The sequence below is a fragment of the Choloepus didactylus genome, chromosome 10 (assembly GCF_015220235.1).
Source record: "Choloepus didactylus isolate mChoDid1 chromosome 10, mChoDid1.pri, whole genome shotgun sequence".
NCBI classification, from domain to species: Eukaryota; Metazoa; Chordata; class Mammalia; order Pilosa; family Megalonychidae; genus Choloepus; species Choloepus didactylus.
In genome coordinates this window covers 53,951-123,654 of record NC_051316.1, presented here as the reverse complement: position 1 = coordinate 123,654, position 69,704 = coordinate 53,951, and the positions used below count along the sequence as shown (strand labels likewise).

The following is a 69,704-nucleotide window of genomic DNA, read 5'->3' as shown; positions in this document are numbered from 1 at the left end:
ACTGTTTTTGCTTATATAACAAATGTACTTTCCACGGTGCCTCATATTCTTCATTCTTATCATTTATATTGTTGCCTAATTTCCTGAGTAAGCATACCATTAGTCCTCCAACCGTTTTCTATTGTTGCTTTTTATTTCTCACAGTGACGTTTATTTCTCACAGTGACGTTTGGGCTCAGAGCAAAGTGCGTAAAAGGGACTTTCTATGTGGTTTTGCGGCCTTGTCCTGCTCTCCCACAAGCCCCGTGGGTGAAGGGTGGTTCCCCCGTGGGCGAAGGGTGGTTCCACCGTGGGCGAAGGGTGGTTCCGCGGTGGTCACTCACCATCCCAGGGGACAGAGGAGACCCCGCGTGGGTACTGGATATGCGTGTGTGCACATTTCCTGTGGCCACTGCAACAAATTCTGTCAATCCGGGTGACCTCAAACAGCAGAAACTTATCCTCCCACAGCTCTGGAGACCAGGAGCAGCTCCCAGGGAGGCCCCTTCCCTCCGGGGGCTCCCAGGGAGACCCCTCCATCTCTCTCCTTGCTCCTGGCATGGCCGGCCACCCTCCGTGGTCCTGAACTTGTGGCCACATCACTCCATACTGTGCTGTGCCCCACGCAGCCACACCCCTGCATCTGTGTCTTCTTCTTGTCTCATAAGGACACAGCATTGGATTTGGGGCCCACCCCAATCCCAGGAGGACCTCATCTGGCGATCTTAACTAATCACATCTGCAGAGTCCCTATTTCCAATGAGGAAGTATTCCCAGTTCCCAGGCCCCAGGTGACGTGAACTCGGGCCACACTCTAACCCAGGGCAGGTGGCACCATTGGGGTGCAGGGCCTCGTGCTCACATTGGCTGCCAGTGAAAGGTGGGGAGCCCACCCACACAGGAAGAAGCCGGGACTGCCAGCAGCAGAGACAAGGGGTCACAGGGTCTGCCCGTGGCCAGGGGTCACAGAAAGGAGAGGTTGAGCAGATGTGTGGATTTCACCGGGAAAACCCCCAGGAAAAGCCCAGGGAGCCCACGGCTGGGGTGTCCAGTCAGCAGAACCATCCCTCAGGAGGTGTAAGAGCCTGGACTCACACCGCACACACCAAGAGCAGCTTTCTGTGAAAGAGTCCTGCTCTACGAGCTCAGGACCTGCTGTGGGAATGTTCCTCGCATTTGCTCATTGGATCCTCCCCTGAACCCCGTGAGGCCAGCGTGCTGGAGAGGGTAAGTCGCACATGAGGACATCAAGCGTGACAGAGGCTAAGGTGTGGCCCCAGTCACCAGGGAGACAGCAGAGCACCACGGGCCAATTTTCCCCTTCAAGGGTGAACTGTTTCATCACGGCTCTATCACAATACCGAAAGATGGAAACACCCCAAATCCACCAGTGGATAAGAACAGTGTGCTACATAAACAGGATGGAGTTGATTCCAAAAGAAATGAAGTTCTGATGCAACCTGGATGAATCTTAACAACATTCTGCTGAGTGAAAGAAGCTGGACACAAAAGGTCACATTTCATTTGATTGCATGTCTATGAGAACTACAGAGTAGTAAACCCATCATTCTGCTTTCCTAGCTGTTAAAACAAGCACCACACAATGGTTTGGCTTAAACAACAGGAATGTATGGGCTCATGATTTCGGGAGCTAGAAGGCTTGTTTACACCCAGGTTGCTGTCTTCTGGCTGGCTGGGAACGTTTCGGACTCCCTGGCTTTTCCATCATGTGGCAATGCACATGGTGGTGTCTTCTTTCTCTTTTGAGTTCTGCTGACTTCACTCTTTGACTGCTCCCCATGGTTCTCCTTCCACGTCCAGTTTCCATTGTTCAGGGTTTCACCCATGTTGGATTAAGGTCACCCTCCTTCAGTGCAGGCACTGAGCTAAGGACGTTGTCCAAGGTCCTATTTACACGTGGTTCACATCCACAGGACCAGGGGTTGGGACCCAAATGAGACTTTTACAGGGAATATGAGTCAATCCCCAACATCCCAGAGACAAAAAGCATATTCGTGGCTGCTAAAGCTGGGGGTGGTGGAGAAAGACCCTTACTGATTTTACTGGTACAGGGTGAAGAATCATTTTGGTGCAAAAAAAATGTCTTCGAAATAGAAACCAGGGATGGTTGCACAACATAAAAATGTAGCACCTATCAACAAACTGGACAATTTAAAATGGTTACTTCTAATACGTAAACTTAACTTCAATAATAAAAATTCTGAAATAAACTACAAAGAATGTGAATTATTGTTGCCATTTTCATCAAGTTTGGTCATATACAGTAGAAAGCAATTTATTAAATGACACTCAGTGGGACATAAACCCTCCCTGTGATGTCACTTCCCGTGTCTGCAGAGACGAGAGTGGGAGTCAGGGTCACAGGTCACCCGAGGATGGACGTCCCCACGTCCAGGTCACTGCCCCCTGTGATGTCACTTCCTGTGTCTGCAGGGTGGGAATCAGGTCATAGGAAGTCACAGGAGGATGGACGTCCCCACGTCCAGGTCACTGCCCCCTGTGATGTCACTTCCTGTGTCTGCAGAGACGAGGGTGGGAGTCAGGGCCACAGGAGGTCACCCGAGGATGGACGTCCCCATGTCCTGGTCACTGCCCCCTGTGATGTCACTTCCTGTGTCTGCAGGGACGAGGGTGGGAGTCAGGGCCACAGGAGGTCACCCGAGGATGGGCGTCCCCATGTCCTGGTCACTACCCTGGTGATGTCACTTCCTGTGTCTGCAGAGTGAGCTGTCTCCCTGGCCCCAGTGCACACAGGGACGACAGCAACCCCCGGAAGTGGCTGGGGGAGCTCACCTGCATGGGGGAACCCTGAGGGACAGGCCCTTCCATCTCCAGACACACCCCAGAGAGCCATCCTGCATTTCCTAAATCAGCTTCTCTGAGAATGCTTTCAGTTGTTGGTGCTGGAAGGAAGAGTCCTTAATGCCCAGCTGCGGTCGGGGTTACTGCTTCTAGGGGGAGTGGCGGCCGGTAGCCGAGCCCTCAGCTCTCGGGGCTGCTTAAAGGGTACCGGCGGCGGGGGCTCTTTCCCGGAGGCGAGGGCGAGGCGGAGGACGTGGCCAAGGTCCTCGGCGAGAGGCGTGCAAGGTGTGGAGGGCGGCGATAAGGACAAAAAACACTCTTCATCCAGTAGGAGTATGCGCCAAAGAGATTTATTCAGGGGTGATTACAGGTTATATAGGCTGGTAAGAAGGGCAGGGCTGGAAAGGAGGTGAAGTAGCCTTAAATGGCAATACTGAAGGGAGAGGGGCTAGGATTGGTTCTGAGAGGACGCAGGAGCCGTTGCAGCGGGCGGGGGTTGTTCTGGCCACGGTGCATGCGCGCTGGCGGTGGCAGGAGTGGCCTTGGCACCAGGGAGTATGTGGGTAAGATAAGGAAGTGGGGAAAGGGCAGTTGGGAGAAAGGCGGTTTCCTCCGGCAAGCCTCCCCTGCCAGTGGCATTTTGGGTGAGGAAAAGGGAGCTGCCTTGACCTCGCTCCTCAGGCTCGGGGGGGCTGCAGAGGGCACTCACGCCCGTACCTACTACCCTCCCCAGGGGGTGATCAGGTCCCCTGGCCCAGGCCTGGTAAGTCGAGGCACAAGCTCAGTCCCCGCACCCAGCATCAATGGAAAAACTGACAGTTGCAGATGGAAAAGGCATTCTAAATGAGCTCATCAATGGGCCGTGCTTAATTCACTGTATGATGACGTTTATTATCATCAAGAGCAGTAACATCGATTGAGTTGCAGCATGTTCTAAAGACAGAAAATGCCTCTTGTTTGTGCTTTTTTTATGCCTTTGAAAAAAAAAACTTTACTTTGAGATAATTTCAAACTTACAAGACAGTTGTAAAAATACTAGAAAACCTCCAGAGAAAATGTCAACATAGCCCCACCCCCAGATCCACCAATTTAGCATTTTGCCACATTGCTGCCATGTTGTATGTGCTTTTAAAATATTTTCTCTCCAGCGTCTCTCAGAATATTAAAATAGAACACATGGCCCTATAATCTGTTCTGCTAATTCCAGCCTTGGACTTTTTCCATTTTCAGCTCCTAATTTGCAACCTGGCCCAGTTTCATGCTCCATGACACAGATAGACCGCTGAAGTTTCTCTCGGTACCCCAGAAATCCAATTTTCCATGACCTTTCACAACATGGCCGTTTACATATAATGATGTGCTTCTAATTTTCAATGTGTAAAATGATTGAGACCTTCTGTTTTCCTACCTCCTCCTTAGGCCACACTTCACGATCTCGTTAGGCCTCCAGCGTTTCCATATTTCCCCCATGGACGCACACTTCTTTGCATGTTGTAATCGTCCACGTAAATTGCATCAAGCGGCCTGCACCTTTGCCCTCAGCCTCTATTGCATTTCACATGCTCTCACTTACATTAATTCTTGATTTTTGACCATGCTTTTTGCAATGGAGGTGTTATTGGTAAGGTAATAAGAGCAAGCCTGTTCTCCACAACATAATGTGCATTTCCTCACCTTGTGAGGATATTGAATAGACTTCATTATTTTTTTTTCAATACAAGAGTGAATTCCACCATTTGATTACTGAACCAGCAGCGTTTCCATATGCCATCCATCACCCTGACCACTGTAAAATGCTGAATATTCAGATTAAATTGGAATTTTTTCCCTATGAATAAGGAATTTGATTCTATTCTATAATATACAGTGTCTCCAGGGAAAGAAAATTGAGTTGAAGGTTGCTGAAGGCAAGTAAGAAAATTGTATTATCCAAATAGAAAATTCTTTTCCTTATCATCAAAATGTGAGGCAGAGCCTTGGGGGAAAAGGGGGTCAGGAGAGAATTCAATTAGAGATGAAAATGGAAAAGGTGCATTTTTCAACTCACCTTTTATTTTTCCAAACAAGAAGCAGCAACGAGCACATGGGACAAAGCGGTATTTGTCAGGGGCTATCAGTGTCTTCCAGATGGAGCAGGCAGCAGTCTCGAGGCGTTAAAAAGAGTCAGTAAAACGTGTACGGGGCCAAGTGCTTCAGAGGCCAGGCTGCTCCCTCACTCCGGGGAGCTCATGGAAACCCAGGAACACCAGGTAAAGCTGACCGCTGAGACCCTTCCCTCTGGGGTTCTCAGATGCGCATTGCCCGTTCCTGCCACAATTAGTGCCGTAAACGAGCACGTTGCTTGCCTTTGTTCCCAGCTCCTCGCAACTCAAATATTCGCTCGTCAGCTTATGGAACTACGTTTCAAAGAAGACATACATCACTTGGAGGGCTTCTTCTCTGCAAAGTGCAGACCCAGAACTACTTTTTAGAGATTTAAACTCTGTCCTCTCTTAGGGGCTCAGGTGTGAGATATTCTTTGTTACTTTGGTAGAAGAGTTAATCCTCTTTGTACCTGTGCCCAGCTTTTAAAATAAACAGTTTACAAAACGCGCTTGTTAGGCAGAGTTTCTCAGAGCATCCTTGGAGGCCCCCTTCCACCAGGCTGGACGAATGTTCGGATCCCTGAGCCTCACCCTGACAGGACCCCCAAGTATAAAAAGCACCTGGAGCATGAGTTTCCAGTGGCTGCCAAAGCAAAGTTCCACTACCCAGTGGCTGGAGACAACAGAAGTTTGTTCTCTCACCATTCTGGAGGCCAGAAGTCAGAAATCAAACTGTGGTCAGGGCCGCGCTCCCTCTGGGGCCCCTTCCTGCCTCTCCCAGATCCTGGGGGCCTCGGGCATCCTTGGCTTGTGCCTGCATCTCCCCAGTCTCGGCTCCCCCTTCCCACAAGCTCCTTCTCTGCCTCCTCTGAGCATCTGTTACAGGACCCTTGTCCTGGATTAGAGCCCACCCAGGTTATTCAGATCATCTCGTCTGGGGATCCTTGACTCAATCACACCCAAAACACCCCTTCCCCAGATGAGTCCCGTTGGCAGCTCCAGCACGAGGACAGATCTTGTAGGGCCAATCCAGGGGTGGTGCAGGAAGCAGGAAAGAGTCGGCTCCCTGAGAACAATTTTCACTCTTGACAGGAGCCTCTGGGCTTGGCCGGGGTGGCTCAGGACAGCTTTACGCTCACCTCATGCAAAGCCCCATTGAGACACCTGTTGGCTTTCCTCAAAGGCCTTGGTTTCCTCATCAGAAAATGGGGTTGCCTGATCAGGTCAACATCACCAAGTTGTTTTAGAGACTGAGGGCAAAATGACACACAAACCCTGGAGCACATGAACAGCACTGATGTGTATTACTCCAAAACCGCAAATATCCAAAAGGCACTAGAGAAGCCAGAAGCAGAAAAAAGGCTCTGTGCGCTCAAAATGAGAATCACAATGCTGTGTGCACCCAAAACAAGAATCAAGATGTTCCGTGCACCCAAAACAAGAATCATAGCATCCTGTGCAGTTAGTTGTGAGAAAGCTCATCTTAGTTTGCCAGGCTGCTATGAAGTATGCCACCCGACGGGTTGGCTTAAAGAGTCAGAGCTCATCAGCTCCCGGTTTCTAGGCTAGATGTCCCAAATCAGCCTCAACAGGACAGGCTTTCTCCCTGGAATCTGTGGCGTGCAGGCGCTGACTCTCCCCGGTCCACGGGCTCTCTTCCTTGCATCCCTGCCCCTCACATGGCGCTCTCTCCCTTTCTCTCTCTCTCTTTCTCCCCATCCTTGCATATGTTCTTCTGTTGACACCGACCTCTCCCTACCTCTGGCTTCCGGTGTCTTTTCTTCCCAAGGCTTCGTGTCACATGGATTACGACCACACCCATCAGGTGGCCACACCTTAACCAAAACAGCACCTTCAGGTGGGCGCATTACAGATAAACTCACACCCTCAGGAACGCACATCAAGGTGAACTGCGTGTTTGTCGGGGTTAATAATTCCATCTTCCACGGAGTACATCTGCCCGATTGTGGGGTTCGGCTCCAACAGCCTCTGCCAACACCCTCCGGACTCTTCCTCTTGGCTGTGTTTCCTGATTCTGGTTCCCACTCAGGTTTCCTTCTTGGCTGCTGCTTCCTTTTTCTCTACTGAAGTGCTCCTTTTATTTGCTTTTATCTTTTCTTTTTTTTTTTTTTTGCATTTTTAAAATCAAGGTGAAGTTGACATAACAAAATTAACCGTTTTTAAGTGAACAATTCAAGGCATTTAGTACCTTCGCAAGGCCATGCAACCACCCCACTGTCCAGTTCCCACACATTTTCTTCACCCCCAAGGAAACCCGTCCCCATCAGCAGCCACTCCCCAAGCCTGGTAATCTGATCTGTGTTCCATGTCTACAGATTTGCCTCATCTGCACCCTCAATAAAATGGAATCGTGCATTTGTCCTTTTCTGGCTCCTTCCACTGAGCACAATGTTTGCAGGGTCCCTCAGGTGTCTGAGAACGCCCCTCCTTTCCAAGCAGAACCACAACCCACTGCACAGATGGACAACACTTTGCTCTATTCATCTGTGGACAGGCTCCTGGGGCTCCCACTTTTGGCCTCTGCCATGAACACGTCTGCACCTGTATTTATTTGACTGCCTGTTGTCAGTTATTTTGGTAAATAACCTAGGAGCAGAGGTGCTGGAACATAAAGCAACTCTAGATTTAACTTGCCAAGGAAATGCCAAGCCCTAAGTGCTTCATAACCTTTCCAGGACACAGATGCTGTGAAAGCCGGGGGCTTCCTCTCCAGCAACAGAAAGCTATGCTCCATGCCTAACGCAGCATATTGTGAACTTTGTGGTTTCCATTTTGGGTCTCAGAGCTTTTTCTCTGCTGCTGAATCTTGGCTGCTTCATGGAGTTGTGGTTTCTGAGAAATTCTCGTCACTAATGTTCATGTAGCCAAGCTCCTCCCCAGGGCCCCTCCTTGTGGGCCTCCTGTCCCTTGTGGAGGAGCTCCCAGCCTATTGCAGGAGGCCCCTCCACTGAATGGGAGCCCCCACTTCTGGCTGCTGTGGACCCCTCCCCAGAAGCCCTTCCAGGTGGCCCTCCACCCCCCACCAGGCAGATGCGCCCTTTCCCACACTCCCCAGTGGGGGCATCGCTGGGGCTCCGGCAGCAGTGCAAACATGAGCCGGGTCATCTCCAACCCTCCCCTGCAATCTCACTGACCTTTAGTCATGAGAAACAGGCCCCTGGTGTTGGGGTGTCAAGAGGGGCCGTTCCAGGGACCCCAGGAAATCAGAGCCCAGTGTAGTAGAGCTGCATGAGGGTGCCCCAAGCCCATTCATGTTGCACTCACCTGGCTCTAAGCACTTGACAACTGTGAACGCACTGTACAGAAAGGGAAACTGAGGCACGGAGAGGGCCGTTGCTTGCTCACAGCCACACACTGTCCATGCACACAGCTGGGCACCCCCAGCCTCCCTCAAGCTTTGTACCCTTCTCTGGGACCCCAAGCAGCCCATGGACCCCACGGTGGCCCTTTGTGTGTCTCCACCTGGTGCCTCACCCCCTCAGCATCTCGAGGTTCTCTGAGGTCTGTTTCCTGGGTGTTCCAGTTTGCTAATGCTGCCATTTTGCAAAACACCAGAAATGGATTGGCTTTTATAAAAGGGGTTTATTTGCTTACACAGTTACAGTCTTAAGGCCATAAAGTGTCTAAGGTAACACATTAGCAATCGGATACCTTCACTGGAGGATGGCCAATGGTGTCCAGAAAACCTCTGTCAGCTGGGAAGGCATGTGGCTGGCATCTGCTTGCTCCCAGGTTGCATTTCAAAATGGCGTCCTCCCAAATGTTGCTCTTGGGGTGTTTTGTCCTCTCTTAGCTTCTCCAGAGCAAACACTGGGCTAGCATCCCCAAAATGTCAGTAAAAGTCTGCTTTCAAAGGCCATCTTCAAAATGTCTCTCTAAGCTGCAGCTCATGTGAGTTCCTCTGTCTGAGCTCTTACAGGGCTCCAGTAAACTAATCAAGACCCAAGCTGAATGGCTGGGGCCACACCTCCACGGAAATAGTCTAATCAAAGGTATTACCCACAGCTGGGTGGGTCACATCTCCATGGAAACAGCCTAATCCAAAGATTCCAACCTACTCAACACTAATACGTCTAGTCCCACAAGATTGCATTAAAGATAATGGCATTTGGGGGGACATAATACATCCAAACTGGCACACTGGGGCATTCCCCCTGCAGGGGGAGGGAAGTCCATTTTGGGGGCTGCCTCCGACACGTCTTAAGTCCCACTGCATTCCCCACTTTAGCCCTAGCAGTGTAAATCGGTCCTTCTCTCTGCCTCCTGCACATACCTTCACTTGCTTCCAGCATTGGCGGAGGGACAGAGACGAGTTGGTCACAGACCCCTGCAGCCGGCCAGTGAGGGCCCCTTAAGACGCTGGGTCGGGACCCCGGGTACCTGTGAACGCGACTGCACGTGGCAAAGGGACGCTGCAGGGGGGTTGTCGGGATGGGGAGATTACCCAGGTTAGCCCTGGGTGCCACCACCAGTGTCCTTAGGAGAGGAAGGAGAGGGAGATGTGATGACCAAGGGGAGATGGCAGTGAGAGGACAGAAGCAGAGGCCGGAGTGGCGCCCTGGAAGATGGAGGAGGGGGTCACGAGCAAGGACAGTGGCACCTCTGCAAGCCACAGAGGGCGAGGACACATTCTCTCCGGAGGCTCTGGAGGAACCCGCCCTGCCAGTACCGTGACCTTAGCCCGATGAAGCTGATTCCGGAACTGCGACCTCCAGGACTGACGGAGTAAATCTGTGTTGTTGTAAACCACTAAGTGCTGTTTGCTAAGCAGCCACAGGAGGCCAACACATCTCCTAACACCCCAACTACTTCCTAATTTCTTTCTAGGCTCTCACCACTCTATCTGATCTTCCCCTTCACTGCCAGAGTGAAATGCCTCAAATGTATGTCATCATTTCAAAGCCAGGCTTGAAAACCTTCTGTGGCCCAGCATTTCATGTATCAGTCGGCTATTGCTGTGTAACAATCACCCCCAAACTCAGTAGTTTAAATAAAAATCACTTATTCTCATTGTCCATCTGCACCCTGGCTGCAAGGGCTTTCTTAATCTTTTTTTGTCCAACTTAATTCTTAAACAGCTCTTAATAAAAAGGGTGTTGAAGTCCCACTGATGAGGTTATTCAAGCCGTGGTGTTACCAAGTGTTTCACCACTAAACAACATAATAAGGATCACTGTTTTCCAGCCTCCTAATTTAACTTACTGTACATGAGAATGCCCAGACTTCTTTACTGGGTACAACCCTTCATGATGGAATACCAAAGACCCTGTCTACTTCCATTTCTTGTCTTTCCGTTTCATACATGTCACTTTCCAGTGTCAATTATCCCTAAAAGCTCAGCATAAACAGCTGTCCTAATGAAGCGTCCCTTCTCTCCCTCCTAGCAAGTTTCTTCTTCTGTGTTAATTTTTCTATTAAAACATCAGCATTGCTTTGTGCAATTCTGTATTGCATTATATAATCACAATATTGCATTATTTAATTACCCACTCCTTAAACTCTGTCTTTGAGGTGATGAGCTGTGATTTATTTATTTATGTCACTGGCTTGTCATACATGCTCCTAAGACAGAATCCTGATGAGTTAATTGTGCTTTGTTCCAGTCTGTAAATAGACTAAAAGAGTAAACACTGAGAGACCAGGCCAGCTGGTAGCAAGAGTCACATCTACTGAGAAGCACTAAGGCTGCTGTCTGTGCACGAGCACTGAAAACCAGACCCAGGGACTGAAAAGGCACCGTTCAACAGCTCCTTTAGAAAAGGGTCGCGGGAGCTACACAGCCCCGGCCCTCTGGGACCTGAAAACCAGGGTTTAATCAGTGACATGGAATCAAGAAAGAAAGTGAACATCTGAAAAAGTTTATAGAAAATAGTAAAAAAATGACACACACACACCATTTCTTTAAAAACTCTTTCCTTGTTAATGAAAGTGTGAGGGCAAATTGGTTTTAGCATTTGGGATTTTTCAGCCCTCTTAGTTTGGTTAGAATGGCTATGAATCAGTTTCATTTTCCCTCTGTTGTTCAAAATGCTTATCTTTCTTTTAAAGCTTATCAAAACAAATGCTAACAATATAAATTAGTTCTGTAAAATTTCCAAGTCAACCTGGCATTTTACTGGAATGCTACTGCTCAGATAGGAAGCCTTTAAGGGATTTTTTGCTCTTTTTCCTGGTTGCAGAGGAACATGGGATGGAAGTAATGACCACAAAACGCTATCTGCTGGCAAGGCCTTCAAAGGCCTCTTGATCCGTCTTTCCGTCTGTCGCCGAAAGCGACCCTGCCTTCCACGAAGGGAAACACGGTTGCGCAGGTCCTGGTTTCGAGGCCGGAAGGACACGGGAGAGGGTTCCCCAGGACCAGGACGAGGAAACGCGCCCGCGACAGGGAACGGAGTGCAGCCACGGTCGGCTCCCCGCTCCGCTCCACCTTCAGGGAATAGACAGGCAACGACGGGGGAAGGAAGACGTTCCACAGCTTCAAAGTCTTACCAAAGGAAGTTTTATTGAGTGGCAAATGAAACCAAATACGGAAAAGAAATTAAAAAAAAAAAGCAAAGGGAAGGAAATAAAAATGAGGAAGGGAAAGCCAGAGCTAGATTTCATAAATATTGTCAGGATAAGTCCATCAGAGAAGAACCTTAACACACGACTTTACTGAATGCCTCGTCAGCTATTTTGGGAGAACCTGACTTGAGATCAAACACATATTTGCAGCTATTCAGGAGCTCTGTTTTAATGGGAGAAACAGAGATGAACAAAAGAAAAACTGGATTTGGTTGACCATAACGTGGCAACTGTAAATTCAATCACTCTTTGATCTCAAGCTGCACAAACGAAAACAGTTGACACTCTGGCCAGGCCAGGACAGAGCTCTGACCCGCAGGACACCTTGTCAGCTGTGAGAACTCAGGTGTGCTCTGGGCCCTTGTTAAAAGGCAGGTTAGGATCCAGGGGCTGGGTGGGGCCTGCGGGTGTGCATTTCTAAGCTGCTGGGGTGGGCTGCGCTGCAGGTGCGGGTTTGTGTTTCCAGGGCGCTGTGGCCTGGAAGGCACCTGGGCTCAGGTGGGCAGAGAATGGAGCAGTCACTGTCCTCTCCCACGTCCACAGGAGAACAGACAGAAAACAGACTCAGCCCTGGGCCCACTCCTCAGGCGGCATGCTCCAGAATCCTTCTCTCCCACCTGCAGCCCTCCCCTCCTGGCCGGCCCAGCCCCGTCCATGCTTCGGGGACAGCCTGGGTGGCAGACGGGCAAGGCAGAGCCTCCCACCTGCTCGCTTCAGCCTGGAGGGGTGCAGTGAGCCGGACCCCACTGCTGTTTGGGGGCGGCTGTGTCCATCCCTGGCTCTGCCGGCCAGGCCTTCGGTCCACAGCAGCTCTTTGTCCTCCAAGGTTGAGTATCTGTGTCCTTCGAGGCAGCAGCGTGGGCTGAAGGGGCTTCTGTTTCTCTCCCCGGCCTATTTCTGGCCTATGGGCAGCACCACAAGCCCTGCCTTGGCCTCACGAATGCCCCAGACGTATAAAGCTGTCTTGTGCAGGGCTCAAAAAGGCCTTTTCCTAAAAAACCACACTGAAGAGTTTAACAGTGGCTTACAGCTTACTCGTCAGCCCAGAGTGAAAAGCAGATTTGTTCCCTGAAAAGATCTCTGTATGTGATAAACTCAAATAGCGATCTCTGTTGACGCTTCCCTCTGGAATCACGGCTTTGTGCGCTCAAACATGTGCTGCCCAATTAGTAAAAAAGCTGCACAGAATCCCTACTCCCAGCTCTCTCATGACCAAATGCGGTCGGGGTTACTGCTTCTGGGGGGAGGGGCGGCCGGTAGCTGAGCCCTCAGCTCTCGGGGCTGCTTAAAGGGTACCGGCGGCGGGGGCTCTTTCCCGGAGGCGAGGGGGAGGCGGAGGACTTGGCCGGGTCCTCGGCGGGAGGCGTGCAAGGTATGGAGGGCGGCGATAAGGACAAGACACTCTTCATCCAGTAGGAGTATGCGCCAAAGAGAGAGCTTTATTCAGGGGTGATTACAGGTTATATAGGCTGGTAAGAAGGGTAGGGCTGGAAAAGAGGTGAAGTAGCCTTAAATGGCAATATTGAAGGGAGAGGGGCTAGGATTGGTTCTGAGAGGACGCAGGAGCCGTTGCAGCGGGGCGGGGGTTATTCTGGCCACGGTGCATGCGCGCTGGCGGTGGCAGGAGTGGCCTTGGCACAAGGGAGTGTGTGGGCAAGATAGGGAAGTGAGGAAAGGGCAGTTGGGAGAAAGGCGGTTTCCTCCGGCAAGCCTCCCCTGCCAGTGGCATTTTGGGTGAGGAAAAGGGAGCTGCCTTGACCTCGCTCCCCAGGCTCGGGGGGGGCTGCAGAGGGCACTCACGCCCGTACCTACTACCCTCCCCAGGGGGCGATCAGGTCCCCTGGCCCAGGCCTGGCAAGCAGAGGTACAAGCCCAGCTACCCGCAATTCCCCTTTCTTTTCTAATTAGAGGAAGAGGCTTTACCGGAGAGGCCCGCTAAGGGTAAGGGAAGGGGGAGGTCAGGGAAGGGAAAAAGGGGTTGACGGTGGCTCGGTGAGGCTGGAGCTCAGTGTTGGTGTGGTGCCCGGGCGCTTGACAATGGCTTCGCTGCAGCGGGCTGGGTGAAGGTGAGGGGTTTAAAGTTCAGGGGTTCAGAGAAGCTGGAACTCAAGGCGAGAGCGATGTTCAGGTGATTGAGAAGGGCCTCGCGGTCGGCGGGTTGACCGGTGGCGTTGAGGTCGCGGAGGGTTGGCTGTCATCTTGGAGTGGGGGGCGTCAGAGGTGGCGAGTCGCTGATACTGGATTTGCACGAACGAGGAAAAAATGGCATCCGTTTGTTTTCTTACAAGCTGGACAATTTTGCGGATGAGGCAGGGTCCTAAGATGAGAGCTAGAATAATTATTAATAGGGGGCCAAGAAAAGGAAGGATGTATGGGAGGATGGGAGTGAAAAAACTGGACCAATAACTGGTGGCTTCACGATCTCTTTTACGCTTTTCCAGTCCTTCCCGGACCCTTTTCAGGCTGTCCTCGACGAGACCTGTGGAATTGGCATATACACAGCACTCTTCTCCTAGGGCGGCGCAGAGGCCTCCCTCTTTGAGGAGGAGAAGGTCAAGACCTCGGCGGTTTTGGAGCACTACCTCAGAGAGGGAATTGACAGAATTTTTTAGATGGTAAATAGCGTTTTGTAAGTGACGAATGTCCTCGTCAACAGCCACCCTGAGGTGAGTTGGGGCGGAGTTTTGACTGGCTAGTGCAGCGATTCCGGTGCCAGCGCCGGCAAGACCTAGGAGGGAGGCAATTGTGAGGACGGTGATGGGCTCTCGCTTTTGCAGAAGGACAGGAGCTGCAGTTTTTTCCAGACGGAGGAAGAAGTCTTCTTCGCTGTGGTATAAGACCCTAGGGATAAGGACAATTAGGAGGCAAGTTTCTTTATATTCACTGATGATATTCGTGCTGAGACAGGGGGTAAGTCCTGTAGAGGAGCAGAGCCATTGGGAGGAGTTATGAGGAATGAGAAATTTTGCCGAGCTACTGGGAGATGAGTAGCTGGCACAGGCAGTGAGGTCGGGAGAGTTACTGGAGAGAGGGCGGACGCACTTTCCTGTATAGGAGACTGAATGAAAGGTCAGGGGGACGGCAGAGGTATTCCAATTGCATTCCAAGGGGCTGTCCTCTGTGTTTTCTGAAAAGGAGAGGTTGGAGGCAATGGGCTCGTACAGTGAGGAAGAGGTGGAGAGGCAGAGCCAGCAGGAGGAGGTAAAATTGGGGTTGGAGGAGTTTACTGAGGTAAAGGCGGCTTGGATGAGGCTGAGGAGGGGAGAGGAATAACGAGAAGGGGGCAGAAAAGGTTGGGGTGGTGGGGTTGGCGATGCGCTGTTTGTAGCTGAGGTGCGGCCTCCGGATGCGCTGCTTGTACTTGAAGTGCGGCTGGAGGGCTGTGGAAAAAGGGGGTTAATGACTTTATTGGGACCAATGCCAGAGGGTGTTCTTAATGCAGTATTTTGGCATGGTTGGCTTACAGCCTCCTTTTTTATGAGAATAAGTGATCCTCGGTCGCCTCCTTTCTCATAGATTCTGAAGCCTCAAGTTTGACCGAGTAACCAGGAGGGATTAGTGGGGAGCTGCACTGTAAGATTAAGATGTGTGCAGGATCCCTCGCTTTCTTGGCCGAGCCAGTTAACTGTAGGGAGTTTGCACCCTGTAGGGGCCCACTTTAAGGTAAGGTAATGATCAGGAACAGGAGGCTTTCAATTAGTGGTTAGTGTTTCACACCCCCAGTATGCACAGTAGTACTCGTTGGGGGAATTACAGTACGATTTTTCAGGATTTGAGGATGGGCACATGTAATATTGGGCCTGGGGGTTACTTACCTTTTGAGCGCAGGTTTCTTCGACTCTGGAGACAAAGGTGGTGAAAGGCTTACTCGGCTCCTGGAAGAGCTTGGTGAATTTATTAGGCCAACAGGTAGAGCAGTTGGCAAACGCTCGTAAGGCGATTTTCCAAAGGATAGGCCAAAAGGTGGTAGGTGCATTAATATAAGCAGACGCATTTAGAAACGCTCCCGTGCCTAGATAGGCTTCGGGGGGATGATAGACTCCAATGGCTGCGTCTTGCTCACTTTGCTTAGCTGCTTCTGCCTGGAAGTGAGCACGCCAGTCAACAAACTGACCGGGGTTAAAAATTGAACGGGCAAGCGAGGCCCAGTCTTGGGGGAGGCAATAGTTCATGGCGAGATCCTGCAGTATTTGGGAAGCATATGGGCTACCTAACCCGTCCTCCTTGACGGCCCTGCGAAGCTGCTTGATAGTATCTAAGTCAATGGGATACCAGTCATGCGGCCTCTGTGGGGTGGGGGCAAGGTTAAGAGGAAAACAGCGAAAAGCACGAGAGAAAGGAGGACGCGCTTGAAGAGGGCTTGGCGCGGGAGTGGGGGTAGGGGGAGAGTTGCCCCAAGGGTTGCCTTGAGGTGCAGAAGGCATCCAGGGGTTGTTAGTCGGCAGGGTGGAAGGAGCGGCGGCAGCTGCCGGTAGCGGCTCCGAGGGGGAGCTCGCTGAAGGGGGAGGCGGGAGTGGGAGGCCCCAAGCGTCGCAAGATGGCGGCGCGGTGGGCGTGGCTAAGACACAAGATGGTGGATCAGCCCCGCCCTGTGAAAGGGCGGGGCCCAAGGCATAAGATGGCGGACTAGCTCCGCCCTGTGGAAGGGCGGGGTAAAGCGTATGCGGTTTCCGGCCCAGCTTAGGGCTGATGTCATCGCCGGAGCATTTCCTCCCCTCGATGGAAGAAGAAGGAGGAAGTTCGCCATCTTGGCGTGGCGCAGTGTTATTTTGCTTTTTGGGAGTCACCTCGAGCGCGTTGTTAATCTGCTCGACTAAGGACTCCGTGTCCGAGTCATGATTTGAATTAGTATCGCTATCTGAATCTGTTGGCTGGGTTGATAGGGCCTCCTTGGATTTAACGGGGCCTCGATCAGGGGGGAGGGAGCCTTGAAGGCAGGAGCGGATGGTTATCAGAGTGGGGAGCAAGCCGGGAGGGAAGCGCTTGCTCTCATGTTCCATGGCGTTAGTGACTCGATCAATAAGGCGATCATAAGTAACAGGGTCCCAAAGATGGCAAGTGGTGAGCCATGGGTTAAAGGGCAGCAGGAGGTCCCAGTATATCTGCAGCTGCCGGACAGACACTTTACAGCGATGCGTGTCTAGGAGACCCGCTAGAGCACGAACTTGAGGTGCCTGGCATGTAGATAGACGATTACCCATAGCTGAGGGGAGAGGAGGGGGAGTTGTTTACCGAGCAGAGAGAATGAGATAAACTGTGGCCGCAAGGCCGAAGGAGACGGCGAGAGCGGAAAGCAGTGCCCTTTGGCAACGGGAGCAGTCAGGGGGGGCGGTTGCAAAGAGGCACACAGCGCCAAATGAGGAAATAAAGATACAAAGAACTACAGCAAAGTAATGGAGGGGAAGAGGGAGAGCGTTAGGAGGAACGGGGGTCATAGAAGTGCGCATACAAGAGGACGAAGAGAGCGTGGGGGAAGGGAGGAGCGGCTTCGGAGCAAGGAACCTCCCACGGCTCCGGAAGCGGCGAAGGAGAGGCGGCCCTTACCTTGCAGGCGAGGAAACGGGAAGCTGGAGAGGCGTCCGGGCGAGCGGGCGACCTGCCGAACTGTCGTGTGGAGACGCTCCTCACACGGGGCACCAGTTGCGGTCGGGGTTACTGCTTCTGGGGGGAGGGGCGGCCGGTAGCTGAGCCCTCAGCTCTCGGGGCTGCTTAAAGGGTACCGGCGGCGGGGGCTCTTTCCCGGAGGCGAGGGGGAGGCGGAGGACTTGGCCGGGTCCTCGGCGGGAGGCGTGCAAGGTATGGAGGGCGGCGATAAGGACAAGACACTCTTCATCCAGTAGGAGTATGCGCCAAAGAGAGAGCTTTATTCAGGGGTGATTACAGGTTATATAGGCTGGTAAGAAGGGTAGGGCTGGAAAAGAGGTGAAGTAGCCTTAAATGGCAATATTGAAGGGAGAGGGGCTAGGATTGGTTCTGAGAGGACGCAGGAGCCGTTGCAGCGGGGCGGGGGTTATTCTGGCCACGGTGCATGCGCGCTGGCGGTGGCAGGAGTGGCCTTGGCACAAGGGAGTGTGTGGGCAAGATAGGGAAGTGAGGAAAGGGCAGTTGGGAGAAAGGCGGTTTCCTCCGGCAAGCCTCCCCTGCCAGTGGCATTTTGGGTGAGGAAAAGGGAGCTGCCTTGACCTCGCTCCCCAGGCTCGGGGGGGCTGCAGAGGGCACTCACGCCCGTACCTACTACCCTCCCCAGGGGGTGATCAGGTCCCCTGGCCCAGGCCTGGCAAGCAGAGGTACAAGCCCAGCTACCCGCAACCAAATATGTGTGGATTTTTATTCCAATCATAAAACATAACCCTGGCTTTAAATCACTGTCACACAAAATAAAACCAGTACTTTCAAGAGTTACTGAGGGGGTCTGATGACTACTGCCCCAATGCGGGACACTGATTACGTGCTTCAACTTGGCGGGCCTGGGCCAGGGGACCGGATCCGCCCCTGGGGAGGGTGGTGGGCACGGGTGACAGCGCCCTCCACAGCCCCCCAGGCCTGGGAAAGTGAGGCCGGAGGCAGGCCCCATTTCCTCACCCAAAATACCACTGTTAGGGGAGGCTTGCCGGAGGGAACCGCCTTTTCCCCACCCCCTTATCTTGCCCGGACACTCCCCGTTGCCGGTGCAACTCCCATCACCACCAGTGCGCATACACTGTTGCCAGACACCATTGCCAGAGCAACTCCCGCCCCTTTTCAAACAACCTCCGCCCCCTCTTAGAACCAATCCTAACCTCCGCACCCTCTCAGAACCAATCCTAGCCTTTATCCCCTCAGCATTGGCTTGTAACAATCCCCGCCCTCTATGCCAGCCTATATAACCTGTGCTCACCCCTAATAAACGCTCTTGGCTTTACCCTCCTGAAAAAAGCGTCCCGCCTGTTCCTTTCTCGCCGCCCTCCATACCTTGCACGCCACCGCCAGGGACCTGGCCAAGTCCCCCGCCTCGCCCTCGCCTCCGGGAAAGAGCCCCCGCCGCCGGTACCCTCCGAGCAACGCCGAGAGCCGAGGGTTCAGCAACCGGCCGCCTCCCCCCCCGAAGCAGTAGACGCGACCGCACCCCAAAGTAGGAAAACCCAGTTTATAAAACCCTTTAGAAGGGGGAAGACCAGGTTAAAACTTTTTGTAAAGTTATGTCTGTCTAGCAATGCATAAGAAAAAGAAAAAACCTCACAAAATAAAAGATCTAAGAAGGAGAGAGGGCATATTTCTGCCGTGGAAAAGGTGATGTCAACTTTATTCTGATTAGGTGACAGTTAAAAATAAAAGTATACAGTGAAATAAGCTAATACTAGGACAAAAGGCGATTTAAGTAACCAACTTAACCGCTCACAAATTAGATTTATTGTTTTTTGGCAATTGCAAAAACAGTTCATTCTCACGGTAAAATGAAGCCCCTTTCCCAGGAAGGATTTTGCAGAGACCCCTCCCCACATCTGCACGCGCGGTTCTGCTGCTGCCCAATGCATGAGTCATCAACTGCTCAGAGAAACTCCCATAATCTTCTTTAATCTTTTATTTTAAACATCAGCGTCCCCATCCCCCACCAGATTAAGGGTCTCCAGAGTAAATTCTCAGACAGCCTGCTTCGTTCGCAAGCAATGCGCTGCAGTTGCATAGAGGTTTTTCCACTGACTTTAAACTTTAAAGGACCCAGCTCATTTCCCCCAACATTCTATCAACAACGTCTGCACGCCAGCGCATACTGTGCTTCGAAGAACCCTGAGGCTGCCCCACTTCACAGAGAATCTGCAGCCGCACGCCCCGCGAGTGCTCGGCCCCGCGAGTGCTCGCCGCCGTCCGCTGCGGGCATGCACCGCGCATGCTCAGTCGGCCAGCCTCCCGCTCGCTCCCGGCAGCCACGCACAGCGCATGCCCACACCTCCGCGGCCCTAAGGTTGCGTCATCCGCGGGGCCGCGCCGCTGGGGAGCCAAAGGACGGCAAAACCTGAGGATTCGGCCCGCCACCCCCGTCCCCGTCGTCCCAGCCCCGCAAGCCCCTAGATTTCCCCGTCCGACGCCCGGACCCGCCTCGCGCAGCCGCGCTACCCTCCGCGACGGGGCCGTGCGCGTCGCCGCGACGACGCCATGAGCGTGGTGACGCACGACGTCGGCGACAGCGTGTGGGAGCGCGGCCGGCGTGCCGGTTTTGAAGCTGCTCGGGGCAGTCGCGGGCCTCGCGGACCCGTCCCGCCGCCGCCGGACCCCGGGAGGGGCGCGGAGGCCCCGGGCGGGAGGCAGCGAGGCCGCGGCCATGCCGCCCGGCAAGGTGCTGCAGCCGGTGCTGAAGATGAAGGTGGACGAGCTGTTCCTGCGCTGGCTCAGCGAGGCCAGCACGCAGGCCATCCTCCGGGACTGCCTGCGCAGCGTCCGCGCGCCCGCCGGGGCCCTCGTGGGCGGCGGGGACACGGGGCGCCCCGGCCCCTCGGCTGCCGCCCCCAAGCCGCACGCGCCCCAGAAGCCGACGGTCCCCGCGCTGCCCCTGGGCGCCGCGTCCAGCGGAGTAAGGCACCCGAGGAGTAAGTCCCTCTTCCTTCTAGCACGTCCACAGGTAACTTCGGCCGCACCCTCCACGCTTGCTTGGTGGGGGCCGAGGCTGGGGACAGGCTGGGGACAGGCTGCGGCAGGCCTTCGGGCTCTGCCCCGCCGCGGGAGTCTTCGGTGCTGACAAAGTGACCGTCACGGTTTCACTCCCGTGGTCCGGTCTCAGCCTTTCCTTGGTCGGCTACCCGCTTCTCAGCAGTTTGTCCCCCTGGGCTTATAGGGGTTTCTCCCTGACTTGTTTGCTGGTGAGTCGGCAGCACTGAGAGCTGGGCAACAATGCATTTGGAAAAAAACGGGGCAAGTTCTTTCCTTCCCCCCGTGTCGGTTACGGTCATTAACCTCCAGGTGTGCTAGGAGAGGGTGTGTTTTGCTCGTATTGTGTACCTATAATATTTATCAGGCCTGAAACATGAAGGGTACTGTTCCAACTTATTTATAACGATAAGACGTTTTCAGTCCAAGTCTTTTCCTAGCATTAGCACTAAACATGTCATAGGTGGTGTTTACATGGTTTACAGTTTGCAGCCAAAATTTACCTGCTGCTGCTGGGCGAGGAGAGGTGGCTGTCCATCCAAAGAGAACTTGTTGGTTTTAAGTTACTGATGGTTGTCTAACATGTGGTGATAGATCTAGGAAATTTTCCCGAGACAAGTCTCCGAGGGGAACGTGAACTGAATGAGGTTGCAGGGCTGATGGAAACCTTGGCGACATCTATCTTGGATTCTGCAGATGGGTCTAGAAAAAGCCCTGCTGGGCCCCAGGGCCCTCCTCTCAGCTTCTGGCCCACACAGGTTCCTGCTAAACTGCAGAACCTTGGCACCTTAGAAAGCCTTACCTGAATCCCTCGTTTTGTTGATGAAACAGGTTGTGTGAGGAGGACCAGGCCTCAGAAGGCTTTCTCTAGTAATGACATTTTCTCCCTCCTCTCGATGATATTCCTACTCATAGGGGTTAGTAAACATGTCTGAATGACAGAAACCAGACTGCAGTCCAAGGTGAATTCCTGTACTTGGTGAGCCTGTGAGTTCACGTGAATCCACTTCCGACTGGAAATATTCACAGAAGGTGTGCTCTGTGCAAGGAGGGCAAATAGGATGCATGTGAAAAGAATGTGTAGCATGCAAAGCAGTCGGTAACCCTCAAGTGATTGGAAATGAGGTTCCTTAGGTGTGCACAGTAGACCGTGGTCATTTCCAGTGGGGGACTTGGAGGAGATTCACGCAGGGTGAGTTGTGGGCTGGCACCTGGGGGCTGCCTTGTCTGGGGGTGGGAGGGTGAGGGGCATGAAGGGAAGGCATTTCAGGATCAGATGAAGAGCAGAAGGTGAAGGTGGGGGTCTGGAAACCTGAGCTGCAGCCGGAGCAGGCCAGCAGCCGGGGCTGTGGGGTGCGGTCACAGTTGACTCGTCTGGGGGGGGGTGGCGGCCGGTTGCTAAATCCTAGGCTCTCAGGATTGCTCGGAGGGTACCGGCGGCGGGGGCTCTTTCCCGGAGGCGAGGGCGAGGCGGGGGACTTGGCCAGGTCCCCGGCGGGGGCGTGCAAAGTATGGAGGGCGGCGAAAAAGGAACAGGCGGGACACGTTTCTTTTAGGGTGAAGAAGCTAAGAGAGAGAGCTTTATTGGGGGAGAGTACAAGCTTATATCGGGCGGTTTAGAGGGCGGGGTAGCTGTAGAGGTTAAAGGCTTGGATTGGTTCTGAGAGGGCGCGGAGGTTGTCTTTGGTTGTTGGGTGTTGCACAATGATTGGTGCATGCGCACTGGCAGTAGGGGACGTTGCATTGTAACGGAGGGGTTGAGTGGTTAGACGAGGGAGGCGGTCTTACCCGGCAAGCTTCCTCCAACGGTTGGTTTTGGGTGAGGAATTGGGGCCTGCCTCCGGCCTCACCTTCTCAGGCCCGGGGGGCTGTGGAGGGCGCTGTCACCCGTACCCACTACCCTCCCCAGGGGTGGATCCGGTCCCCCGGCCCAGGCCCGCCAGGTTGAAGCACGTAATCAGTATCCCGCAGGTCAGGGTCAGGGGAGGGAGTCAGGAGGGAGAGATGGGCTCAGGGTCAGGAGAAGGAGAAGTCGAGGAAAGGTGGACCCAAGTTTCTGCAGTTTGAACAGGCGCTCTATCATGACCTGGGGTCATTTCCTTGGCTTCTTTGACCACTTTGTTCTGGATGGGGCACGAGGTTACTGGTTGCTCCTCAGGATGGGGATGGTGTATTGTACCTGTTGGTGTCCCCTGAGACCTGAGGACTGTACTTGCCCCCCGCGTGGTCCTGGCCCACCGTTGCCATGTAGGAGGGCTGGTGTGAAGCAGTGAAAGGTGCCGAGAGGTCGGGGAGTGATGGGTCCTGGAGAAGCCCTTGGTCTCTCTGTGGGACCCAGACTGGAAGTGGAAATAGAAGGAGGCGGGCTGGGCTGTGGGGTGGACTCCAGACGGTGGGCTTATGTTCTAATGCTCAGGTGAGGGGAGCTTGTGGTGTGATGGCGGGAGGCAGGGGGTGAGGGCTGGAGGAAAGGCGGGGTGAGGCAGGCTCCCCACATCTGTGTCCTGGGGCCATGGACCATTGTGGGCTCACAGGTGGGCTGCCCCAGACTCCTGCTCGCCCCTGCTCAGCCCTGCGTGTTCTCTGCTCGCTCCCTGCACATCCCTGCACACTCGCTGCACACTCCTGCACATTCCTCGTGTGCTCCCTGCACATTCTCTGCACACCCCTAAGCATTCTCTGCACATGTCCTGCATGTTCCCTGCACATTCTCTGTGTGCTGCCTGTACATTCTCTGCACACCCCTGCACATTCTCTGCATGCCCCCTGCCTGCCCCTGTGCATTCTCTTCTTTACTCACTCCCTGCACGTTCTCTGCACACCCCTGCATGTTCTCTGTGCACTCCCTGCGTGTTCTCTACATGTTCCCTGCCCGCCCCTACGCCTTCTTTTTTCTGCACATCTCTGCATGCTCCCTGCCCACCCCTATGCATTCTCTTCTCTGCTCACTCCCTGCACATTCTCTGCACACCCCTGCACGTTCTCTGTGCACTCCCTGCGTGTTCTCTGCGTGGTCCCTGTCCGCCCCTGCGCCTTCTTTTCTCTGCACGTCTCTGCATGCTCCCTGCCCACCCCTGTGCATTCTCTTCTCTGCCCACTCCCTGCACATTCTCTGCACATGCTCTGCATGCTCCCTGCCCGCCCCTGCGCCTTCTCTTATTTGCCTGCTCCCTGCATGTTTTCTGTGTGCTCTCTGCACATTCTGTGTGTGCTCCCTATATGCTCCCTGCACCTTCTTTGCACACTCCCTGCACCTTCTCTGCAAGTTCTTTGCACATCCCTACATGTTTTCTGCATGCTTCCTACCTGCTCCCTGCACATTCCCTGTGCGTTCTCTGAATGCTTCCTGTCTGTTCCATGCTCCTTCTCTGCATGTTCTCTGCACACCCCTGCGTGTTCTCTGTGTACTCCCTGCACATTCATTACATGCTCCTTGCCTGTCCCTGTGCATTCTCTTTTCTGCATGCTGTCTGCATGTTCCCTTCATGTTCTCTGTGCGCCCTACACATTCTCTGCGTGTTCTCTGCACACCCCTGCACATTCTCTGCACGCTCCCTGCACATTCCCTGCATGCTCTCTGCACACCCTTGCACGTTGTCTGCACACTTCCTGCCTGCTTCCTCCACGTTCTCACCACACTCTCTGCAAGTTCTCTGCATGCTCTGAACAGTGTGTCTGCCTCATTTTTCTTCATGGAAAGAGCCCCGTTCCCAAAAGGGAGATGTGAAAGGAAATGAAATAAGCTTCAGTGGCAGAGAGATTCCAAAAGGAGCTGAGAGGTCACTCTGGAGGCACTCTTACGCATAATATAGACAACCCTTTTTAGGTTCTAATGAATTGGAATAGCTAGCAGTAAATACCTGAAACTATCAAACTACAACCCAGAACCCGTGAATCTTGAAGACGATTGTACAAAAATGTATCTTATGAGAGGTAACAGTGTGATTGGGAAAGCCATATGAACCACACCCCCCTTTGTCTAGTTTTTGGATGGATGAGTAGAAAAATGGGGGAAGAAAAAAAAAAAAGGCACCCAGATTTCTTTTGTACTTCAATTGTTCTTTTTCACTTTAATTTTTATTCTTATTATTTATGTGTGTGTAGCAATGAAAATGTCAAAAGTTAATTTTGGCGATGAATGCACAACTATATAATGGTACTGTAAACGACTGAATGTACGCTTTGTTTTGTATGACTGCGTGGTATGTGACTATATCTCAATAAAATGAATTAAAAAAAAAAAAAGAGCCGCATCCCAAGACTGCTCCCTTGTGAGGGAGGTTTTTCTCTCTGGCTCTTTGTCCCGAGTGTAACACTAATTTAATAGTGTTTCTGTCCTGGCGCGGGGCACTCTGGCAGAGGAAGTCATTGTTAACCAGAACACAGCCGGACTCTCAGGTTTCATGTTCCGATCTGGAAGGTTTCCTGATGAAATGTCTTAAATTTCCCGTGTTCTAACACCTGCCCTTGATCTGTGAGGATGTTTCGTTCTGTGGGGTGGGTGTGGGCTGGTCCCTGCACCCCATTCTGCCTTGGGGCACGTGTTGGTGCTGTGTTACTGTTGATCCCGACCAGGGTGATCTTCCCAAACCGTTCCACGTTCTTCACACGGGGCCTTTGGTGCTACAGGGAATGCTGTGGAGCCAAGCACTCCTCACAGCTCCTCTTCCCAAGCACAGTAGGGGAAGGAGAGGCTCCTGTGCCTTGTTTAAAAGTCCCCAGGCCAGCTGGTTTTCACCATCCCCCTGCTGCCTTTTCTTGTTTTAAATATGACCTCATAAAGTCAACTTACCCAAATGTAAAATGGTATAAAAGCTAAAATTCTGCATACTGTTTTCCCCGTTTTTGAAAAGAAAACCTGTAAGCTTCAGCTTAAGCGTGTCTTTTGAGCTTGTGCCTGTGAAGCAGACCCGGGTTGTTGGTTTTGGCAGCTGCTGCAGGACGCCGAGCTGGCAGCCTTTCTGGACGCGGCAGCTGCCCCCCTCGGAGCCCGGGCAGCTCCCTGCATGAGCTGCTTGCCTGGTTCTCCCTTGTCTCCTACCCTGTGTCTCACCTGCATGGATCTGATTCCTTTGGAGAAAGCGTTTGTTCTCTCTCCTTCTAGGAGTTGAAGCCACGCACTCCTCCCTGCAGTCTCTTTCCTCCCTCTTTTGTGAGCAGCGGGCCGCCTAAGGGGGCTGGGCCCGTCAGGGGGCTGCTCAGCCCAGTTAGTCCTCAGAGGCCCTGGGACAGGGGCCTTCCTGACAGAGCAGCTGGCGCGTCCCTCCTGCAGGAAAAGCAGGTCCGGGCCTGGAGTCAGCTCTCCTCTGCTGGCTGCTGAGTGGGAACGTTCCATGGAGGGGCTGTTACCCCAGGCTGCTGGGGAGCAGGGGCCTCACTAGGGGCCGCTCCTTGGGGTGGGGGCTGCTCCACAAGGCTGCTCTGGGGAACCAGTGGGGTAGGGGATGCTCTGGGGCAGAGGCCTCTCTTGGGGGCAAGGGCCTCTCTAGGGGCCGCTCTGTGGGGAGGGGGTTGCTCCACAAGGCTGCTCTGGGGAACCGGGGCCGCTTGTGGGGTAGGGGATGCTCTGGGGCAGGGGCCTCTCTAGGGGTCGCTCCATGGGGCAGGGGCCACTCTGGGAGGATGCTCCATGGGTCAGGGGTTGCTCTGGGAGGACACTCCATGAGGCGCGGGCCCTTCTGGGGGGCCGCTCTGTGGGGCAGGGGCTGCTTTGAGGCTGTCCAGGGGCCCAGGGCCACCCCGCAGTCCAGGCACCCGTGTGCCCCCCCCCCACCGCCTCCACGGCCATGCCCCCAGCCTGTGGAATGCACACAGCCCGGGTGGTCACCAGGCCAGCTGGCTGCAGCCTGTGGAGGCTCCCCCGGCCGCCCCACCCTCCCGGGCAGCTGCCGCCAGCCCCTGCTCCGCCCCAGCCTCCAGCCCCATGTGGCCGCCCATGAGAGCCAAGAGCATGAGGATCAGGGAGCTTTCCCTGCGGCAGGACCCCGACCTGAGGCAGGAGCTGGCCCTGCTGGCCCGGGGCTGCGACTTCGTGCTGCCCTCGCGGTTCAAGAAGAGGCTGAAGGCCTTCCGGCAGGTGCAGGTGCAGCCCTTCCCAGGGCGGGAGGATTGCGGGTGCTCGCGGTGCTGCCTGTGGGCTTCGTGAGCGGCCATTGCAATTGTGACCTGGTCAGGTGCCCGGTCTGGTGGGTGCAGGGGCAGCTTTGACCCGGTTCTGCCTGGGAAGAGCCCCCGGGGGTTTCCACGCTGCCCCGCGGAACCAGGCATTCCTCCGGAGCACTGAGTGACTGCGTTAGGAAGACAGGTACTTAAAGAGAGGCTTCAGCCTTTCCTTTTTCTAAAGAGGTTTCCCTCTTTCTTTCTAGAGAGGCTTCAGCCTTTCCTTTCTAGGGAGGTGTCGGCCTGTCCTTTCCAGAGAGAGGCTTTGGCCTCTCCTTTTTCTAAAGAAGTTTCTCCCTTTCCTTTCACTGTGGTTTCAGTGCATGTCTCCCAGGCCGTAAGAGAGGTTGAAACTGTAGAAATTTAGGTGCATCTTTTTCAAGGAGGGTGTGTGCAGAGAGGCCGTACATGCAAATAGATCCACGGGGAAGCTTTACTCGCGTTAAAGCATTAAATGAAACTTTGCCATCCTTGGCCAAGCAGGCAACCTTCCAGCCGCTTGTTGTTTTTGAGGCTTTCTCCAGCTGTTGCTCATGCACACCCCCGCCACAGCGCGCCCATCAAAAACGTCCGGCTGGATGGTTTTCAGGAACCCACTGCTTTTCAGATCTGTCTGGTCACAAGTGCTGAGAGGACTAAAGTTTGTGTTGGTTCCTCTACTTGTGTGTTTGTTATGAATTAGTTCAGCAGTAACTGGAGTTAAAGTTCCAGGCCTTTCCCCAACAGTCCCGTCTTCCTTCTGTAACTCACCCTGGCATGGCTGTCGGCCTGCCTTGTCCTTAGCTCACCCTTTGGCGTTAGGGCGTGGGGTCCGAAGGACTGTGGGGAGGAGAGGGCAGCTGCACAGCTGGCAGGGGTCAGGGAGGACCATGGGGAGGAGGGTGCCCACCCAGCTGGTAGGATCAGGGAGGACTGTGGGGAGAGAAGGGTGGCCGCACGGCTGGCAGGGGTCAGGGAGGACTGTGGGGAGGAGGGTGCCCACCCACCTGGCAGGGGTCAGGGAAGACCGTGGGGAGGAGGGTACCCACCCATCCAGCAGGGAGGGCAGGGAAGGCCAGCACCCCACCCACCCCTGTGAGGAAACTGCATCTGGGTTCGGGGCATCGGGGCTGTTGAACACATGCATCTCCTCCCTGTCAGAGTAATTTGTGCCATGCAGTGGTTAGAAAATTGTGCTATTTTGAAAATAATGAAAGGGCCTAATCTGGTATTTTAATTGGATTTTTCCTAAGTATTCTGAACTTTTTTCTGCCTGACCCCATCTTACACATTTCAAAATTTTCCTGCACAAGGGGGTGATAGTTATAAATTAGTTCTCTCTTTTTAAGGAAAGTCTCCTTAAAATTATCTTGAGGCTCCAAGAGTGAAATTAAACTGCATGACTGACTTGTCTGTAGGTAACAGGAAAATAGGTATTTGCTGGTGTTTCTCCTAAGTGGTGGTGTGGGGGTTTTGCTGGATCTCGGGTGCCCTTTCTTCCCAGCAGCACCACCTCCTCTTCCATGTGGGCTGTGTGAGCTGGGAGCCTCCAGGGCCCCTACACCGGCAGAACCCGTTCCTGAAAATCTGCATGGCGCTAAGACTATTTTATAGGAGTCACTTGTTGGAAAGCACACTTCATGAATTCTGCCAACAAAAAGTTGGATGAATCTGCAGAAAACATGTTTTGACAGTTTCTTGCAATGAGAATGTACGTTGTTGGCAGTGTGTGTTCTGGGGCAGCAGGGAATTGTGGGGGTGGGGGGCAAGCGAGACATCTGCTGGCATTTGTGCTGGACTTTGGGGTGGGGTGCGGCCCCAGCCACCTCCGGGGGTGCTGGGGGCCTGGGGCAGGGGCAGAGATTCGCTTCTACAGTCCTGCGGCTGGCACCCCCTTTCATGGCCAGCACCCCCTTTCATGGCCAACTCCCCCTTTCACAGCTGGCACCCACTTTCATGGCCAGTATCATAGCAGTTGTCTTTCTTGCCCAGTGAGCCCCAGACAAACGCAGCACTGTCCCCACCTTCTGGCAGCCTCCTTTCTGTCCCTGTGTTGCATCTGCCCATAAGGTAAAATCCAAGCCCCCATATCTGTCCCTCATTTGCTGTGGTTTCCCCTCCAGCCTCAGCACCCTGTCACCCTTTCTAAACCTGACGCCTTGGAGGGAATTCCAGCGTGCATGCCTGGGAGGGTGGGATGTTCCACTAGTCCCTCTGGCCACTACAGCTGGGGGGTGGGGGCCAGGAGGGTTGGGGTCTTGGCGCGTAGGCCGGGCTTCACCTCAGGAAGTCCAGGGTCTTGGCATGTGAAGCAGGCGTCAGCTCATGGGAGGGTGTTCCGGTTTGCTGATCTGCCCTTTGCAAAATACCAGGAAATGGATCGGCTTTTATAAAGGGGGTTTATTTGGTTAGACAGTTACAGTCTTAAGACCATAAAGTATCCAAGGTAAGGCATCTGGAATAGGATTCACTGGAGAAAGGTCAATGGCATCTGGAAAACCTCTGTTAGCTGGAAAGGCACGTGGCTGGCGTCTGCTTGCTCCCAGGTTGCATTTCAAAATGTTGTTCTCCAAAATGTCTCTGGGTCAGCTTCTCGGGGCAAACTCTGGGCTATTACCTCCAAATGATCAGCAAAACTCTGCTTTCAATGGCTGTCTTCAAAATGTCTAAGTTGCAGCACGGTCTCCTTCTGTCTGAGCTTTTTATATGGTTCCAGTGATTTAATTCAGACCCACCCTGAATGAGCGGGTAACACCTCCATGGAAATTATCCAAATGTTTCACTCACAGTTGATTGAGTCACATCTTCATGCAGACAATCAAAGGATTCCAATCTAATCAACACTAATACGTCAGCCTCCACAAGATTGCATCAAAGATAATGGCGTTTTGGGGGACATGATACATCCAAACCGGCACGGAGGGTTAGGGTGTGGGGTGCCCCGTGCTTGCGGCTCCTCTGAGGTGGCCAGCACATGCCTTCCCGCTCTGTTGAGACCCATGCTGGTGCCTGAGCAGTGGGCACGTTCATCCGTCAGTGTCCGCATGGTGGACACACGTTCATCTAGTGCCCATATGGTGGGCATACATTGATCCATCAGAGTCCACACGCTCGCCCATTGCTGCCCGTGCAGTGTCTATGCACATCCGTCGGAGTCCATGCAGTGGTACACACTCGTCCGTCAGTGCCCGCGTGGTGTCGATCAGTGCCTGCGCTGTGTCTGCACGCTCATCCATCAGTATCCGCTCAGTGGGCACACGCTCATCCGTCAGTGCCCACGTGGTTTCTGCAGGCTCATCCGTCAGTGCCCACGTGGTGTCTGCACGCTCGTCCATCGGTGCCCATGTGGTGTCTGCACGCTCATCCGTCAGTGTCTTCACAGTGGGCACACACTCATCCATCAGTGCCCGCGTGGTGTCTGCACGCTCCTCCACTGGTGCTTGCGTGCTTCCTGCACGCTTGTCCAGTGCCCGCATTGTGTCTGCACGCTCCTCCGTTGGTGCCCATATGGTGTCTGCAGGCTTGTCTGTCAGTGCCTATGTGGTATCTGCACACTCATCCCCTGATGTCTGCGCAGTGGGCACACACTTGTTTGTCAGTGCCTGTGTGGTGTCTGCATGCTCATCTGACAGTGTCTGCACGCTCATCTGACAGTGCCCGCGTGGTGTCTACACGCTCCTCTATTGGTGTCCGTGCGGTGTCTACACGCTCCTCTGTCAGTATCCACACAGTGTCTGCATGCTTATCCGTTGGTGTCCGTGCAATGGACACCCACTGGTCCATCAGTGCCCATGTAGTGCTCCTTTCTGGGTTGGGTGCCCTGTGGATACTCAGGAATCCGGAGCCATGGAGCACCTGTGCTTCCTTGGGCCTCCTTGTAGCCTCCTTGGGCCTGCTCCAAGGGGCGGTCCGGCCACTGCTCCTCCCAGACCCCCTTGGCCTGGGGTGCACTTGCAGCTCTGTGTCTGGTCCCGGGGCCTTCATAGCCCTTGTACTAGAGTTGGAGCAGGGAGTACCCATGACCAGCCTCCCTTCTGTGCCTTCTCTGCGCATTTCACCACCCAACTCTGAGGTGAGTGGTCTCAGAACACATAACCAGTTAGGCAGACACTGGATGGTTTTCTCGTGGTGCCATCAGCAGAGAGGACGCTTCCACCCAAAGAGCTGATGTGGGCTTTATGACTAGCTGCAACTATTATGCACATTTGGGGGTGTTTTGTGGAAATACTTGCGTGGTGCCAGGCCAACGCATGTACCCGTAACTGTGGGGCTGCCAGCGTCCATGTGCTGTCCCAGAGCGTCCGTGCGCTGTCCCAGAGCGTCTGTGCGCTGTCCCAGAGCATCCGTGTGCTGTCCCAGAGCCTCTAAGAACCAGAGGCCCGGGTGGTGGATGCTCACTGAGGCATGCTCTGCGTCTGTTGGATGGAGGAGGATGATTGGGAAACAAAGGAAACCCTTCACTTTAGTTTTTTCAGAGGACTCAGCCCTGCTTTAGAATTCCTCCCTGGTGCAGACCTATTTTTCCGGTTGGGTTTCATGGCGTGTCCAAGCTGACCGTGTTGAGGTAGGAGATGGTGCTGTCGCCATCCTCCAGAGCCCTGGGCCGGCTGCTGGGCTCGGTGTACTTTCCTGTCTGCGCTGGGGTGTGCTAAGTAGCTGGGAGTGGGGACGCCATCTGTTCATGTCCGCGTGATTAAGCTGGTGAGTTCCTGCGTCTGCACGAATGCCCCTGTCACTGCTGAGGGCTTGGCTCCGTTCCCCATTGCAGGGGCCGTGGCAGCCCCTCCGCACTGCTGGGCTTGTGGGGGTCCCAGGCAGGTGAATCTGGGATCCTGTCCCCTCACTGCTGGGCTTGTGGGGGTCCCAGGCAGGTGAATCCGGGATCCTGTTCTCCTCAGCCCGAGCCTTCCCGTGTCCCGCAGCAGTGCCCGGGTCTCTTGTCTGTCACCTCCTGCTGGCCTCGCGGGTTTTAAAATAGGCGCCCAGCATTCTCTTGGTCCCTGTGGCCTGTACAGCTTTGACATCCTTTTTGAAATTTTTGACCTTCCTGTGCTTTAAGTTTTATATGTACCTCTTATAAATAAATATCTCCTTTTTTCAATCTAATCTTGTGTTTTAACTGGAATATCAACTCTGTGACTTTTTAATAGATTTTTATTTATTTTTACCATCTTATTTTGCATTTCTTTTTATCTGATCCTTTCTCTTTTTTTTTCATTCCTTTTTACGCATCCAATGGTTTGGAGTCTACCCTTTGTGTTAGCTTAGTGCTTCTCCTAGAATTGTCAAAAAACAGTTTTTCCAAGTCCAAAATGAATCAGTATCTTTGTCCTTCATTTGACAAATCCTCCAGCACTTCAGTTCCAGTCCCTCTTTGCCTTATATACTGCTGTTGTTGCCTCGGTTTTGAAAATGAGTTAAAATTCACATTACGTAGTGGGTTGGTCTAATAACAGGAATTGACTGACTGACAGTGTCAGGACTGAAAGGCTGGCTTCCCCCGGGGTTCAGGGACTGGAAGGCTGGCTTCCCCCTGGGGTCACTGTCGTCTGGCAGCAACAGTCATTGGAGTCCTTTGGCTCCTCTGTCCCATGGCCGAGCACATGGCGGCATTTTCTCTGTGCTCTCTGAGTTCCACTGGCTTTCAGCTGCTCATGGCTCCCCTGGCTTCTCCTTCATGTCCGTTTTCCTTTGCTTCCAGGGACTTCTGCCATGGTGGGATAAGGCCACGCTGTTCGCTTCGGGCACCTGAACTAAGAACCTCTTCCAAGGTCCTGTTACAAATGGGCTCCCACCCACAGTTTGGGGCTGGGACCCAAATATGCCTTTTGTGGGGGGCATGGTCCCACCCCTGTGCCTTGTCTTTGCCGATGGGGATACTGAGGCACAGGGACTGCGCCCCTCCTGTGCTCACCCTCCTCCTGGCCCTGCCTGTGGGAATACCGAGGCACAAGGACTGCCCCCCTCCGGTGCTCACCCTCCTCCTAGCTGTGTGTGAGGCGCAGGCCTGCCCGCAGGGATACCAAGGCACAGGGACTGCACCCCTCCGGTGCTCACCCTCCTCCTAGCTGTGTGTGAGGGGCAGGCCTGCCCACAGGGATACTGAGGCACAGGGACTGCACCCCTCCCAGGCGGACCCTGCACCCAAGGGGCAGCACTCCCATCCACACACTTCACAGGCTCTGTCTGGGAAGGAAGTGTGCACCCAGCAGTGCCTGAGGTCCCGGAGCGTCACGCACCCTGGCTTCATGATTGGAAGGCTGAGCTGGGCATGGGGTGTTATTGCAGGACGCCCCGTCATGGGAAGGGTCTCCATAGGGGTCCACACGAGAGGATGGATGGCAGCTTGAGTCTCTGCATGAGGAGGGTGACGCAACGGGCTGAGAAAAGTGGCTTTTAGGTATTTTTAGGGTGTGACGGGCGGAAACAGCCCTCCTATGTGACATGTGGCCAGCTCAGCTTTGCTGGTGGCTGTGGAGGCGGGGAGAGGCTGAACTGCCCGGGGGCGTGGATCTGGCCTGACCTTGGTGTGGGGAGGACGAGCTGGCCTTGGCTGCTTCAGGACACTCGCCCCAGTCAGGAGTTCTCTGTGCCATATGTTGCTTTTGTCAGTGCTGAGCTCTCCTAGGACCAGCCCCAAGGTTGGCCCTGAGACACGGACGGCACGAACAGTGACTTGAGAGAAACTGTCTGCACAAGGAAATTAAAGCCTCTGAGAGAGCACATGGCAGTCCTGCCATGGACCCCTCCCTCCTCCCTCCTCCTAAACTAGGGGGGTGGTCAGATGTCCCCTCCCTCCTCCCTTCCCTCCTCCCCTCCCTGCTTCTGAACTAGGTGGGTGGTCAGACATCCCCTCCCTCCTCCCGTCTCCCTGGTTTGTTAGACCCTCTTGAGTAGTGGAGGAAAGAGCCCATGTTGTGGAGTGACACGGTTTTCTGTGTTTTTGTCCAGCCCTGAGCTCAGAGTGGCATGAGCAGCACAGTGTGCAGCTCAGGGCTGTTCAAGTCTAGGAGGGAGCAGGCGAGGCCCAGGGTGGCCTTTCGTGGCCGTCTTCCGGGGTCCTGGCATCCTCAGTCTCGGTTTCCCCGTCTGCCATGGTCGCAGGCTGCTCTGAATGTGAGGGGCTGTGCAGTCGCCCTGGAGGATCCCCTGAGTTCCCGGGACCCCGTGCCTTTCTCCACCAGTGCACAGGTGCCCCAGCCACCCGGTGGCTCGAGGCATCTGCAGGTAATTAACTCTGTGTCACCAAAAGAAAACTCAAGACTTGGAAAACTGAATAAACACAGAAAGGAATTAAAATCAAGGCTCACTAGTTGGTAAAGAAATCAGAAAAGGCTTCATTTTTCTTAGAGCAGCACTGGGCTTCCCAGGTAGCTGGGCACTGCTCCGTTGCTGCAGCAGCTTGGTGTTGAGAACCCCCGTGTTGCACACAGGCTGAGCCCTGCCCCTCGCGTGTTCTCTTGGCTGCATGCTGCTCGGCAGCTCTGCCCATCGGGGCTTGGGAATTCAGACCCCGAAACGTGCGGAGGAACAGGCCATGCTGGGTGGGGTGGGCACCAATGCACCCTTCACAGCGACATAGCACAGTTCAGGTGACACGTTGGTCCCAGGCCATCGCAGATTCCCTCCTGAATTGGGGCGCAGGCCCCTGTGGACGGCAGGGGCAGGGTCTCTGCTCCAGGGGAGGGCGGGGGCAGGGTCTGTGCTGTAACCGGCGCCTGCAGGGCAGGGCAGGCACATCTGTTGAGCCACAGAGGGAGATCTGGCCCGCCTCACTCCTTTTGGATCCCACTGACCACCACAGGCAGCTCGGTGGGGTTGTGTCATTAAAATTATGTTGGCCTGATGGGGTCGTGCTTTCTGTGACAGTCAGTCACTGGGGATTTGTTACTAGCATGGTAGTCGCCTGGCAGGGTTTGCTTCCATGTTTGGCAGCTTCGTGTCCCAGTCAGGGACCTCTGTGGCCTGGTACCCCAGGCTTGGCTGCGATAGCCGTGGTGATTGAATCTCGCTGGTTTTGAAGGGTATCTAACGTTCCCACACTGTAACTGAGTGTCACCTGTTTTACTTCTTAGGTTCAGACAAAGAAAGAAGACCCTCTGCCACCCGCCACAAGCCAAAGAATTCCAACCTTTTATTTTTCTAGAGGATGTCCGAAGGACGCCGTGGATGTCGACGCTGTCATCTCCCGGGTGGAGGCGACCTTCTCTCAGTTCCCGCACGAGAGAGCCACGATAGACGACATGGGCCAGGTGGCCAAGGTGGGTGTCCCCAGCTGGGCCACGGCAGTTGGTGTCACCTTCAGTGACCAGTCTCTGCCTGCTTTCACTGCCGGAAATTCTATACATGGGCGGGATTTTATACTGATGCTTCCCATGAAATGCTGTGAGGACACAGAAGTGTCTGTGTACCGACCTGCAGGGGTAGTGGATGTGAACCCTGACATCCGTGCGCGTGCCGACCTGCAGGGGCAGCGGGTGCAAACCCTGACATCTGCGTGTATGTCGGCTGCAGGGGTAGCAGACCTGAACCCCAACACCTGCATATGTTCTAACTGCAGGGGTAGCAGACATGAACCCTGACATCCATGCGTGTGCCGACCTGCAGGGGTAGCAGATGTGAACCCTGACATCCGTGCGCGTGCCGACCTGCAGGGGTAGCAGACATGAACTCCCACATCTGTGTGTGTGCCGACCTGCAGGGGTAGTGGATGTGAACCCCGACATCCGTGTGTGTGCTGACCTGGAGGGGTAGTGGATGTGAACCCCAACATCCGCGCAGAACGTGTGCGACCTCTGTTCTCGTCCCCCTGCACGGGGTGGCTGCTCTTCTGAGGCTGCCCCCACAGGCCCTGAGTCCTTGTGCCCCATTGTGTTGCCGCGAGCCTTTAGACCCGCCCTTTGGGCATCGTGCCTCTGCACCCCTTTTGCTTCCATTTCCGGGCATGGGGTCTGGGAGGGCCCAGCGCAGATGGAGAGGGAGGAGACCAGGGAGAGTCTTCAGTGTATCCCCGTGTCCAGGGGGAGCTCGCCTTCACGCAGGGCCGTGCGGGGACACCAGGTGGTCATAGGGCAGAGTGAGCGAGAGCAGAAGCTCCTGTGTCCTCTGTCTCCATGGGAGCGGGTGAGGATGAGGCCGGGGCGTCGTGGGGCTGGCTGGCCATGATTGAGTGGTGCCCCATAAGTGTGAGGGTGTTTCCTCTCAGACCGGCCGTGCTCTCCGGGAGTAGCAGAAGCCGAGGTGTGGTATGGCCACCTGGGGCCCGCTTTAGAAGATGCAGCATCGGTTCACAGGCTGTAGGAAACATGGTCAGCAGAGCTAACCAGACACTTTGCACTTGGGGCTCCTCTCTGTACTCTGTGCTTTCAGGATTTATCATGTTGATCGCTGTAGACTTAATACGTCCTGTTTCGTTTCTGTATCAATCCTCTATCACGACTTACTTAACATTTCCCTGTGGATGGGCCTGGAGTGGGGGAGGGACCCGTTGCCTCAAGCTCCCTGCCAGCTTACCCCCACGTGTCACCTGGAAATGGAATTACAGGGTCACAGGACACGTCCCCTAGAAGTGGAATTACAGGGTCACGGGACACATCAACCTAGAAGTGGAATTGTGGGGTCACGGGACACGTCCCCTAGAAGTGGAATTGCGGAGTCACGGGACATTCTCCCACTCCCCTCAAAGGGACAGCACCTGCAGACCCCAGCATCGTATACACACATGAGCCCTTTGTGCTGGGGTACTCGTGTGTCCAGCCCTGCCCTGTGCCAGGTGTTGGGGTTAGCTCAGTGTCCGCTTGCTCTCGCTGTTGGGGTTTGCATCCTCAGAGTGGAACTTTGAGGCTTTGTCTGGGTCTGCTGCTTCCTCTCCTTGGCCTCTTGTGCTCTTGGCATGGTTCTTTGGTTCTCTTCTCGTCCCTCTGTCTGTCGTCCCTCTTCCTCCCTCCTCCCTCTCCCTCCTCCTCTGTCCCTCTTCCTCTCCTCCTTATCCCTCTTCCCCTCCTCCTCTGTCCCTCTTCCCCTCCTCTTTATCCCTCTCCCACCCTGTCCTCCTCACCTTCCCTCTTCCCCCTCTCAGCCTGTGGTTTCTAACCCTTTTTCCATGTGTCTTGAGGAAAGCCCTGCTGTGTGGACCCTGTCCCTCCGTCCGTTTTATGCGTGAAGGGACGTTTCTCCCCTTCTGGACACCGCTGTGTGCTGTGTGCATTAGGGAAGGTTCTCCTGGTCTGTAGCTCATACTTGTACTCCATTGTGTCATTTTTAAAGACATTTTAAATTTTAAGATGTCAAGTTTGTCAGTCTTTTTGAGTTTTATGCATTGTTTCCTCCTACGTTGCTATCAGAGAGGTGGTTTCTCTTTTCTTCTCAAAGCTTGTTTGCTTTTCAGTTTCCTTCCATCCATGATGAATTCATTTTTGCTCATGATGGGAAGTAGGCATTCAGTTTAATTTTTTGTATATCAGTTGCTGTGGTCACATCACCATTTATGAAACAGACGTTATTCCTCAGTGATGCGCAAAGTGGCCTTTGTCAGAGGCCACGTCTCTGCATCCCAGGACATCTCTGTGTCTGCCGGCCTCTGCGTGTCTGTCCAGCCCCCGTAGTTGGGGCTCCCGCAGCTCCAAGACATGCACCTCGTGCTCACAGCAGGCCCTGCTCCTGCCTCCCCCTTCAGACCCACTCTCCCTCGTGCAGTCTTCCCTTGGGTCCCGCTGGCCCCTGACTCTCTTCCCCATGAAGTCCTCCTTCAGGCTGCCTCTGTTCCTGTATGGGAGCACCCCGATTCCTAACCACCTGTGGGAGCATTCTGATTCCTAACCGCCCTATGGGAGCACTCCAATTCCTAACCACCCTGTGGGAGCACCCCGATTGCTAACCGCCTTGTGTGATCACTCTGATTCCTGTGTGTGGGAGCACCCCAACTCCTAACTGCCGTGTGGGAGCACCCTGATTCCTAACTGCCCTGTGGGAGCATCTGATTCCTAACTGCTGTGAGGGAGCACCCCGATTCCTAACTGTGTGTGGGAGCACCCCGATTCCTAACCACCATGTGGGAGCACCCCGATTCCTAACTGCCATGTGGGAGCACTCTGATTCCTAACTGCCCTGTGGGACCACCTTATTCCTAACTGTGTGTGGGAGCACCCTGATTCCTAACTGCTGTGAGGGAGCATTCTGATTCCTGCAGGTTGATCTTGTGTTCACAAACATGCTGCTTTGTTATGGGTTCTAACCCTATGTCTGAAGTTCTCTCAGATTTTCTGGGAAGTTGTGTGGTCTGGAGTGACATTTGGGGTCTCTTCCAAGCCTGGCACACTGCATCCCCCTGGGTCTCACTCTGACTGGCAGCAGGCCCCACTGGTGTCTTTGCTTGCGTGGGGTTTGCTGCAGAGACAGGCAGGTGTCCCTCCTGGCTGAGGAAAGCCCTCTCTTCCTGGTGCCTTCCCATTCCACGTTTATCCTGAAGGAACATTTTATCAAGACCCATTTTATGATCCCTCCACGTATTGAGATGCATGTAAGATGGTCTCCTTTGTTCCGGTTACTTAGTGACTTTTGTTGATACATTTTTTGATGCTGAATTTCTTTGAATTCCCAGGATCAATTGTGTTTAGTCATGCTCAATTTTTATATACAGTCAGATTTCATTTAATTTTCTTTTTAAAATTTCAAGCCCACATAAAACTGGAGAGAATGGTGTAACAGACCTCCATGTTCATGTACCTGACACTGAACATCAATAATTATTGACATGTGGCTGAACTTTTGTCATCCCTTTTCCTCTACTTCCTTCCTCACCCAGCAGCCTTGTCTCTTAACACAAATCCTACATGTTGTATAATTTCCTGCTTGAACGTGGATGTTTCTCTTTCGAAAAAATATTTTAAAGGCTGTTCTTTCCCGTTGAATTGCTTGGCATCCTGGTCAAAAAGGAGTTGCCGTGATTGTGAGCGCTCGTTTCTGGATTCTGAGTTGCATCCCGCTGCTCTGTGTCTAACCGTACAGAAGCCACCACTGCTGCTCCCCACCAAGTTTGGAATCGGGAGGTGTGACTCCTCCATCCGGGTCCCTCTTTTTCAGGCCCCCTTTGGCTGTTCGGGGCCCCTTGAGTTTCCGTCTGTGCTTTAGCATCAGCATTTCGGTTTCTACAGTCAGGCCAGCTGGGTGCGCTGGCTCGGTACACCAGCTTGGGAATGTGCACCTAAACATGTTAACTGTCCTCACCTCGGAACACGTGTTGTCTCTGCATCTGTTTAGATCTTGCTTAATTTCTTTCAAGAATGTTTTATAGTTTTCAGAATGTTTTGCCCCTTTTTAGTTAAATTTATTCCTAGTTTCTTCCTTTTAATGCTCTGGTAAATGGAATCGGTTTCTTAATTTTATTTTTGGTTTCCTTATTGCAAGTGAATAGAAATACAATTGATATTTTGATCTTGTATCCTTCAGCCTTGAACTCTTTTGTTAGTTCTAATTGTTTTTTAGTGTATTCATTGGGATTTTTTACATACAAGATATTATCTGCAAATAGATAATAGTTTCTTTCTTTTTAACTGGATGCCTTTTATTTCATTTTCTTGCCTCATTTTCCTGAATAGAACCTCTGGTATAATGTTGAAGAGCAGTGCTGCGCTCACTTCCCAGTCGTAGGGTATAAAGTTTCCAGTCTTCTAGCCCTTCCCCATTAAGCAGGATGTTAGCTGTGGGTGTTCGTATATGCCGTTTATCAGGTTGAGGAGGTTCCCTCCTATTCCTAGTTTGCTGAGAGCTTCTATCCTGGAAGGTGCTGCATTTTGTCAAGTGCATTCACTGGGCGTATTGAGATGATCATGCGGTTTCCGTTTTTGATACTGCCAGTACAGTGTATTGAGGATTGGATATTTAGCTAAGCTTGCATTCTTGGAATAAACCCCACATGGTAATGACATATGATCCTTTTTAAATGTGCTTTATTCAGTTTACTAGTGTTTTGTTGGTGGTTACTGCACCTGCATTCATCAGAAGCATTGCTCTGTAGTTTTCTCTTCTTGTCATTTTGTCTGAGTTTGGTTTGTCTGGCCTTGGGAAGTGTTCCCATTTCTTCTATTTGGGATTCCTTTTTTAAAGTATCTTTTAGATACTGTTTTACAGTTATGTGCAAACCTATATGTGGTTCTTTGGTCAAAACTGAAAAACTGGATACGTTCAGATAAGAGGTCATCCCTGTCTGTTCTGCTTTGACCCCTCCCCACCTCTGTAGTAATACATCTCCATAGCTTTGGCTTTCCCTTTTGTGTCGTTTCACTCTTTGATATGAGCAAATACATATATATATATGCACACACACACACTCCCACCTGCATGTTTAATTTCTCCCCCTCTTGGGTCAGAAGTGGCACAGCCATTGTACCCATGGCTCTTTTTCCAGTAAGCAGTGTGTCTTGGAAGTCACTCCACAGCCCTCAGGCAGTTGTCTCTGCAGGACATGTGGGAGCATAAAACAACTGAGCCAGGACTGTGCAGAGGGAGCTTAATAACCCATGTGGAAAGTTAGATTGTTTTGCAGCCTTTAAATTTCTTAGATCCCAGAAAGAAAGGAACTAACATTTAGAAGGAGTTTCTAACGCAGAGGCCCCGCAGGTTATCTCACAGAAAACAGGCTCCCCATAAACTAAAGAATGAAGGCTGTTTAAGGCTGTCCCCGCCACAGTGGTGCCCCAACCCCAAAAGGTGGGTAAAAGCAAGATCAGATATTTCTGTAGGACAAACAACTGAAAAGGCTTGCTCTCCCTAGATAGATAATGTAGCTGCTTTTCTGAGAAGAATAATGGGCTAGAATCCTAACAACTTGTCAGCCTAGAAGTTGACAGACACCCACCCAATCGAGGCCCAGAACACACTCAGCAGGACCCTTCTCTCCCAACACCCTTCCCTCCCCATGTGGGTTTTTCCTTTTAAAAATGCTGCTCTCAGATAGAGGGCTGGAGCCATTTTTCCTTTCTTTCTTTTCTGATGGCTCCCACCTGCTTTCTTCTGCTTTCTTCCTCTAATAAACCTTAAACTCTCTACTTAAACCATGACTTGCTGCGTTTGTGTGGATTCTTGAACGGCTCTGAACCTAACAAAATTTTTTCTCAAGATGTTGAAAACTCCTGTGATTGTTGATTATAACTGTATAGGGAAATGAAGAAACAACTTAAGATATTGTTTATTTACTATGCTGTAATTTAAAACATTGGAAATATGGAGAATTAAAGTGTTTTGTTTATTTTGAAAATCTTACCAAGAATGGTTGAGTGGTGCTTGCTTTCTTCTATAAGTTAGCAGTCTGAGCAAGCATCTTTTCTGTGCACAGTGTCACACTTCTCTCTATGTTTTGACCAGCTTTCAGCAGCTTTGTGCCGTGAAACATCTCTGAGTGTCCCTTTAGGGTGAAGTTGTTTGACCGGTGTCAATTCCTATGGGACATGTCATCCTTTTGCTACAACCTCAGTCAGTGGTTTTTTTGGATGCCATTTATGTTCCCTCGGAGCCCTGGAAGTAACGTGCAGTGTGGTGAGAGCCTCCACACACCTTCCTTGCTGCCACTTGCTGTCGCGCGGCTTGAGTTTCTGTTGTGTGCTTTACGGCCTATTTCTTGCACATCTCAGCTAACAAATTTGCATCCCCTTCGGTTGTAGCGTCAGCGTCCTGTCTGACATTCTGTCTTAGATAATAGGCTTTAAAAAGTTGAAGCAATTCCTTGGCCTGCTGGCTGGATTAGTGAGGTTGTGTTTGGTGGTAGATAGCACACTTTTGCCTTGCACTCGAGTCCCTAAGAGAACCCAGGTGTACTGGGGTTAACTTTAAAAGCTGAATGCTGGGGCTTGCAGTGTCTGCCCCTGCAGAGATGGGGAGCAGAGCTATGTGCTTTCTGCCGTGTGCCCTGTGAGGATGGGCAGCAGAGCGTAGCAGCCAGAGTCCAGAGACCCTGGAAGCCGTGGAGCTCGGTCACTGCTCACAGCTTGCTGTCTAAAGAGTCGGCGGCCACTCATGCTCTACCGTGGTGACTGAGGTGAGCCATGCTGGCAGGAGACCGCTGTGGCGTCACGGCACCAGGCCAAGGCAGAGAGCTTGCACTGCATGTGCACACACACTCGTCCTCTTCCAGGACACTGTCCTTACACACACACTCCCTCCCTTCCCAGGGACGCTGCCGAGGCACACAGAGCCAGCACTGCGTGTGCACACACACTCCTCTTCCAGGGACACTGTCCTTACACACACACTCCCTCCCTTCCCAGGGACACTGCCGAGGCACACAGAGTCAGCACTGCCCGTGCACACACACTCCTCCTCTTCCAGGACACTGCCCTTACACGCATACTCCCTCCCTTCCCAGGGATGCTGCTGAGGCACACAGAGCCAGCACTGCGTGTGCACACACACTCCTCCTCCTTCCTCTTGCTCTCCACCATGTGGTGAGCCTTGGTTTCACCTTTGCTGGTCCCAACTGGAGAGTAATGTCCAGCCCCACTGGGTGGTCACAGCCACACTGCAGTCCGTGGCCGGGGCAGGTGTCCTCCCCCATTTTTTGTCCATGTGTCTTTCGGTCAGGGCGTGTGTGGTTTTGCTAGAGACTCTCGGATTCCCCTCCCTGAGGATGGTGCTGCCCTGAGTTCTCACTGTCCGGGGAGGATGGCCTGGCCTGGCTGACCTGCATCGCTGAACCAGGAGGCGGCCAGGGTTCCTGCTGGCCCTGACCAGCTGCTGACAATTCATGTCTCAGCACTTTGCGTTCCTTGCGCTGAAGGAGTTTGCTGATTCGCTGATACTGTAGGGTGAAAGCTTAGCCACTCTTGGCAGGTGAGATGGTGTGCGCTCCATGTTCCTCTGACTGGTCTTGTCCAGTTTGTCAGTCAAGGCTGACTGAATGGGCCAAGTCGTTTCTTTCATTGTTTTCTCTGAGACAGTTTGAGAAAGAGAGGACTATCAACCTGTGACAGTTGGGTTGTTGGGTTCCTGTGTCCAGTTTGCCAGGGGATGGTGCCCAGGTGTCTGGTCAAGCAAGCACTGGCTTAACCATTACTGCAAGGACATTTGTGGCTGGTTAATAAGCCAGAAGGCTGGTTTATTAAATCATCAGTCAGTTGGCTGCAGCTGTGGCTGATGACATCAACAAAGGGTGTGTCTTCCAAATGAGAGAATGCAGTCAGCTGGTTTTAATCCAAGCACTTGACAACTTTTAAGGGAGAAGAGAGAACCTTCACTTCTTCAGCTGGCCATTCTCTCCTGGGGAGATTATGGAAGACCTTCATCAGAGTTGCTAGCTCACTGCCTGCCCTATGGAATTTGGACTCATGCATCCCCACAGTTGCATGAGACGTTTGTATAAAATCTCATGTTTACTGATATCTCCTGTAGGTTCTGTTTCCCTAGAGAACCCTAATACACTACTGGGCCTGCTCTCTCCGTAACTCCTAATTTCCTTTAAGTGCTGTTGGTTTATTCAAGTTTTTCATTTCTTGAGTCAATTTTGATCATTCATATTTTTTCTAAACAATTTTTTGCATAATGTGTAAAAAGTATGCTAAAGCATTTCATTTTCTTGTATGATTTTTTAAAATTTATATCATATCTGTATATATGACCCTTTTTCTATATAGGATAGTTTATTTCTGCTTTGTTCCCTTGATTAGTCATATTAGAGACTAATTTGTAATTCTTTTTTCAAATAAACATCTGTTTTAGTTTCTGGTTGCTAAAAGGACACACAGGTTGTCTTAACAACAGGAACTTACGGGCTCACAGTGGCAGAGGCTGGAGGGCTGGCTTCCTCCGGGGTCTCTGTCTTCTGGCTGTGGCCATCCATGGTCCTTGGCTTTCCCGTCACATGGCGATGCACATGGCGGTGTCTCCTTTCCCTCCTGAGTCCGCTGACTTCCAGTGTCCGGCTGCTCCATGGCTGCATTTTTGTGTCCACTTCCCTTGGCTTGTGAGGATCTGCCCTTTGGACCAAGGCCCCTCCTCCAGTGAGGGGGAGCGTCTTCTGAGTCCCATCCACAGGTGGGCTCCCACCACAGGAACAGGGCCGGGCCTGGGGGCCTGGTTCCGCCCCCAGCGCATCTTTCAGCCCTGTGGATTATTTCTGTCATTTTTTGTTTATCTCTTTCATGAACTTTTGCTCTCATCGTGATTATTTTCTTACACTCCTTTCTTTATTTTGTCATTCTGTTTCTAGCTTCTTTAGCTGAACACTTAATTCTTTCTTTTGGGGGGGGTGCTCTGCTTTATTGGGATAAAATTTACATACAATAAAGTTCACAAATGTTCAGTATACGGTTTGATACACTCGATAAATGCATAGCCCTGTGTATCCTCCACCACAGTTGAGACATGGAATATTTTCATCACCCCAGAACTTTCCCTTGTGCCCCTCTGTGGTCACCTGCTGTCCCCCTTCCTTGGACAACTGCTCGCTGTTACTTTGCTCTATTAAGTGTCTCATGAGGAGGGTAACAGTGTGTTGCTGTCTGCGCCGGGCCTCGCCGCGTTGGGGTCAGTGGCTGATTCCTTTTTGTTCTGGTAGCGTTCTGGTGGCATTCAGTCGTGTGGCTGGACCACAGTCAGTCAGTTCGTCTGTCTGCTCCTTTGTGGATGAAATGTGTGCTTGGTTCCAGTCCTTGTCTCTTTGAGTGAAGCTGCTGTACGTATTTGGACGCAGGATTGGTGGAGACGTTTGCCTTTTTCTCAGCTGAGGCGTTGAATTACCGGCTCATTTGGTGATTGTGTTTAATTTTGTAAGAAACTGCACGATGTCTTCCAGACTGGCTGTGCATGCTGCATGTCCAGCCTGCCACGGAGGAGAAGGCCACTTTTCCAATCTGCTGACACGTGGCATGGCTCATTTTAGCCATTCTTATGGGTGTGTGGTGACATGACTGGGGCTTCCTTTTTCATTTCCCTGATGGTTATGTCCAGTACTTCTTTATGGTTTTTTCATCCCTATCTTTTTTTTTTCTTTTCCTTTTTTGGCCACTTTCTTGAGAGGTGCAATAAATAGTACATGTTTGAAGTGTGTAATGTACTAAGCTCTGGTGTGTGTACTGTGTGAGACCATTACAGTCCAGATACTGAGTGTGTTCACTCCCACAAGTAGCTTCCCGGCCCCTTCCTAGTGCCATCTGTGCCGTGCCATGTCGTGTGTGCGTCCACCTCGGTTCTCCCAGGTCAAGGCCTTGCAGTGGGCGCCTGGGTCCTGCAGTCGTGCACGGGTGGCTTTAGGGAACTGCCGCTGCTCTCCAAGGGCGCCGGCCTGCTCTGCTCCAGTGGGGCACGGCTCCAGGCTCCGCGACCTCACCGCCTCACTGGCCGCTCTCTCATGGTGACCCCTCTAGTGGGGTGTCGGGGTGCCTTGTAACTGCAGTTCCCTCATGAACTGATGATGAACAGCTTCCGTGTGCATTTGCTGTCCGTAGATCTGCTTTGATCATGTGCTGTTCGCTCATTGCCATGTTGAAAATCAGGTTACTGCTATTCTCACCCTTGAGTTATGTGTGTTTTTTTGTATGTTCTAGATACAAGTTCTTTGTCAGATACATGTTTTGCAAATCTTTTTTTCCCAATCTGTAGCTTGTCTTTCAGTCTATTAACAGTGTCTTTGGAATTCAAAAGTTTTGTTTGTTTGTTTTAATGAAGTGGTAAAGTTTTTTATATAGTTTATGAATCTGTATCCTGTTTAAGAAATCTTAGCAAACCTAAGGTCACTAAGATTTTCTTTTATATTCTTCTAGAAGGTTGAAAGTTCTCTTACACACACAGTGTGCTCAATTGGAGTTAGTTTTTTATGTGGCACTTGGTATGAGTCAAGGTACTTTTTTTTTTCTTTTTGCAGATAGCTGTTCAGTTCTTCCAGTTCTTCCAGCCCCATTTGTTAACAAGTTTATCCTTTTCCCATTGAATTAACTTGGCATCTTTTTCAAAAATATATTGATCGTGTATGTGTGAGTCTACTTCTGGACCCCATAGATCAATTTGGGGGGAATCAACATCTTTACAATTGTGAGTATTCTGACTCATGAACACAGAATACTGCTCCCTTTATTTAACCTCCTTTAATTTCTCTCACAACTATTTTGTAGTTTTTAGTGTATAGTCTTGCTCATATTTTATCAGCTTTGTACCCAAGTGTTTTGTGTTTTTTACGATATTGTAAACGGCATTTTTTTCCTTCAACTTGTGATTGTTCTGTGTAAATATATGGAAATGCTATTGATTTTTATATATTGACTGTGTATCTTGTATCCTAGCTTTAGGTTCACTAACAGTTTCTAATGTTCTATTAGATGACATGATCTTCAAATAATGAAAGGCAATTTAACATTCTCCTTTCTGACCTGTGCGTCTTTCCTTTTCTTAACTTACTGCTCTGGCTAGCGTCTCCAGTGCAGGGTTCAGGAGAAGAGCTGAGAGCAGACATCCCAACCATTTCTCCAGCTTGGGCTGAAAGTCTCCAGCTGCCCACCACGAGGAGGGATGTAATTAATTGTCCGTAGATGCCCCTATCAGGTCAGGGGTTCCCTTCTGTTTCCGGTTTCCTGAGGACTCTTTTAGTATTATTTTTAAATTTTGAATGTATGTTGGAATCTCAAATGCTATTTCTGCATGTATTGAGATGATCATGTGTTTTTCTTTTTTAGTTTGGTAATGAAGTGAATTAAATTGACATTCCAATATTAAAGCAGCCTTGAATCCCTTGTCTCTGGATACACCCCATTTGATGGTGAAGTATGGTCCTCTCTCTGATTTTGGATCCTCATTGCTAACACCTTGTTAGGGCTTATACACGTTCATGAAGGATAATTGGCCTGTAATTTTCCTTTCTTACAAATCTTGTAACTTTCGTCTGGTTTGGTATCAGGGTAATTCTGTCCTCATGGAGTTGATTGGAAAGTGTTTCTTTTCTGAAGCCATTTGTTTAGAGTCAGTGTTACTTTTTATTTAAATTTCAGTAGAATTCACCAGTTAAACCAGTTGGAACCAGAGGTTTTCCTTTATGGGAAGACTTTTAACCACAGTTTCCATTTCCTTAGTAAACGCCGGTTATTTACATTTTCTTGAGTGAGCTTTGGGTTTGTATCTATCAGAGTATTTGCCCGGTTCATTTAGGCTGTGAAGCTGTCGGTGTCAAGTTGCTCTAAGGTTCCCTCGTTTTCCCCCGTGCTGCTGGTGGGCTGTGTAGTGAGGTTCCTTCTCTCATTTCTGAATTGGCATTCGTGTCTTCTCTCTTCTGTTCTTAATCAGTTTGGCCAGAATTTGTCAATTTTCTGGATCTTTTCCAAGAATCTGCTTATATTTTTGATGATTTTTATCTACTGATTTTTCTACTATTACATTACTTCCTGATATTTACTGTTTCCTTCTGGTTGCTGTAGGTTTAATTTGTTCTTTTTCCAGTTTCTTAATCTGGAAGCTTTGATCGTTAAACTGTTCTTGTTTTCTGGTGCAAGCATTTGAAGCTATACATTTCCTTCTGAGCACTGCTTTACCTGCATCCCACAAATTGATACATTGTTGCTTTCAGTTTCATTCAGGTCCAAAAAGCTTCTGATTTGTCTTGTACTTTCTCCTTGGCAGTGAGCTCTAGAATTTTGCTTAATTTTTGAAATTACAGGTTTTTGAGACAATTTTGTTCATGATTTATAATTTACTCCTTTTGTGCTCAGGGGACATTGTCTGTATGATTCCAGTCCTTTAAATTTTATTTAGATTATTTAATGAGCCAGAAGAAAGTGTATCTTGGTAAACATTTCACATTGCTTTGTAAAGAAGTGAACATTCTGCTCTCAAATGTCAATTTGCACAATTTGTCGATAGCGTTTTCACATCTTTTTCATTTTTAGACACTTTCAGTATACTTACTCTCTCAGTTATTGAGAAAGTGCTATCAAATCCACCAGTATATTTAGGAATTCTGTACTTGTCCTTTCATGTATCAGTTTCTGCTTCGTGTAGTTGAAGCCCGAGGTTGTGCAGCACAATTAGGACTTGCGTGTCCTTCGCACCATTGTAACCCTGGCAGTAGTCCCTGCTCTGAAAGCTGCTTCATCTGCGATCAGCATGTCCACAATGAAATAGTCTCAGCAGAGAAGAAAGTGCTCAGACAGAGCCAAGTGGCAACTCAGACGGACGTGGGACAGTCACACGGACTGCGCTGGGGAAAAGTAGGGTCTGTGAGGTCACACACGGGCACAGTCCATTGATGAGCCATTCTGGATGGGCAGAAAACTATAAAAACTTAGGGTGGTGAACAGATTAGTGTGGGGTGTGGCGACTAAAGGGGTGCACCGGGAACTGTAGGTGAGGCCTGTCCTTGTCACCGTGTAATGGGGTGCATGGGGAACTGTGGGTGAGGCCTGTCCTTGTCACCGTGTAATGGGGTGCACGGGGAACTGTGGGCGGGGCCTGTCCTGTCACCGTGTAATGGGGTGCACGGGGAAGTGTGGGCGGGGCCTTCCTGTCACCGTGTAATGGGGTGCACGGGGAAGTGTGGGCGGGGCCTGTCCTGTCACCGTGTAATGGGGTGCACCAGGAAGTGTGGGCGGGGCCTGTCCTGTCACCGTGTAATGGGGTGCACGGGGAAGTGTGGGCGGGGCCTGTCCTGTCACCATGTAATGGGGTGCACGGGGAACTGTGGGCGGGGCCTGTGCCTGTCACCGTGTAATGGGGTGCACGGGGAACTGTGGGCGGGGCCTGTGCCTGTCACCGTGTAATGGGGTGCACGGGGAACTGTGGGCGGGGCCTGTGCCTGTCACCGTGTAATGGGGTGCACGGAGAACTGTGGGCGGGGCCTGTGCCTGTCACCGTGTAATGGGGTACACAGGGAACAATGGGTGAAGGCCCCCTTCTGGGTCATGACTGCATTTGTCTGTACAACACAAAGCATGACTCTTACTGCAAGTAAAATAAGTATAAATGTTTCTAAGAAGTGAAATCATGTGATGTAATGTGATGTATCCTTTCCTTTTGAGTGACCATTTTAAAGTGTCTTTTAAAGCTGCATCTTTAGTGTTTAGAGCCAATTGCTCCCAGTCAGTTCAGAATACCAGCAGTCACCCTGAGTCAGACTTCCCGTTGAAGGCAGCTCTCCCGGTGAGCTCTGGAATGGACTGGAATGGCTGCTGGTCCCTGGTCTGTGGCCTGAGCAGTGCTGGAGCTCCGGCCCTTACATTCTCCTGCTCAGCCCCGGTCAGGTGCACAGATCTGGGTGTTCCCAGATGTGCCTCATGTCTCGCAGCAGGTGGCAATTAGAGCAGAGCTGTCACCCCAGCTCTCAAGTCCTGTGACCCACGTGCCCACACTCAGAGCAGGACGCCAGTGTCTCCAGCATCCACTCAGTTGCCCTCTGCCCTCTCCCCGCCGTGCCCTCCGGTCTGCCCTGTCCTGCACCTGGGGGTTGGTTCTAAGGCACTTATGCTCCCTTCTGTGGGCTTCTGCAGCTCAGGATTCCCTTTGGGCATCCATGCTTGCATGTTGCGTTGGGTTCTGCTCTTTGCTGAATTTTACTCCTCTGTGAGTTTCTCACTCGACTGCCCAGGACACTGGGCTTTTTCAGCCTGGGGGACATTACAGCTGCCCCTGCTGCGATCATTTCTGCTCGTGTCTTGTGGGCCCTGCACGCCCTTCTGTACGTTTTCTCCAGGGAGGAGCAGGCATGAGTCCCAGGGTTGACAGGTGGGCGACAGGACACGGGAACCGTTGTCTCATGTGATGCCCACTTCACTGTCCCCCCAGCACTGGGCAAGAGGCCCTGTAGCTTGATGTTCTGTCAACACTTGGTATTCTTACGTGTTGTGCGTTTAGCCGTTTCTGAGGGTGTTATTGTTGGCGTCTTGTTAGGCTTTTCATTTACGTCTCCCTCCTGGGTTGACGTGGAGTGCGTTTCCACTGCCTTTTGGTCATTCTCATGTTCTTCTGCCTGCGGGTCACACATGTTCTTTTTCCCTTATGGTTATCGGGTTTTCTGCCCTGCTTGCTAAACCTTTAGTTCACTCCAAAGCATGAACAGTTTCTATGTTTCCTTCTTGGAGTTCGCTATTTGGTCTTTCATGTCAGGACTGTGAGCCATGTTTCAGTTTCTGTGTATGAGGAACTCGGGGCTGCTGGTTTCCTCGGGTGGGAACTCCGTGGGCCCAGCAGTGGGCACGCTCCATTTTCCTCCTGCAGGGCAGCCGTGCCTGTCTCCTGGGACCAGTGAGTGTCTATGCTCCTTCCAGACAGTCCTCTCCATCGGGCCCTGTCCTGGTCACCCGCTGTCTTGTCCCATCCGTGCTCCTCCTCCCACACTCTCCTCCCCGTCGGGCCCTGTCCTGGTCACCCGCTGTCCTGTCCCGTCCGTGCTCCTCCTCCCACACTCTCCTCCCCGTCGGGCCCTGTCCTGATCACCCTCTGTCCTGTCCCGTCCGTGGTCCTCCTCCCACACTCTCCTCCCCGTCGGGCCCTGTCCTGATCACCCGCTGTCCTGTCCCGTCCGTGGTCCTCCTCCCACACTCTCCTCCCCGTCGGGCCCTGTCCTGGTCACCCGCTGTCCTGTCCCGTCCGTGCTCCTCCTCCCACACTCTCCTCCCCGTCGGGCCCTGTCCTGGTCACCCGCTGTCCTGTCCCGTCCGTGCTCCTCCTCCCACACTCTCCTCTCCGTCGGGCCCTGTCCTGGTCACCCGCTGTCCTGTCCCATCCGTGTTCCTCCTCCCACACTCTCCTCCCCGTTGGGCCCTGTCCTGGTCACCCACTGTCCTGTCCCGTCCGTGCTCCTCCTCCCACACTCTCCTCTCCGTCGGGCCCTGTCCTGGTCACCCGCTGTCCTGTCCCATCCGTGTTCCTCCTCCCACACTCTCCTCTCCATCGGGCCCTGTCCTGGTCACCCACTGTCCTGTCCCATCCGTGCTCCTCCTCCCACACTCTCCTCCGTCAGGCTCTGTCCTATCCTGGTACAGATGGCCTTGAAATCTGATGTTGTGTCCTTCACATTTGCTCCCCCACCTCACAAGCCTTCATCTTTTTGTGTAGGTTTTAGAAGCAGCTTGTCAATTTCTCACCAAAAAATCCCCACTGATGTTTGCTGGGATAGCATTGGATCTATAGAGCATTTTGGGAACAATTGATATTTTAACCATATTGTGTCTTCAAATCAAGTGGGATGGTTTCAAATCCATTTATTTGGGTTTTCTTTCATTTCTCCCAGCAGTGTCTTGTTTTCTTTGTGAGTCCTTACATAAATTTTGTTAGATTTAAGTTAATTTTTATGCTCTCAGTAGATGGTGCTTTTAAAATGTTCATTTTCTCCTTGTTTGTTACTGTTATATTAAAACGTAATTCATTTTTGAATATTGTATTTTAACCTAGCAACCTTGCCGTATTCATTTACTAATTCTATTATAAATCTTTGGGTTTTCTATAAATCACATCATGTGATTTGCACATTATGACCATTTTGCCTCTTCCTTTCCAATCTTGTAAACTTCACCTCTTTTTCTTGCCTTACTGTACTGGTTGGGACTCTGGTTGGAGTCGATTCCTTTCCTTGTCCGTGGCCTCACGGAGGGAGCGTTCAGTATTCCACCACCAAGTGCGATGCTGGACGTAAGGTTTCTGTAGATAGCCCCGATGGGAAGGGTGCTGCTTTCTAGGATTAGTTTCAGGGTGTGTTTGTTTTTTCTAATCGTGCCCTTTAATATGTGTGTGTGTTGCTGAGAGATACTGGCCTGTCAACTTCCTTGTGACCATCACAGGCTTCAACATCCAGGTCACGTGTCCTCATAACAAGAGGTGGGAAATGTCTTCTTTATTCTTCAGAAGAGTCTGTAGAGGATTGATACCATGTCTTCCTTACATGTGTGGAAGAATTCACTCATGAAGCCTTCTGGGGCTGGAATTTTCTTGGTGCAAAAGTTTTTAAGGCATGGATTCAGTTTTCGAAGAAATACAGAATTGTTCAGATTTTGTATTCTTGTGTCAGTTTTGGTGAGATATGTTGATCAGTCCATTTCACCTAATCAGTCCATTTCATCTAAGTTGTCAAATTTTTGGTATAAAATTATTTGTAATATCCGCTTAGTTTTGCTGATGTTCTGCATCTGTAGTGATATTCCCTCATTTCTCACCTTGGTAATTTGTGTTTTCTTTGTTTTATTCTTGAAAAGTCTTTATATAGCTTTATCAATTTTTACAAATCTTTTCAAGTAATTGATATTTGCGTTTGTCGATTATTGAATATTTGCTTTATCATTTTATTTTTTTACATTTTTGAGATGGAAGCGTAGATAATTGATTTCAACCTCTTTTGTGGTATATGTATTTCAAGTTGTAAGTTTGTCTGTAGTTACAGCTTTAGCTGCATGCTGTGAATTTTAATGCGTGATATTTTCATTATTGTTGCATTCAGCTTATTTTCTAATTCCCATTGGCATTTATTCTTTCATTGTTGGGCGCAATTTAGACATATGTTGCCTAATTTCCAAACATTTGGAGATTTGCTGGTTACCCTTTGTTATAGATTTCTAATTCACCTTCAGTGTGGTTAGAGGAGATAGTCTGTGTGAGTTCAGTTCTTTGAAATCTTTGAAGACTTGCTTTATATTCTAGAATATGTGATTTTGCATTTGTTTAGAGCAGCATTCTGTGTGTATCAGTTAGGTCCAGTTGATCAGTTGTATTCACATTTTCCACGTTAACTAAGTTTTAGCTCTTTTCTCTTATTACTTGAGAGGTGGGTTAAAATCTGCAACTCTGTACATTTATTTTTGCTTTTAGTGTTGTCAATTTTGCCATGTAATTTTTTAATTACATACGTACAAATTTAGGATTTTTTGTATCTTCCAAATGCATCTTCCAAATGAATTATGGTATATTCTTCTTCATTTCTGGTAATTAGTTTCTTGGTTTAAAACCTTTGTTGGATGTTAACATAGGTCCACCAGTTTACCTTGGGTTAGTGTTTGCTCTATTGTTTTCTTTAATCAGCCTTACTATTCCTGATATCAGGAGGACATCTCTTGGTGTTTTGTTGTTGTTTCATCCTATTTGACCATGTTTAACTTTTAACTGGAATGTTCCTTTCATCTAAGGCAGCGGGTGCCCGGGCTGGGGGCACTGCTGAGGGGACAGGCCTCCTCTCGGGGTGGTGGAATTCTGCAAGGCCGCAGAGGTGATGGTGGCGCAGCCTGGGTGGCTAAAGGCCTTGAACCATCCCCCGTACAGTGGTCAGCTCTTCGTTGTGTGGATCCCACCGCAACTGTGACAGAGCCTTGTGGCCCCAAAGCCTGGACTCCTCGCCGTGGGGTCTGATGCTGCGGAGCCCGCATGCGTCTCTGCTGGGCACCTGCCTCCTGGCTGAGGTCCCCGAGCTGGGCAGCAGGAGCCCAGCTCAGCCTCCAGCCCCTCAACGCTGCTGAGCCTCTTCACCTTCTGCCCTCCACGGCCCTACCTTGACCTCTGACCCCTCGCAGCTGCTGACCCAATCCCACCCTCTGCCCCTCACAACTCCTGACCCAAACCCACCCTCTGTCCCCCACAACTCCTGACCCGACCCCATCCCGGACCCCCCTCTGCCAGGGTCTGGCTGCTTTTCTGCAGGCTCCCACAGCCTGGCCTTGAGCACATTCTGGTCACTTGAGAGGCCCTTGCCCTCCCATTTTCCACCCTGGTCTCCGTGGCTGCTTCCTCCCTGGCAGGGGCCCCACAGGGCTGGTGCTTTGATGGGCCTGACTCTACCCCTGCTCTTGGGTGGCGAGTCTGCCCCTTCTGCAGGGATTCTCCTGCCCACTCAGGAGTGGGAAGTCGGCGGGACTTTGCCTGGGGGAGCTGCCATGCGATGCTCCCTTCACAGACCCCTGCTACCGCCCACCCCTCAGGCCCCTCGGCCAGGCTTTTCCTGGGGCCAGCTCTGGCCTTTGGTGGGAGCTCTCCAGCTCCTTGTGCTGCTCTGTCCTCATCCCTCTGTAGTCACAGGCCTCAAAGACCCTGAGCGTGTGGCTCAGTCTGAGAGGGTCCGTGAAGGGCCGAGAAGGGCCCGGAGGCCAGGGAACCTGGGGCTTCCTCGGCTGCTCAGTGGAGATGGGTGCCCAGGCGGAGCTGCCCCTGGAGCAGGCACTGGTCATCCATGTACCCTGCCCCTTCGCCCCAGGACATCTCAGACTGGGGGGCACAGGTAGGCGACTTGTAGGACCAACCGTGTCTTAAAAACATCAGGGGCCTTTCAGTGTTTATTTACAGGATATGCTAGAGTTGTTGACTGTCCAAAGCAGCACGTTTGTCTGACTGAACAGTATGTGGTTTGTGGCCCCAGGATGCTGGCGACGGCTGCCATTCACGAGGAGACCACATGGTGGCCCTGACCCGCCACCCTCAGGGTGGCTGTGGGGTGATGCGTGCATCCCCTTTCCAGCTAGGGAGACTGAGGCTCAGGGGCCCCTGGGCCTGGCCTCCCATCCTCTCAGCTCTCTTCAGGCGAGGACATGGTTTACGCAGTGCGGCTCCTCTTAGGCTGCACAAAGATGCTGAAGGTCACATCCTGCCTTTCGTTTCTCATGGACAACTCTGTGCAGGCTTGGGGTGCTCAGTGGAGGCCGCGGGCCCCCGCGTTGCTCAGTGTCCCCGTCCTGCCCAAGCTCAGGGTGCTCGGTGGAGAACGGGGTGCCCCTGCGTTGCTGAGGGTCCCCTCCTGTCCGAATCTGTGTTGCAGGCCTGTGGCTGCCCGCTGTACTGGAAGGGGCCGCTGTTCTACAGCGCTGGGGGCGAGTGCACCGGCCACGTCTCCGTCCACAGGTTCATCGCCATGTGGAGGAAGTAAGTCCCCTTCCTGGGCAGCGGGCGGGTCTGGGGATGCCAAGGGCCTAGGGCTCCCTCCATGTGAATGTTCGTTTGTTGTGGGCTTTGCCGTCCTACCACCGCAGCAGCACAAGCAGGCGACTACGGACTGTCTGTGCAGAGCCCTGGGGCGCCTCACTTGTTTGCCCGGGCCATTGGGGCTGAGCCCACCCCCGAGCCGTCCACGTCCTGTCCTCACCCGCGGGCCCTGTGTCCTTTCAGGGTCCTGCAGAGCTGCCACGATGATGCCGCCAGGTTCACCCGTCTGCTCGTGAGCCCTGGGAGTGAGCACCTGGTGCAGGAGGACTTCGTCCCGTTTGTGCAGGTCCGTGCCGGGGGTGGGCAGAGGCCGCCTGCACAAGCGCTTTACTCACAGAACAGTCATTGCAGCGACTCCAGCACCATGTGGGTGTGACTTTACCTGCTGCACGAGACACAGGGCTCACAGGCACAACCTGCAGGCACTGCTTTCAGACGCTGCGAGCACCCGCGTTTCCAGAACATCCAGTCACACGAGTCCTCGGGAGGCTTGTGCGATTGGAATTCTCTGCAGAATGATTTTCTTCTTTCCGACTCAGTGGATCCTTACAGATGGAAGCTTGTCCAATGACACTGTGCTGCCCTTTCCTTAAACCTGCTGTGTGCTCTTTCAGCTCGCCTTCAGCTGGCTGCATGTCTGTGACTCACCTGTGCAGCTGAATGTGTGCTGCGTCCCGACCAGCACAGCGTCCTCAGGAGCTTGCGGGCGACGCCTGCCCACGTGCGCGAGCCCCCAGCCTTCTCCTCTCCCTCTGCACCCAGGACGTCGTGAACACACACCCGGGCCTGGCCTTCCTGAAGGACGCTCCGGAGTTCCACTCTCGGTACATCACCACCGTGAGTCACCTCCCAGGGGTGCGTGGCACAATTGTCGTCACCCTCGCGAGAGGTTCCCTTTCAGTCAGGCCAGGTTCAGAGCCTGTCAGTGTAAACAAAAATCCACGGTCCACGTGCTCCCAGCCTTACACAGCCTGTGTTTCTCATCCGCGAGAGAGCAGTCAGTCCAGCTTCATCGGTTCCTGTGGAATCGAGCAAGATGAAACTCAGCAGGCCCCCCAGAAAGGCCGGCTGTCCCAGTTCAGAGCTCAGCTACAGGCAGGTGCTGCTAAGGCTGTTTTCCGAAAGGCAAGCGTGTTGAGTGTGTCCTGAGCCCCCTCAGCAGGGAAGGACAAGCTTCGGGTTGCTCAGAGTGAGGACGTTTCCTTCGCTTTAGGTGAAAGCAGGCCATTTTGAGCATCACGTCCTAGGTGAGGGCAGGCCCCAGGGGTGCTGCCCCAGGACACAGTGTGGTCACTGGAGGTGCAGCCCTGCCCCTGGGAGGCGGGGTGTTCTAAGCGAAAGGACAGGCAGTGAATACCTGACACAGAACCACGAGTGGGAAGAGTTCCGGGGGAGCCAGACGCAGTTCAGGGCCCTCTGCGGTCACAGGAAGCAGATAGGAGCAAGACGACTGTGCCGCGTTGCTGAGAACGTGAATCCTCACTTCAGGCGAGTTCTTCTTAGTCCAGGATTTTCTTGGCAGCCCAGGATTTTCCAGTTTAGGGAATGTACACGGTGGGCCTCTGGAGGCAGCTGCGGTGTCCTCAGGGTCTCTCTCAAGCTGCTGCTGTGGTGACCTCGAGGGATTCCGTGGCTTTGAGATGGCCAGTCTGGTTTCTGGACCAGAGCAGAGGCCCGTCCTGGGGAGACGTCCATCTAGAGCTCGTGGGCATCCCCGAGGTGGTGTCCCCGTGGCTGACAGCTTTCATGCCCATTTGGCACAGCCCTGGAACCCTGTTCCCGCTTTAATAACAAGTAGCAGCTGATTGCAGAGAGATTAGGAAATCCTGAGAGTCAGATAAAAACTCCATCACACCAGCTCTCAGACAACCCCTGACAACAGGATACGTGGCCCAGAGATTTTTGCCAGATGCGTGAACATTTGTAAAGGACACACACGCAACGGCCTGTGGTAGATCACGGTGCTGGTTGTTTCACCGTCAGCGTTGTGTCCCCTCCCTCCAAAAGCCATCGTGGGGATAGATGACCTCCACGTGGGCCCTGACCGAGCGCCGCAGGTCTCAGCTCTTCTGGGTGGCCTCATCCTCGGTGCTGCACCCACATGGCTCTGGCATCCGGACTCAGGCAGGGCCCGGGAGCAGCCCGGAGCTGCCTCCTCCAGGACCCACTGGCCGGGTCGGAGGGGCTTGGGGAGAGAGGTTCCTGTGTGGCGTGGGCTTTCTTCAGTCCCCCGAGCACCTCCTCCGCGCTGGGTCCGGAGTCTCTATCCCGAGGTTCCTGGAGACTGGGAAACTTGGGTTCACGCGCGCACACATTTTTTGAGTGTGGACGGCTATTGTACTAGTTGATGCTGATGTTCTCGAAAACACGGGATGAGAATCTGTGGAGCTCTTTGCTTGGCAAGGACTCCAAGTCCAGGAGAGTCCCCAGAGCTGGTCGTGGCCGTGGGTTAGCTCAGTTGTCGGGCAGCGTGAGCCTTGCAGGCTGTCACGGTGGTAGATTTCCCATCGAAAGGATGAGCTGAGTGGTCAGGTAGAGCAGTCTCTGCACTGGGGGTCTGAGTACACATCCATGCTCTGTGCAGGGAGGACAGCCCGTCCCAGCATGGGGGGTGGGGGATGCCCAGAGGCCGTTTCCAGATACTGTCACGTTGCTGCTGTCCCACAGCCGCCCTGCCCTGGGACTTGCTGTTCACTGTTGGGCAGTCTCTGTGGGCGTTGGGAACAAGCCACTGTGCGGCCCGGAAGGTTGCCCCCAGCCTGCACCACCCCCCACCTGGGAGTGTGACGCCCCCTCCCGGGCTCACCCACAGTGCACGTTGAACTCCCGCGGACGGGGGTTGGGGGCCCATCCTCTCCATGACACCCCAGTCCCGCGTCTCCAGAAGCGGGACCTTCGGTCTGTCCCTGCCGATCCTCTGTCCCTACCGATTGTCCCTCGTGCTGGGACCCTCCCTGTTGGTTCCTGCAGCACAGGCACCCTCTGCTGGCAGGTCGGGTGCTCCGGGCTCACAGGGACTCCCGAGTCAGGCTCATGGCGGGGCCCAGGTTGTTTTCACTTGTGGGGAGCCCCAGGCCCCTGGGCTGCAAACTCTGCAGCCCCTCTCCTGTGTAGCCCCTCTGAGCAGCCCGGCTCTCCGTCCTGCAGGTCATTCAGCGGATCTTCTACACCGTGAACCGGTCCTGGTCGGGGAGGATCACGTGCACAGAGCTGAGGAAAAGCTCCTTCCTGCAGGTGTGCAGCCACCCAGCAGCCAGAACATTGGCTGAGCGCACACTGCGCTCTGGGCCCCACCTTTCCTGGACCCCGCACACCACGCTCCGGGCCCCACCCCTTCTGGACCCCCCATTCCCGGCCCGTGCAGGTTCTGAAACTAAGCAGGTCGAGGAGGGTGATGCTAGCCTGGGGACCCCAGCCCAAGGCTGTCTGCGCTCTTCCATGGTGCTCCACGCATCCCTGAGAGTTACGCGGTGTCAGGAGAGGTAGGAAGTATAAGGAGTAGATGCAGCCCCCACCTTGACCTTTACCCCTGAGGGTTTCTGGGGTGCAGACGCAGCCCTCACCCTGACCCTGACCCCTGAGGGTTCCTGGGGCGAAGACTCAGCCCCCAACCCTGACCCTGACGCCCGAGGGTTCCTGGGGCGCAGACACAGCTCCCACCCTGACGCCCGAGGATTCCTGGGGTGCAAACGCAGCCCTGACCCCTGAGGGTTCCTGGGGAGCAGATGCAGCCCCCACCCTGACCCCCGAGGGTTCCTGGGGCACAGACCTGACCCCCTGTGGGCGCCCACCATGGCCCCACATGCTCTGGGCCGTTGGTGCTTGCACGGTACCGATGGTACCTCAGGGAGACCAGGCTGTCCCCCAAAGCCTGTGTTCAGAGCCCCAGCTGCCACTCCCCGCTCAAGCCGCCGTGGTCACGGTGTCCTCCGGCAGAACGTGGCGCTGCTGGAGGAGGAAGCCGACATCAACCAGCTGACGGAGTTCTTTTCCTACGAGCACTTCTACGTCATCTACTGCAAGTTCTGGGAGCTGGACACAGACCACGACCTGTTCATAGACTCCAAGGACCTGGCGCGGCACAACGACCACGGTGAGCGCCACAGTGGGGCCACAGCCGGGCCCTGAGAGCCAGGGCCCTGCTGACCTCACAGAGCCCACACTTCAGGCCCAGACAGCCCACAAACCCTATGAATCCCAGTATCAGGGGCCCCAGAGACCCTACAGGCCCCACAGGCCCACAGAGCCAAGACCTGAGCCAGACGAGAGGCTGGATGCACAGGCCCCACAGACCCCACAGGACAGACCACGGAGCAGAGACGTGCAGCCCCCGGTGCTCTGGCCCATCCACCAGGCCTGACCTGTGCTGGTCCTGGCACTGGCTGTCAGGAGGGAGTGGGTGTCCACGGCCTCCACGGCTTCCCGGGCGTGGGGCAGCGGCTCTCAGGGCAGCCGGCCCATCTTCACCTGCCCCACGTTTCCTCGCCCATTGGCTCGGGGCTCCCCGCGGAGCTGTGGGCCCCCATTGCCATCAGGGACACAGCAAGTCCGCTGGGGTGAGCCCTGCCTCACCCACCCCAGGACCCCTCAACAGACATCTCCATCACTCCCGTCTGGGGTCCCATCACCCCCTTTGGGGTCTCCATCACCACTCACGGGTCTCTTGCTACTCTGAGGTCTCTATCACTCTCCTCTGGGGTGCCCATTGCCCCTGTCTGGGGTTCCTTCCCCACTTGGGGGTCCCAATGCCCTTTCTTGGGTCTCCATTACCCCTAGGGGGTCTCTTTTGCTGCTCTGGAGTACCCATCGCCCCTCTGGGTTCTCTTCCGCTGCTCTGAGGTCTCCCTCTGCCTCTGGGGTGCCCGTTACCCCTCTCTGGGGTCTCCATCGCCCCTCGGGGTTCTCTTCCGCTGCTCTGAGGTCTCCCTCTCCCTCTGGGGTGCCCGTCGCCCCTCTCTGGGGTCTCCATCGCCCCTCTGGGTTCTCTTCCGCTGCTCTGAGGTCTCCCTCTCCCTCTGGGGTGCCCGTCGCCCCTCTCTGGGGTCTCCATCGCCCCTCGGGGTTCTCTTCCGCTGCTCTGGGGTCTCCCTCTTCCTCTGGGGTACCCGTCGCCACTCTCTGGGGTCTCCATCGCCCCTCGGGGTTCTCTTCCGCTGCTCTGAGGTCTCCCTCTGCCTCTGGGGTGCCCGTCGCCACTCTCTGGGGTCTCCGCGCCCCGTCTACTCCTCCCCCATCCCAGCCCCATGGGGACTGAGCTAGTCACCAGGGTCTGCCTCTGGCCCCGGAGGCTCAGGGCTGCTCCTCTATTCTGAGCCTCTGCACGTGGAATCTGGGGCCAATGGAGGAGGGTCGTGAAGAGGTCCCAGAGGCCGGCATGCGTTTAGGGTAGGCCTTGATGGCAGAAGGCCGTCTCAGCAACCTTGCTCTTGAAACACGCAGCAGAGCGCGTCTTCCTCAGGCAGTTTTCACTACCACCCTTGAGACTGAGCGCTGCGAGTCTTCAGGAGCCCCCGACCCCCACTGGAGGGTGGGCCCCAGTTTCAGGGCGGTGAGAAGGAACCCGTGGTGGACACTGCAAAAGCAGACGGCCAGTGCCCACGTCACCCGTGAGAAGTCAGCTTCCTGGGGTGCAGGCTCTCTGTGAGCACTGCTGCGGGGTTGTGGTTCTCTACAGCTTCCTCCATCTCAAACAGTCCTCACAAGGAGGTTATATTTGTAGCCTTCACGCTGGGGAGGGTGCCAGGCAGCTGCAGGGAGCTCACGTCTGCTCTGGGGCCCAGCCCACTGCTCTGCTCTGCTCTGCACCGCCGTCCCGAGTGCAGACCCTGCAGCTCCGACAGTCACACACGGACTCAGACCACAGATGCACAGATGGTCACAGACCACGGACTCATGGACGGACTCATGACCACAGACACACGGATGGTCTCAGACAGCCACAGACAACGGCTGCATGAAGGGACTCACAGCCACAGACCACCGACACACAGATGGACTCACAGCCACACACCATGGATACACAGACCACAGATACACAGATGGTCACAGACCACAGACACATGGACGGACTTAGATGGCCACAGATGACAGACACACGGACAGACTCATGGCCACAGACCACAGATGCACGGGTGGTCTCAGATGGCCACAGACCATGGGTGCATGGATGGACTCATGGCAGCAGACCACAGACGCACAGATGGTCTCAGATGGCCCGACGATAGACGGCCTCGGGCCACAGACCACGGACGCACAGATGGTCACAGAAGCATGGACGGACTCGTGGCCCCTACAGACCACGGACACATGGAAGGTCTCAGACTACAGACTGTGGACGGCCTCAGATGCTGGATGGCTGTGGACAGCTGCGACCTGAACCTCTGTGTCCTCAGGAGGCCTCAGCCCCAGGCGGCCGCAGACAGACGGCCTGAGCTCCCTGAGGATGGGCTCCTGGGAACACATGGGGTGCATGGTGCTTCTGGCCCTGGACTCGACGCTCTGCCGGAGCTCTCGCCCCAGGAACAAAAGCTCAGTGAGGATGAGCTGAGCCCTGTGTGTTCCACGGGACAGAAACCGCCTTGGAGTTGCAGCCTTCCTCCTCCACCAGCTTCTGCGTTTCTGTGGCTGTGTCTGCGATATGATGACCCCGTGGTTTTCATGCGGTCTGGTCCAGCCTTGTGGGAATCATGCTTTCCACTCCCACCTTTTGATGGTGAAACTGTGAAGTGTGTTTGTTCCTGTCGCCTTGAGCAGCCTCGGAGGGTTTGGTGGTGGAGCTCCTCCTGGCGGAGGCATGAATTAGTTCTGCTTTTCACTTATTGCTGAGCCCACAGTCAGCACTTCTCTCCATGTTCACAGTTTTCAGGGTCAGAAGGAGCCCTGGCCTAGGTCTCAGGACGGAAAGGAGCTGCAGCACCGGGTGGGGCAGGCCGCGTGCAGGGAGGGGGTGGGCGGGCCCCAGGGTCTCGGCTACAGACACAGTTGTGTGCATCCACCCAGCTGAGGATGCGTGGCTGAGAAGAGGCTGTGTGGGGCCGAATGGGGGGTGCAGGGCCAAGTGGGGGAGCACAGTGCCAAGTGAGGGGCATGGCGCTGAGTGTGGACACCACCACTGACTGGATCATTTGTTTGCAGCCATCTCCACAAAGATGATCGACAGGATATTCTCGGGGGCGGTGACGCGGTGAGTCTCTGGTGCCAGCACTGTCCCCTTTCACACTCTCCCATCAGCCCTCGTGGGTCCCAGGCTAACACGCCTGAAGTGGCCAGTGCAGGTCCTGCTGGTGGAGCCTCTGCCGTGTGCAGGCAGCAGCCTGTGGCAGCTCACGTGGGGCCTGGTAGGACACGGGCTGGCCCGGGCTGCTGTCTCCAAACCTGCTCGCAGCAGGGGAGGGTCCTCAGTGCCCACTGTCTAGTCTCCCGCAGTTCAGAAGCAACGTGCGGGCCTGGCCATCTCCAGTGGGACCCAGTGTGCGAGAGACGAGGATGTGAAAGTGACTAAATGCTTCGTGTTTGGTGTCAACTGCAGCACTGGCTGACGTTTCCTGTTTTCCTTCGTTCTGGCCCCGAATCTCAGAGGTAAACGTGTACAGAAAGAGGGAAAACTGAGCTATGCAGATTTTGTCTGGTTTTTGATCTCCGAAGAAGACAAGAAAACGCCAACCAGGTAGGTGTTGATTGTTTCACAGAGGATCACACGGCACAAAACTTTAGCAGCACGTGCAACAGCAGTGGCTTCCCCCAGTGCCAGCAGATACCGGGGTGGGGTACCCACCGTGACAGCCATGGGGACAGCCATGCTAGTTGTGTTGGTGACAGTTGTGGTTGCATGTTCGTCTGCCACACATGTTCCCGTGTGCTCTGTGCTGACCCATGACCTGATGCAGCCCTTTGCCCGATGTTCCCACTGAGCCAGTCCTCATTTTGCTGCATGGATGGGTTGGCAAGGCCTGTTGTATACTCACGTGTGTGCACGTGCTCCTGCATGCTCAGGGATGGTCAGTGCTTCCTGGGTTAGCACTGCAGCAGCACGTGTGGGTTCTGTACAGATGTGTGCATGTGGCTATGTGTGTACTCCCGTGTGGTGGGTGTGCTCCCGTGTGGTGCATGTGCTTCTGTGTGGTGTGTGTGCTCCCGTGTGGTGCGTGTGCTCCCATGTGGTGTGTGTGCTTCTGTGTGGTGTGTGCTCCCGTGTGGTACATGTGCTCCCATGTGGTGTGTGTGCACCTGTGTGGTGTGTATGAAGCCGTGCATGTGCTCCTGTGTGGTATGTGTGCTCCCATGTGCGTGTGCTCCTGTGTGGTACATGTGCTGCTGTGTGGTACGTGTTCCCGTGTAGTGTTTGTGCTTCTGTGTGGTGCATGTGCTCCCGTGTGCTGCTGTGCACATCTGTGTCCCCCTGCGCCTCACGGCCCGGTCCCACCACAGCATCGAGTACTGGTTCCGCTGCATGGACCTGGACGGTGACGGGACGCTGTCCATGTACGAGCTCGAGTTCTTCTACGAGGAGCAGAGCCGCCGGCTGGACAGCATGGCCATCGAGGCGCTGCCCTTTGAGGACTGCCTCTGCCAGATGCTGGACCTGGTCAGGCCCCAGAGCGAAGGTGTGGCTGCGGCAGGGTGGGGACGGAGACACGGGGTGGGCGCGACAGTGAGGGCGCACACGACGCGTGAGGGCGCACAGCTTCCTCACAGGCCTTGCTCATCCACGAACCGTTGTCCCCATGTCGTGTGCACTGCCCTCGTCGGGCTGGTTTTGTCAGGAGACAGAGAATTGGGAGTTTTCAAATACGTTATCGTAAACACTCATGATGTGGTCCTCTAAAAGTGCCAACCAGTCACGACTCATCTTTGAAGTGTTTATTTTCCTGCAGGGAAGATCACTCTCCAGGACCTAAAGAAATGTAAACAAGCAAATGTGTTTTTCGATACATTTTTCAACATCGAGAAGTACCTCGACCACGAGCAGAAAGAGCAGATGTCCCTGCTGCGCATGAGTGTCCCCGGCCGCGTGGGCCTGTCCTCAGCTGGCCTCATGCCCTCCCGGCCCTGCCCCCAGGGCTGAGCGTCCCTCCTGCTCCACCCTCCCCATTCCCCGGGGCTGACGTGTGTGTTTCTCACCCAGGAGGGCGACGGCGACCGGCCCGAGCTCTCCAACTGGGAGAAGTACGCTGCCAAGGAGTACGACATCCTCGTGGCCGAGGAGGCCGCCGGAGACTCCTGGGACGACGGGTGAGGTGGAGGGGCCTCCTCGGGACGTGGGGCAGGGGGCTGGCGGGGGCCCATTGGTGCAGGCTGGGACCTGGGGAGAGAGACTCACCAGGCAGAGCCCTGGGCGTCCCGCGTTTCGTCGGGTCCACACGCGTTCAGGTTTCCGTCCTCGTCACTTCGACTGGAACCGCAGGGTGTGGCCACGACGACACTCAGCTCAGCCAGGCCCTGCCTGGCCACTCCCGAGGGGTCCCTGCCTCGGGGGCTGCCCACACGGACCTGGAAGCTTCTGGGACAGACCTGACCCCGTGTGTCTAGGCGTGTGTGCACATGTGCGTGTGCACGTGGGGTGTGCGTGTGCATGTGTGTGTATCTGCATTCCCAGGTGGGCTCTCCTTTCACCAGCCCCAGCTCCGGGAACTCCTCTGGGTATTGTGGGGGCCTCGGCTCCTCTCCACGTGTTGTGCTCCCTGTTTCAGCTCCGTTCGTTCTCAATCTTCAAGGCTTTTCTCTTGCGGACAGGGATGCCCAGCTGAGGGTGGGTGTGTTTCCAATCTGCAGAGTGAGTCAGGAGCGTGGCTCGTTTCCAGGGACGCCGAGTCCCCTGAGCAGGGTACAGGGTTGGCCCTGCCAGAAGAGAGGTTTTGTGGGGGCCGTGCACCCACCTGCCGGGGGGGCACTGGCCTCAAGGGTGACTGGGCTTTCTGGAGGGAACTGACGAGGGCCGTGCTCCTGAGCCCAAGTCACAGCCTTAGGCCAATGTCAAGGCTTTTTAAACCTTTTTGACTGAACTTGCAGCATCAGGTTCACGGTGGCCCCTGGCTGGGTACCGGAAGACCGAGCATGGTCGAGGGTGACTTTCCACCCGAGAGCTGCTCACCAGGGCCCCAGGAACGCCCACAGGGCTCGAGGGTGATTGGGGAGCCAAGCCACTGTCTGCCTCCTCCTCCCAACACCCTATCCTGCCCCCCCGTCTCTGGCCGTCTATATGCATGTTCATCCGGCCATACTGCTGTGGCCGTCCACCTGTACAGCGTCTTTGCAGCATGTCCATCCAGCTGGCTGGCTGTGTGGTGTGTCCTGAGGCTCTGACGCAGCAGCTTGTGTCCTCAGGAGGGAGACGGCGTGGGATCTGGGGGAGGGCAGAGCAGGCCCCACATGGGGCAAGGGTCCCGGTGCTGGAAACGAGGGCTGGAGAGCCCACCACAGGCCCGGGGCCTGGTGAGTTCCATGTTGGGTTTAGCTGCAGCCTAGGCTTGTGGATGGTGCTGGATAGCTGGCACGGCAGGCGGGGGAGCAGGGAGGCCCAAATGCGGCATAGTTGCCAGCAGCACCTGCCTTTTTACAACAGGAACACGGCAGGCAAGCACCACCGTCTCGCAGGGCCTCACACCCACACTTCTGCCTCCAGGACCTGGGAGAAGCTGCTTCCTAGCCCAGGGTGGAGGTCACCGTGTTTTCAGGCATGAGAATAGACCCCTGTAGTCGGGTGCCGGCTCCTGAGCCAGGGCCTCTGACAGGCAGAACCTCGGGGACACCAGGGTCCCCTGTGATCTCCACCCCATACACCCATCCCGGGCTGGGGTCCTTCAGACCAGGGCCAGCCCCAGGCTCTCATGAGACATCACCCTGGAGAGCAAAGACGGGGCCTCCAAGTCACGGACAGCAGGTGTCCTTGGGGGAGGTCTGCGCTGGGAAGGTCAGCTCCGCCGGCAGAGAGCAGATGGTGAGGGGCCCGTCAACATGGACAGCATGGGGGGCTTTCTACCCAGACAGCACGGGGGTCCACAGAAAGCATTCAGCACAGGGACACATCTACACGGATGGCACGAGGACCGTCTACATGGACGGCACGGGGGTCCACAGAAAGCATTCGGCACGGGGACACATCTACACGGATGGCATGGGGGCCCGTATACATGGGGATTGGTGGGGTTCAAGGGCTGTCGAGTCACGCAGCCCTCGCCAGCCACCTCTGGGGGTGTCCACATGGGACCCCAAGCTGGCACCAGTGGTGCTTCCTGCTCAGGGGAGTTTTAGACACTCCCTCACAAGGTTTGTAAAGGGCTCAGGGGCTCGTCTACAGCAGCCGTGCCCCCACCCAGGCCCCGGTGCCTGCTCACACTGCCTGCCCTGTGGTTCTTCTCCTGAACGTCAGAGAAATCCACCCTGCAGTCTGTGGCTCATCATCCAGCTGCTCGCCCCGCAGTGCCCAGAAGTTCTCACGGGCCCCATGTGAGGTTTCCACATTCCCGACAGCACTCCGTGGTCAGGGTTGGCTTGTTTCCTAGATCTCAGTCATTTTTGTAACAAGTGTGCAGTGGCATCTCACGGTGGCTTGACTCGTCCATGTGCCTGTTTACCAGCCTTGTGTCCTGTGGGAAGTGCCCATCCACGTCTCAGGCTCATTTGGGGTGGTTTATTTTCCTGTTACTGTTTTAAGGGTTGTTTATATCTTGAGGATACAAGTCCTTTCTCGGACACGTAATTTGTTAATGTTTTCTCCAAATTGTGGCAAGTCTTTTCATCTTCTCTAACATTTTCAAAAAAGAGATGTTTATCACTTTTTTTTTTACCCTTTACTTTGCCTAATGAAAAGCCACAGACATTTTACTAGAAGTTGTGTTTCAGAGTGTACATTCATGTCCACGATCTGTTTGAGGAAGTGCTTCTGTGAGATGTGGGTGGAGGTTCATTTTGTTGCCTGGATGTCCAGGTGTCCCAGCGCCCTTGTTTGAAAAAGGTGTCTTTTCCTTGTGGCAGCTTGATTGGAGTCAGTGCACTATACACAGGTGCCATCATTTCTGATGTTCACACTGCTGCAGCGAAGCTTGTCCACTGCCCTTGGTTCCTGGGGTTCCGTACGAGGTGGTGGAGTCCACGTGCCGAGGTTTTCTCAGAAATTCCCGAGTCTGGTTGAGGACAGCCTGGCTGTGCGGGTCCCAAGTCTGGTTCAGGAGGGCCCGGCTGTGCCCCCCGAGTCTGGGTTGAGGAGGCCCAGCTGTGCCCCCTGAGTCCGGTTAGGGAGGGCCCAGCTGCGTGGGTTCTTTTCCTGTGATGTCCTCGTCTGTACCTGAGCCCAGGGTAATGCCAGCTGTGGACACGTCCGGAAGGAGTTCGTGTAGAAGTGATGCTTCTTCCTGAAACGTTTGGTAAATTCACCAGTAATGCCGCCTAGGTAGGGAGGGTTTTTAGCTTCAGTGAATTATAATTGGTGTGCAATGAAATGCAAATATTTAACACATGCACACACAGGCACCCAAGAAAAACCACCTCCACAAACAGGAAAACAAACCTGTCCACCACCCCACAAGTCTGCTTCTCTGACAGTGGAAAATTAGTTTGCATTTTCTAGAATTGCATGTGTTTGGTAGGATTTCCCAGGGAGGCCACCTGAGTGGGTTTTTGACTCCACATTCGGAGGCTTCGGCAGATTTGGGCAGCCCGGGTCACTCCTTCCTCTGGAGGGAGCTTTGCTTTCTGTCCCTCCTGACTGCCACGTTCCCAGGGGGGGCAGCTGCAGCCACGTGGCGGGAGGTTCGCCGCCTGCGATCGGACCCCAGAGTCCACCGGGCCCGGTTCCGTTGCTCCCTCCCCTTCCCGGCTGGGAAGCCAGTGCTCGCCCTTGTCCTCGTTTGGGTGCCGCCTGGTGCTGGTCCGCAGGGCGCCTGCGGTGGGAGGATGTGCTTTGGGGACGAGGATGGTGCGTGGCTGTGGGTTTACGCTCCGGTCCTTCAGAGAGACGCCCGGGGTGGTGGCAAAGGACAGAGAAGGGGCAGGAGCGGGCGACGGCCATCCCACTGAGTGCCGGCCGCACGTGGTGCTTCTCTCTCCACCGGGCAGAGGGTGGAACCAACCCCCAGCTGCCCGGGGTCCTGGAGATAAAGCCTCACCTCGTCCCTGAACACTCAGTACCCTCGTCCTGCCGACGGCCCCCATGTGGCCCTGCTCCCCCAGGGGTTGTCTGCGCCCATGTCCAGGCCTGCCTACCACTGGAGGAGACAGGCACAGAGGAGAAGCCACACAGCAGCCAACAGACTTGAGAGCAGTTTCCGTTACTTTCCAGGACACCTGGGCATCGTTTGCTTCTAGGGTAGGACGTCAGCAAGTGCGCGATGGGTCCCCAGAATTTTAACAAAAGGGCACGTGAGCTCTCGCTGTGACCTTCTGTCCCAGTCGTGGCGGTGCCTCACAGTAGCTCGTCTTCTGAGTGACCAGAGGGGTCTGCTTGGGTCGACACTGTCCCGCGTGTGCCGTCGGCCATCTGTGCATGCGGTACTCTCCTCCCTGCTCAGCCTCACATGGATGACTGTGGGGTTTTACGACACCCAACTAGGAAGGTGCACTGGCCTTGTCCCCGTGTCGCAGGAAGATGCAGTGTGCTCGGCCTCACCCACCACTGGAGAGGTTTGCTCTAGGTGGCATGGCTGGGACAGAAGCAAACGGGCTTTGCAGAAGAGCAGCCAGAGTCCTTTCATCCTGAATCCCGACTGGGGTGGGTCCTGGGTTTCTCCTGAGAGGTCAGGGTTATCTGAGGGAGACGCCTCCTCAGCCGGGTTGGTGCGTGAGCTGCAGAGCCCCCCCAGGACGTGGCCTCCGGGTGCCCACAGCGCTGGGCCCTCCCTCCTGTACACGCTCCTGACCTGAGGTACCTGGGAGCTGCCCATGCGTTTCAGGTTCCCGAGTGCACCTTACCCCGGGGTTTTCGGGTTCCCGCGTGCACCTTACCCTGAGGGTTTCGGGTTCCCAAGTGCACCTTACCCTGGGGGTTTCGGGTTCATGAGTGCGTCTTGCTCGGGGGTCTCGGGTCCACGAGTGTGTCTTGCTCGGGCGGAGTTTTCTGTGCTCAGAGCTTGCACCCGACTTCACTCCAGCTGTTGGGGAGATGATGATGCTCACTGAGAGGCTGCGCTGGGGCGGAGCTTTCCAGACACTCCTCAGCCCCGGCCGGCCCCTGGCAACCCCTCATGTGGCCACTCTCCTTACAGGTTCGAGGCCGAGCTCAGCCCTGTGGACGCCAAGCTGAGCGGGCGGCATCTGCAGCTGGACCCACGGCCGTTCCTGGAGGCTCCATCTGCCCTGGGTGCTGTTGACTTGTTCGACTACGAGTGCGAGGATGAGCTGCAGCTGCTGTGAGGCCGTGTGCAGACAGCAAGGCCTTGTAAAGACTATATTTAGTCACTGCGTTTGTGAGTGGGAACCATGTTTGTATGGAATGATAAATTTTTATTATTTATTCACCTCGGGAGCTGGTCAGGGCCGTTCATTGATGGTGGATGTCTGTGCTCTGAGACCCCCAGTCTGGGCGGCCACTTCCTCAGAGATGTGCTGGGCCCAGGACCCCGAGGGGCTGCAGCCTGCAGTGCTGCCCTCTTGCCTGAGTGTGGCTGCTTCCCCCACAGGGAGCCGGCAGCTGCCTCCCGGGCCGTGCTGAGCCCAGTCGCTCCCAGTGCTGAGCCCCACCCCTCAGAGCACTCTGCCCCAAGCCTCCCAGGCCCTGGGGGTGTTGGCGCTTTCATGCTCGAAAGGGGGCACAGGGTGTCCTCACCACAGTTCATTGCAGTGTTTTACGTAAACGTGCAAAAACACATAATTGAAACATGCTTTATGAGATCACATCTGAAGCTCTTACATGGGCTGCTGGGTCTCCTGGGAGCAAGGAGCACGTGCTCGGTGACAGGCCGACATGGGCAAGTCACAGGATGTGGGGCAGCCACGGTTACAGTGAAGGGGCTCAGAGCAGACGCCATAGGGCGCCTGGACCCACAAGGATGGATGGACAGACAGGAGAGGGATGAGCCAGCGTCTACCTGGTGGTGACACGACAGGGGCACACGTGCCTGGACCCCTCGTCACCAGCCACTTCCCGAATCATCAGTGCTGACACTGCAACCTCCCTGCCTCGTGGCCTCTACATGTTGTGATACTCACACCGGGCCCGGGGAGCTGCCCAGGCAAGGGGCAGCAACTCAGCAAGTTTGCACCTGGACACGCAGCATCAGGTACCCCAGGAGCTGCCGGGCACTCAGCTGTCTGCTCAGCATGCCACATGGAGGGTGGACACGGGGTCGGGGAGGGTGGACACGGGGGCAGGGCAGTGGACAGGACCCGGAGCCTCAGGTCCAAGACCTCGAGGGAGCCCAGTATGCGTCCAGGCACCTGGGCCCCCACAGTGGAGGGAGCCGTCTGCAGGTTGCAGGCTCAGTGCTGGTGCATCACCACATCCCCCACCCCTGGGGCCACTCCCCACCGAGGTCTCTCCCTTGTTGGGGGTAAAAGCAGAGGAAACACACTTCTGGTGAAGCAGCCGCTCCATCGCGGGGTTTCCGAGGCCCAGCACGGGCACCTCTGGACGCGGCTGAGACTGGGCCCCAAGAGCCCACAGCCCAGGACACACGGGCCACA

At 53.9% G+C, this 69,704-nt stretch overlaps 1 protein-coding gene across 15 annotated transcripts; it reads left to right on the top strand.

Moving 5' to 3' along the window:
• Nucleotides 1-19,450: 19,450 nt before the first annotated feature.
• LOC119504673 (serine/threonine-protein phosphatase 2A regulatory subunit B'' subunit beta-like) lies at nucleotides 19,451-68,544 on the top strand. Of its 15 annotated transcripts, none has more exons than XM_037797052.1 (12): nucleotides 19,453-20,035; nucleotides 34,378-34,492; nucleotides 53,926-54,029; nucleotides 54,273-54,375; nucleotides 54,704-54,944; nucleotides 57,237-57,323; nucleotides 58,026-58,182; nucleotides 61,224-61,272; nucleotides 61,618-61,667; nucleotides 62,517-62,692; nucleotides 62,963-63,320; nucleotides 68,288-68,544. In XM_037797052.1, the coding sequence occupies exons 1-11, from the start codon at nucleotides 19,605-19,607 to the stop codon at nucleotides 63,151-63,153; spliced, it is 1,704 nt and encodes a 567-aa protein (XP_037652980.1). In that variant the 5' UTR covers nucleotides 19,453-19,604; the 3' UTR covers nucleotides 63,154-63,320; nucleotides 68,288-68,544. The 15 variants fall into 15 exon arrangements, with proteins under 15 accessions (XP_037652993.1, XP_037652992.1, XP_037652980.1 ...); XM_037797050.1 differs by having other exon boundaries at nucleotides 19,455-20,035; nucleotides 54,704-54,913; nucleotides 61,666-61,755; XM_037797053.1 differs by having other exon boundaries at nucleotides 19,456-20,035; nucleotides 54,704-54,926.
• Nucleotides 68,545-69,704: the final 1,160 nt, after the last annotated feature.

Excerpts from the sequence above, each read along its gene's own strand:
- LOC119504673 (XM_037797050.1), top strand. The coding sequence starts at position 19,605 with ATGAGCGTGGTGACGCACGACGTCGGCGACAGCGTGTGGGAGCGCGGC. Across the intron at positions 54,030-54,272 it reads TTCATCGCCATGTGGAGGAA|GGTCCTGCAGAGCTGCCACG; the intron begins GTAAGTCCCCTT and ends GTGTCCTTTCAG. Across the intron at positions 61,273-61,665 it reads TTCTCGGGGGCGGTGACGCG|AGGTAAACGTGTACAGAAAG; the intron begins GTGAGTCTCTGG and ends CCCGAATCTCAG.